This window comes from Bidens hawaiensis, unplaced genomic scaffold (assembly GCF_021521415.1).
Source record: "Bidens hawaiensis isolate Kalapana, Puna unplaced genomic scaffold, B.hawaiensis_p1.1 tig00015564_1, whole genome shotgun sequence".
Classification (NCBI taxonomy): domain Eukaryota; kingdom Viridiplantae; phylum Streptophyta; class Magnoliopsida; order Asterales; family Asteraceae; genus Bidens; species Bidens hawaiensis.
In genome coordinates, this window is record NW_027492395.1 from 270,247 (window position 1) to 342,335 (window position 72,089).

General features: G+C 35.2%; 6 protein-coding genes across 9 annotated transcripts in view; 2 read left to right on the top strand and 4 right to left on the bottom strand.

The window, feature by feature from the left end:
- Positions 1–1,641: 1,641 nt before the first annotated feature.
- On the bottom strand, positions 1,642–3,671 carry LOC143549433 (zinc finger protein WIP3-like). Its single transcript, XM_077040331.1, has 2 exons — positions 3,001–3,671; positions 1,642–2,294 (listed from the first exon to the last, which is right to left on the bottom strand). Exons 1-2 carry the CDS (start codon positions 3,496–3,498, stop codon positions 1,896–1,898), a joined length of 897 nt encoding a protein of 298 aa, XP_076896446.1. The 5' UTR covers positions 3,499–3,671; the 3' UTR covers positions 1,642–1,895.
- A 20,109-nt stretch (positions 3,672–23,780) lies between these two features.
- LOC143549448 (patellin-3-like) lies at positions 23,781–27,514 on the bottom strand. The gene is made up of 4 exons (XM_077040345.1): positions 26,657–27,514; positions 25,092–25,216; positions 24,868–25,018; positions 23,781–24,026 (listed from the first exon to the last, which is right to left on the bottom strand). The coding sequence occupies exons 1-4, from the start codon at positions 27,437–27,439 to the stop codon at positions 23,781–23,783; spliced, it is 1,305 nt and encodes a 434-aa protein (XP_076896460.1). The 5' UTR covers positions 27,440–27,514.
- A 5,559-nt stretch (positions 27,515–33,073) lies between these two features.
- Positions 33,074–43,009, bottom strand: LOC143549458 (transcription factor TGA9-like). Of its 3 annotated transcripts, none has more exons than XM_077040355.1 (12): positions 42,864–43,009; positions 42,583–42,709; positions 42,375–42,469; positions 41,884–41,966; positions 40,833–41,105; positions 36,281–36,325; positions 36,124–36,183; positions 35,901–36,030; positions 34,820–35,091; positions 33,694–33,915; positions 33,472–33,614; positions 33,159–33,361 (listed from the first exon to the last, which is right to left on the bottom strand). In XM_077040355.1, exons 2-12 carry the CDS (start codon positions 42,657–42,659, stop codon positions 33,268–33,270), a joined length of 1,494 nt encoding a protein of 497 aa, XP_076896470.1. In that variant the 5' UTR covers positions 42,660–42,709; positions 42,864–43,009; the 3' UTR covers positions 33,159–33,267. The 3 variants fall into 3 exon arrangements, with proteins under 3 accessions (XP_076896471.1, XP_076896470.1, XP_076896469.1); XM_077040354.1 differs by having other exon boundaries at positions 42,808–43,009; XM_077040356.1 differs by lacking the exon at positions 36,281–36,325 and having other exon boundaries at positions 33,074–33,361; positions 42,808–43,009.
- A 16,833-nt stretch (positions 43,010–59,842) lies between these two features.
- Positions 59,843–61,812, top strand: LOC143549435 (ferredoxin, root R-B1-like). The gene is made up of 2 exons (XM_077040332.1): positions 59,843–59,923; positions 61,308–61,812. The coding sequence occupies exon 2, from the start codon at positions 61,318–61,320 to the stop codon at positions 61,780–61,782; it is 465 nt and encodes a 154-aa protein (XP_076896447.1). The 5' UTR covers positions 59,843–59,923; positions 61,308–61,317; the 3' UTR covers positions 61,783–61,812.
- A 1,042-nt stretch (positions 61,813–62,854) lies between these two features.
- Positions 62,855–65,292, bottom strand: LOC143549436 (putative calcium-binding protein CML48). The gene is made up of 4 exons (XM_077040333.1): positions 64,962–65,292; positions 63,537–63,583; positions 63,168–63,338; positions 62,855–63,086 (listed from the first exon to the last, which is right to left on the bottom strand). The coding sequence occupies exons 1-4, from the start codon at positions 65,290–65,292 to the stop codon at positions 62,952–62,954; spliced, it is 684 nt and encodes a 227-aa protein (XP_076896448.1). The 3' UTR covers positions 62,855–62,951.
- Positions 65,293–69,298: 4,006 nt separating this feature from the next.
- Positions 69,299–72,089, top strand: part of LOC143549437 (uncharacterized protein At2g27730, mitochondrial-like) — a 3,757-nt gene continuing 966 nt past the window's right edge. Inside the window, exons 1-2 of one of the 2 annotated variants that reach the window (XM_077040334.1) lie at positions 69,299–69,373; positions 71,590–71,717. In XM_077040334.1, the coding sequence (XP_076896449.1) occupies positions 71,616–71,717 (102 nt within the window). In that variant the 5' untranslated portion in view covers positions 69,299–69,373; positions 71,590–71,615. Of the gene's footprint in view, positions 69,374–69,844; positions 69,869–71,589; positions 71,718–72,089 lie in introns of those variants that run through there. The other variant, XM_077040335.1, reaches the window with a different exon arrangement.

Sequence of the window (72,089 nt, forward strand, 5' to 3'; positions counted from 1 at the left end):
TGGGGTGAGATTAAAAGAAGGGAAAACAGACCTTTGAATTTTATTTGGTGGTGTTATCTAAATGTTTGGTTGATGATGATTGTTATCGAATATGTTTTTAATTAATATATTATCTTCACATATCTTTTTAATTAATATGTATATAGTGTCCGTTCTAATGCTTTTTGTCATCATGATATCATGTTTGTTAATAATAAAGTTATTTAAATTATAACCATAATCAGGACTTAGGATGTTGGTGAGTGGACTATCCATATATGGATTCACAGCAATGGCAATTCACTATCTAATGCTGATCAGCTTCGTGGAGTATCCATTCCCGATATTCATTATGTTGGGTAACCTAACCACAACATTTTCTTATTTTTTAAGAGCTAGATTTACTTTCCCCCCCCTATGGTTTAACTACTTTAGTACCCATCCTGATCAATAACACTTGAATAACTCTGTTAGATTTTTCAGTTAAGCAGAAGGGCATTTTTGTTATTTTTATTATTTAAAGGAATATTTGGGTTAAATATAAATAACTTTTATTATTATGATACTTAAGTAGTTAAATCGCAGGTTTATGATTTCTGTTATCAAATGTGCAATTGCTTTGAACTTCTCGATTGGGTCAACTGTCAAATCATGTTTGAATCGAAAAATTCGCGTTTGACGATAATTTATTTATGAAACTATATTCATCATTCACTCACAGACCAACCCGGCACGAGCCACTCATTTTTACCAGTTTATTAGTTCTTGATGTGTTTAGCTTTCATATTTTTGTTTCAATAATAACTAACTTCTTTTGGTAAATTTTTAATTTTCACTTTGCATTATGCATCTAAGTAAACATGATGATATTCATTTTATTTTTTATATTGTTTAGGAGATTTAGTAGCACAAGGTACATCAATATATAGATGTTCATCATTTTTACAACTACACAATTTTCATGGAGATTACTTCAATGCAGATCCCAACACTCTGCGCATACATGATCTTCAAATAGTAGATAAGGTACATGAACTTATGGTTTCTAACCAATAAAAAAATTTATTTCTTACAAGCATTTAAAACTTCATATCAATGCATCAAAATATAATGATTTGTTTACTATGACTTTCAGGTATAGTTATATAACAACAATACTTTGTGCATACATGATTTTCAAATGGTAGATAAGGTACATGAACGATCTATTGATAATGGATCAATAGAATGATGATATGTATCCAAAATTATGTTGTTTTAATAGTATAGGTAGATTTGTGTAATCTAAGTTATGTAATTCTGTAATTTTAATGTAAATTGTTATTGTATAAAATATATGATCATTTTGTTAACTATCTTTCACTTAATGGTTAAAGTACAAATTTTTCATCAATTACCCGTGTAATACACGGGCCTCAAACTAGTAAGTTATCAAACACAAAGCAAGATCAATTGATGAAACTTGAAGGTGTAAAAGATACTAAAAATAAGTAAAAATATATTATCCCATAGTAAAACATGTCTCTTACACCGAACAAACATAACACGAAAACTAAATTGTAACTTAACAAAAACACAAAAAAGAAAAATTGAAATAAGAAACCAGATGAAGATCAACGGCTAGCTATGAAGCTGATAAATTTTCTCTGACTAGGAGAGGCATTTCATATATTTTTCCCCTCTCACTTATAAAGAGATGAAAATTTATCGACTTCACGGCTTTTAGATGATATTTCATCCTTACAACACTCATACTTGAATACTAAAAAAAATTATTGATTCTATTGGAACTTTGATGGTTGTTAGCAATCTTCAAAGTGCCAATAGTTTCATGCATGGTTAATTAACCAGTGGATGAAAGTTTCCTTAGTTAATTAAACTAACTAGTGACTTCATCCATGTATGTAACACATCCTTTATTCATCATGATCAAATCCCTCAAGAGAAGGATGCGGAGCATGCCCATCCCCAAAAGAGCGAACATGATCCTTGAGTGACCGTTTATGCTTAAAATCCGATCCACATGTGCAATACCACAATTTGCCACAATTTTTCTCGTGTGTCCTCCAATCCCCCTTGACCGCAAACTTTTTCGTGCAATATTTTCTGCATGTAAACGGCTTGGCACCGTGCTTTCTCTTGTAGTGCGTTTGAAGAGTACGGAAATCCTTCAAGGGTCTCCCGCGAGGGTGGTTGATGCTGTTCTTGCACCCTTGAACACAACAATAGCATGGAAGCCTTAGCATGGCTGCTGGTTGTGTGCCTTTAAGTGATTGTCCTTTCCTATATTCAGATCCATGCCCCCACATGTGCATCTATATCATGCCAAAAGTTATAAATATATAAATTAGCCCTACAAAAATCTTTAATTGAAAAATATATATATGTGTAATCATGCATGAAAATAAATCTAATAATTGAAGTATTGCACATTCTTGTAATTGACCAAAAGGGATAGATTTGTGTATGAAACTAAACAAATAAATAGGCAACTTTAATCATCCCAATGATGTCCAATGTTCATGGGATCAATAGTAAATTACTTTTTCTTTTTCCTTGAAAGGCAAATTTCATTAAAACACAAAGTTTCAACATAATCTTGGTCAATTAGTCAGTCTTCCACTACTAAAAAAGTTCCTTAATTTTTTCCTAATTTCCATTAGGATGTGGAAAAATATTATAATTAATTAAGGGTTACACTTACCTTTTTACTTAACTTTTAGACAGATTTATTCCATGGTTGTTTATCTTAGTTTTCATGATGTATGAATGATGACATATATATGCTTGCTTAATTATATGAAAATGTTACTATAAAATGCATAGTTTCAAGTTCTATATATATTTCTCTAATAACCAGTAAATATTAAAAGTTTTCAAAAATTAAACATAAAGCTTATATAATTAGCAGATCATGGATTATGATGAGGCAAAGATGGGAAACCCTAATTGAGATAAATAATAAGCATATATAATGTGTACATAAATTTATATTAAAAGGGAAAGTATTAGATTTAGTACCTGCATGTTGTTGTACCTATTAAAGGTCTTATTGCATAAGGAACAGACAAACTGCATAGGTCCAACAAGGATTTGTGATGGTGTTGGTATCCAAAACCTAGTTTGATCATGATGATCATGACGGTTAACGTCGTACCATTTTTCGTTAACATCATTATTAAAGTTCACCTTGATCATATCCGGTTTCTTCTCTTCATCTTCTTCTTCCTCAGACTCCTCAAACAACTTGCTAGAGATCACCGAATCTCGTACACTTTCGGTATCATAGCTTGGTAAACCGATGTGTAGCGATATTGTCACTTTCTCCTTGTTATCTTCTTCTTTGATGTTCAAGATTGAATCGTTTTCGTCTTGGTCGAGTAGCCGGTTGAGTAGGGGTAGGCATTGGATTGTTTCATAGGGGAACTCTTGTTGTTTTGAGAACATCATGGTGTCATATGAAGTTGATGATGATGGGGTCATGAGCCATTCAAAGAGAGGTGAAGGTTCAAAGCACATAGTGTTTTATGGCCATGAATAAGGGGAAAATGGGGTTGAGTTACTTATGAAGTAAAGGTGGTTAATTTGGCTTGATGAAGTTACTTTTGGGCTTTCTTTCTATCTACATATATATGCCTTTAAGGTGTTTGTGTGTTTGAGAGAAAGGTGTATATAAGTGGTGGTGATGGATTGGGAACAATGGTCTATTACCCTAAGGTTTAATAAATGTTATTATAGTTGTCTATCTTGATATCTAATCTAGGGTAATCTTATATAAGATGAAGCTTAATTGATGGTGTTGTTTAATTAAGGCTTGCCGTTTATGACACAACATGTTAGCATAACATGAGTTAATATGAAGTTAAACATGTTGGGATTGATGGGCTAACATACTAATGGCATAGTTAAAATAATTGTCTAAGAGGACTTCTGTATGCTTAACCTTTTTATGACATACATAACCTATTTAAGTAACCAAACTAACAAGTAGACACAATTCGTTAAATATGGAATTTCCTTTTAAGGATGTCATGAATTATTTTAGAAAAAATTATATTGTATAACTATCTCCAACCCAAAGAGCTAAAAACACCTACAAGCACACCTGCTTAGCTGGTACATAAGATTTTCACCGATATTTCAATAAACACCTATTTTCCTCCAAATATCTTTGCAAATCCTTATATTCCCACAATATCATCACTTTAATTTATATTTATGTTTTTATAATCAAATTATTTATAAAAATATTTATATTATTAAGATATTATATATATAAATACTTTGTTAGTAAAATCATTTATATAATTTATTGTAAAAAAGACGTAAAATTAGCATGTTTTAAATAAAAACATTACATATTTTTGTTATTTAACCAAAGTACTATACTACATTTAAAATTTAAAAATAATTGATTTTGTACTTTCAAGTCGCCTAACCATATGAGTTACAAGTTACTAAAGCACTACAAATCCAATTAAAACAATATAAGTACATGAGCCCCATAAAAATGCTCGGATACCGCCCTTGTGCACGCACATTTTCTTGTCCGTGAGTCCCCTTCTTCGTTTCTTTTGTGGTGGGCTATGTCATTAGGCTATGCCTCTTAGGGGTGCACATCAATATTATGAGATGGATATAGTTTAAGTTTAATTTGGCAACTTTTATATAATCTTGTTAGTTGTTTTTTTTATTATTTGTTAGCCATATTAAGTGAGTAATGTCAATAATAGTGTTTAACGTACATGTTTTTTTGTCATATGCGTTATTGAACTGTTTATACTCTTTGTGTAATATGGATCATGTCATGTCATTATTGTTATGGAACTTGTTATATATATTCGTCTTATTCATGTTGTGTCTTGTAACTACTTATTAAGTATACTCTTATTATATTGTTAAGGTAAATAACACGTTGAATAAGATATGTTGTGTTAAGGTTCTCAATGTTATTGAATTTAAGTAACAAATAAAGTTGGCGTCTAAAATGCTAAAACTTAAAAGCTTAAGGCCTTCTTTCCAAACTATTATATTAATTATTTTTTTATAGGTAATGTAAGTTAAGTAGTTATCATGAAATATAACCAAAGTAACTAGAAGCCAATAACACTTACAACAAGTTATGCATTCAATACAAGTACAACATGCAAGAAACCTTGTTTTTGAAAGAAAAAACAAGTCTTAAATTAAAAAATAATAATAATAATATTAAAATAAAATAATAAAAAATCAGTTTTCCTTCAACAATTGCTGCTAAAAAGGGCTTTCTCTATATTAGTTTTGGTCAACATATTCTCATCATTTTTCCAGAAAATTACTCGGTTTTAGTTGACTTTTGGTCAAAGTTTAATGATATTACAATTTTCCATCTTTCTCTAAATCAACGCACCATTTAATTTCTTTTTACCGGATTATGAAAACATAAAAGTTGTATTTTCAAACTGACTTCATGAGATTAGACCCAGTAAATATTCTAAAGCAACATACAAAAATACTTAATTGGATCGAGTAAACGAGTCAAGCACTTAAGCCACTCTTAAATATAATAAGTTGCTTTAAACTTGTGTATTGCAGTGGAGACGTGACAAGAACTCGATTATTATCAGCTCGGTTTGTTACGATGCTGATATACCGCAAATTAATATTTTGTGAACAAAATTGAAAGTGAAAATGCTTTAAGGTTAAAATTAAATAAGTTTTTAGCAACCAATATGTAAAAGTCTAAAAGTTTTGTGATAAGGTTGAGAAATTAAAGTCATGTGACAAAAATTGAAAGGGTAAAAGTAAGGTGTATAAGTTTTGTAACCAAGTTTAAAGGGTAAAAGTCTTGTAACAAATGTTAAAATAATAAAAGCATCGATGTTGGTTTTTAATATATACAAAGTTGTGTTGCTAAAATTTATATATATATATATATATATATATATATATATATATATATATATAAAAAGTTGTGTGTTAAAGTTTTGTGACAAACATGTAAAAATGTAAAAGATTAGTGGTAGAAATTAAAGAAACAAAACTTGGACAGTTGCCATTTATATATATTTTATTTAATTGTTATACATAAAAATAAGTGTATTAAGTTAAAAATAATAATAATAAGATAGCTAATAAACAATACGTAAAGCTTGGCTTAAAAATATTATTCTAGAAATTAATATTTGATGTTTATATCTTTGTGTTTATTTAGGGTTATAATAAAATGGGTTTGAATCAAATAAAAATTAAATTAACGTGATAAATGTGAAAATCAGTTATTGTAATTATATATATAACATGGTGTAATTATAGTATAGTGTAATTACAACATAGTATAATTACATTACGATATAATTACACTATTTGATTCCCAGAGTTAGCACGCTAATTTAATTTATACGTTAAATTTCCCCATAGAAAAATAATCTCTAACCACCTACATGAAATCCATGTGTGTAAGTAAAGAAGTTTATAAACTCTGTTGGTGAATCAATCATTAATGGAAAATATTGATATAAGTATATTTAATAACGCGGTTTTGACAATCTCGTCATAGTAATATGTTTATAGTGATAACATTACCGCGTAATAAGAATATAAACATATACTTTTCGCACCTAATCATTTAAACATTGACCGTTTTACATGTAACATGTTATGTTATGGAGAACTAAAGACTTTGAATCATATAGAAAGATGTTAAGATGAAATGTGAAATCAGAAACTTGTGTTGGAAAATTTGTTGACTTTTGATACATGTTGTTAGGAGTCATTTAAGTTAGAACATTATCAATTAGACGTCCAAGGTTTCCTTGCTTTTTATTAGTTGCATAAGACCTAACACAGTTAAAACAAAAAAATAAAATAAAAAAGTATCTGTCATCTATTTATTATGAAACTAGTTTTTATCTCTCGTATTATGGGGGTCTTTTTATATTATTTATGTTTAATATTTATCTATTTTTTGATTTTTTTTTATTTTAAGAAAGTTAATGATATCCTTATGGTTTGATATTAAATTGTTTCACAAATAAATGAGATGTTATAACCCGGTTTAAAAACTATATGAGTTTGATGGGACTCAAGCCCCGTTTATTTTTTACTATAAAATTGGTTTTTTAATTATAAATAACATATATTTTTTTAAATAAATCATATATTAATTTTTAGTATATTCCTACTTTATAGGATTTTTTGTATCAAATATTTGGTGAGATTAGTTGTTAATTTAATGAGATGTTATAACCCGTTTAAAAAATATATGGGTTTGATAAGACTCATACCCGTGAATTCGGGTCAAATGCATGAGAAGCCTTCATTTAAAAATCAAGCAAATCTGGTGACTCCCAAAAAATGGGGAGCGACCACATCACGACACGTAGGATTTTTATGTTTTCGTTTATATATATTATAGATATAAATAATATAAATGGATATATATATATATCAATGTTTTCCTGCTTTTCCTCATTTACTTGATGTTGGTTTTTATAATCATTATTTATACTTGATATTTACATAAGAGGTGTTTAATAGTATGAGAAATATTTCATAATAAATCAAAACAGATTTTTTAAACCCACATGTTTGTTGGTTTTTAAATATGTTGAAAATTGTAAGTTTCATCATATAATCATTTTAAAACTTAAAGCTTGTTAAAACAAAAGTTACTCAAAACTCATGATTCCTATGAATCAAGTCATTGTATGAGAATATACTAACAAAACTATAAAGGTGTTGTGTGTTAGATACTTAGATATGTATTTTCTATAATACTTCTTCGTAGTTGGAACGGAAAGAAATCGAACACGTACTCAAATCGGAGTGAAGAGCAATGAGTATATTATATGTAGGTATTACAACAAAAACAAACACTTTTAAAATACACCATAAAACGAAAATAAAGCAAAATTAAAACTTAAATAGTAAGAAAATTCAGTAGAGGCCAACAACGGCAGAAGACATGCAGGCAAAGCTATGTGATAGAAGCTACGACTATTGTGGTGGCAAAAGAAGAATCAATAAAACATATGTGTACAAGCGTCATAGGGGCGAAAAGAGAGGGATAAGAAGAAAAGGCAAGTCACTATACAAGGGAAACAATTGGAGAAGAAGACCGACAACCAACCAAGATTTTACGGCGCAAAGGAGGATAAGGAGGAAAAAGAATGCAAGAATATAATAACGAAACCATGCAAAGTTTTGTATATAATTCATCAAGTATTTATAGGGGTATAATGAGTATATTTATAAAGGAAACACAACTAAATTATAATCTTCTAATTCTTGTAATTATAAACAATAAACTCTATTATATTCTTATATATAGTTGATTAATAATACATTATTTTTATTATTATACTGAAAAAATGTATATGATTCGGTTTTGATTAATGTGATATTTGCATTCTAATCAACCATTGTAGAGTGGACAAAACAAGGAGAGATGAAGAGATAAAAATTCTAGCTTAAAGATGTAGCTTTAATGATAGAAATGAAAAGATAAAATAAATTGAAATTGGTGAATAATATTTTCATATATTCTATTCAATATTATTTTTTTTTATATAAAGGCCGAGGTTTTGACAAACTTTTATTAATGAAAACAAAACAGTACAAAACCAGGCACCTTTAACCGGCCGAAACATGTCTCCAAACTAGAAAAAAAGCCCAAAAAGAAATCAATCAAGCACTAAAGAAGTACAAGCCCAAGTCCAATACAAGCATCTAAAATGGGGCTTGGTTCCAAGTAGAGGTGCACAAACCGGTTAACCTATAACCGGTTTTTTTTTTGGAGGGCATTAACCGGTTATACCGATTTTTCGGTTAGGTTAGTAACTGGTTTTTTCCGGTTGGAGAAGCGGTTTTGACCGGTTAGGCCGGACCGGTTAACCGGTTAATAACCGGTTTTTTACAAAATAATAATTAAAAAAATCGGTTAACCGGTTTATAACCGGTTTTGAAATCAAATATATTAACCGGTTACTAACCGGCGGTAAGGATCGGTTAGTAACCGGTTAGAGTTGGACCGGTTACTAACCGGTTAGAGAATCGGTTACAAACCGGTTAACCGGTTAGGATGTGCACCTCTAGTTCCAAGACATTTCCTAAAAAACAACACATCTAGATATGGCCATCCAAACCGCTCGCCGCACGAACTCGTTTGCCGCTCACTCGAAAATTGCTCGCTCGATCGTAAACGAGCCGCTTGGCTCGGTTCAGTTTGTAAACGAGCCGAGCAACGAGCAAAGGTCTGCTCGGTTCAGTTCGGCTCGAATATTTTTATTTATTTTATATATAATTATATATGAACAAATATATAAATACAGAGACAAGACACGTAAATACAAGCTTACAATTACTTTAACCCCTTTAAATTTTTCCTGTTCCGTCAATTTTATAGTTTTATTTGTTTGTTTTAAGTTTTTAGAATACTATAAGTTTATTTACGTGATCAATATATCTCACTTCAAACTTATTTTTAATAAAATTTACAATCTATTACACGTTTATCTATAACTACTAATTTTATTTATAAAATATATAATTTACAACCTTCAATCGAAAAATAATGCTCGAAATCACTCGATGTTCAATAGAAAAATGTTCGATTCAATTTTGGCTCGTTCCGGTTTTTACTTAGTTCGGTTCAGTTGTAAACGAGCCAAGCAACGAGCAAGTCTTCGCTCGGTTCAGCTCGGCTCGTGAACAGCCTGCTACGTTATTTATTTTGTTATTAAGTTCAAGGACCATTTATGTTTTTATTTGTTTGTTTGGGTTGCTATTGTAAGTTGAATTCTATTTAAGTTACGTATTATGGAATAAATGATTATGTTTTGGAGATAAATCCTAGCCTCTCTTCCTAGTTTCTCTGTTAATAGGTTCTTTACCTATCAAAGGCATCAGAGCATTCCAGTCGATCCTCTCGACTATCCCATATCACCATGACGAACACCAGGAATCAAGAAGTTAACACTCTCAAGGACCATGGCAAGGCCATCTCAGATCTGCAAGAAACCCTAGCTGCACCGATGAAACAACAAGAGCAATCTCTTAAACAACAAGAAGAGATCCTACGAGCATTCAAGGAGCATTCAAGTAGCGACAGTTTCAGCGGCGGCGGCGGGTCTGGTAAGGGGCTGGTTAGTGATGCTGATTCGCGGGTGGGTATTCGGCCTATGCGGGTTGGAAAAGTAGAGTTTCCAAAGTTTTCGGGGGTAGATGTTGAAGGTTGGATTTACCGCTGTGAACACTTCTTCACCATCAACGAGACACCGGCAAATCTCAAACTAAGACACGCGGTTATACACCTTGAGGGGGATGCGCTTGAATGGCATCAATCTTATATGAAAACACGAGGGCTTACCGTGGCTAAACTACCATGGGAAGACTATGTTTTGGCTATTTCAGCTCGTTTCTCCAACGCCATGTTTGAAGATGCAATGGAAGAAATAGCATCTCTTGTAAAAAATGCTGATGATATCGATGGCCTACGAGGATATAATTCAAGTTTTGATCGTTTGCTTAATAAGGTTACCATTAGTGAACCATATGTCGTTAGCCTATATGTGAAAGGATTGAAATTAGGAATAAAAGGACCGGTAAAGATGTTCAAGCCTCAAACGTTACATGAGGCATATGGGTTAGCAAGGATTCAAACTATCAACAACACGAGCTTGATGAATCGACTTAAAGGCGTAGAGGATGATTCACAACGTGAAGATACCAAAATTATCCCTCCAGTTAATGCTTCAAAACTACCCTTCCTACCAAGTCCAACAAACGTGCAACCGACTTCCAAACCGTGAACGTTTAGCTCGAGACGTTTGACGAGCATGAACTCGAGTTGAAAAGGGCAAAAGGTGAATGTTTTTGGTGTACTGAAAAGTTCGTTCCGGGCCTCAAGTGTACAAAGAGACAACTCTATATACTTCAAGTGATAGATGATGAAGATCAAGCACCAAAGGGGTTTGTTGAAGATGATGGAGACAAGGTTCCTTGAATTGCTTTTTGAGGGCAAAAAGATGGTTAAGGAGGGAGTATTGTTACGTTATTTATTTTGTTATTAAGTTCAAGGACCATTTATGTTTTTATTTGTTTGTTTGGGTTGCTATTCTAAGTTGAATTCTATTTAAGTTACGTATTATGGAATAAATGATTATGTTTTTGAGATAAACCCTAGCCTCTCTTCCTAGTTTCTCTGTTAATCGGTTCTTTACCTATCACAGCCCTACATCTAGATACAAGTAACCAATGTTATACATCAAATCCAAATCCATCTTGGGCCTACAATTATAAACAATGTAGCCCACATGTCAAGTCCATATAGAAGCTTTAGTCCAATAGTAAGTCGAATTACTCAGCCCAATTCCGTTTATAGCCAATTAAGGTAACTTAAGTGATCCATACCCAAAAGAGGGTGTGTGGGTGTGGGTGGGGGGGGGGGGGGTGTTGTATCAAAGAATTTTACATGAATGAAACAGTTGCATACATGTACAGCTTGTTGTCCGTTTGAATATTATTTTTAGCCAAAATAATATTAAGATGCAGAACACTTGAAACCAAACCACCATTAACATACACAATTACACATCCTTCCACCCCATAAATTACATAGTAAATAAAAACAAAAAACAAATAATACCAAATGTGGCTAACATAAACAAACACATCATAAAGTTATGATGATGTTCTTCATTCAGGAAGAGGATCAACTTTGAACCTATAAAGCAGCTTCTTATTCTTTGAAGTCGGGTTGTCGATCATTGAAGAAGCGTGTATCGACTTACTTGTATACGATCAACGTTCCTCGGGTACGAGTGTGTTATATCACCGATGGTTTTCCATGATACGAGTTCTTCCACCTACAAAACGAACATTACCGTGAGCTTACCCCTCAGAAAGGGACAGAGGGGTCCTCTTTGGGGTAACCCTCCGGTGTGAGAATCAGATATTGTAGGAGAGGATAATCAAGATGTGAAAATGAGTAAAGGACTTAGAGTATATTTTCTTGCCTGCCTCCAACTGTGGAGGTGGTGTGGTATTTATAGTATTAGGGTTTCCAATGATTTGGCTCAGACCCAATTGGGGCCTTTTTGGCCTCCTCCTGTTGCTTCGCGCCACGTGTACTTAGGACACCTGGTGCTTTTTCATTGATTATTCTCTGACCAAGGTCTTTCACCTGACCCATGTGCCATCACGTGGTGGCACATGGGCTTTGCTGAGTTGTCCACCCTTCATTGGCAGCTGTCAACATCAGCACATTCTTTATTCCTTAAAAGATACCTTCTGGAAGGTTGTCTGATGAGTACAATCATGGTTGTCCTTATCCTGATTTGGATTAGACTATTGTCTCATTTGTTGTGTGTCGCTTACGCGCGGCCTTTATGCGCCTATCCCGGGGATGCGCAGGGTCTTCTCTTTATTCTCACACTAAATGTGTGTGTTGTGTGCATATGTGATATGCGCCAAGCGCAGATGTTTCATGCGCTTGCGCATAGGTTTTGGCTTTGTGTCTTCATGACATCCATGCGCTTGCACATAGGTTTTCAAGCCTCTTGTCTATATCTTGTGGGTTGACCCGCCCCGCTCGATGTTAAGGCGGGTGCATACCCCTTCAAGCCCCCCAGTCTAATGTGTGTCTTGTCTCGCGCGAGCGAGGTAAGATAGATATTAGACTTAATAGTTTGCTTTTTCAATAGGGCTTGTTTTTTCTGTTTCTTTTCTTGTACGCGCGTTGCGCGAAATTCCATCCCTTTGGTTAAAACGAATCGTCAATTCACGTGGTTGGTTGGTGTTGACATGCATCAGAGATGGAGACGTTATGTGTCAGACCTTTCGTGTGCTCGAGGTGCTACAGTGGCTTTTCACGTCTCTTCATACAGTGTCAGGAACACGTGTCGCGCTTATGTTGACCTACGCCTGCGAGTGGGGGCGCGTGAGCGTAGATCTGATTATTACTTGTCTCTCTCTCTCTCTCTCCTGGGCCTATAAAACCAAACCTTTTGAACGGTTTTTTCTTCATCTCCATTGTCATTTTCAGAGCTTTTGCCTATCATTTATATTCCGATTAAGAGCTTTCGTCTTTGTCCCTGAATTCCGTGCTTAAAGTAACCATATTGTTCGATTCGCAATTGTATGTCTGATAACCCAGACACCACAATTTCCCCTAGTAAAGGCCGTGTAAAATCAGTGGTTATGTCTACTTTGAAGAAAACCGGCAAGGGTACTCGGGTTGCCGAGGCCTCGTCGGAGGAGGGAGGGAAGAACAAGGCGGTGAAGAGATGGGATGAGATTCCCTGCAAGGTGAAACAACCTGATTTTGATAATCTCGTCGCCTCTCAGGGTTTTCTCCCTGAGTATGGTTGTCTGCTCCCGGCGACCGGGCAAACGGCGGCGGATCCTCCCGCCGGCTATATCTCTTTATATTCTCACTTTTTCACCCACTGTAATCTTCGTCTTCCGATGACGAGGTTTATAGGTGCGCTCCTCCAATTTTACGGGATTCATATATCTCAAGTCCATCCCTGTGGATTAGTGCGCATGACTCATTTTGAGTTCATGTGCAAAGCTCAGCGCGAGGAGCCCACCCCTCGGCGCTATCAATATTTTTATAAGCCGAAAATCCAAGATTCTTGGTTCTCATTCACACCGCGCAGTCAGAAGGTTAAGTGCTGCACTGTTGCCTTCAAAAGCCTTCATGACTGGGCTGAAAAATTCTTTTATATCAAGGCTGGTGTTATTCCCATTCGTATGACCGTGCGCGCGATTACTTCCGCGCCCGCGGATGATGACGTTCTTAAGAATCCATCTGGCGAGTGGGTTAAAAAATTAACTGTTGAACCATCCCCAGCCAAGAATATTTGCGAGGAAGCGTTGGTGGGGGTTGGTATGAGCAAGAGGTGGACTGACAGCGAGACTGAGCCTGTCATCCATGTTGATGGCTCAGGTGGGTTGTTTGTTCATTGCATTAATTTTGCGCGAGTATAATTCGTTTTGCGGATATCACTTGTCTTGTTTTATGCAGAAAGCAAGGAATACATCCACGCCGCCTATGACGAGCATACAGAAGGTGGCTCTGTCGCCCTGAACGCTGGGGAAGTTGCTTTCCCTGATCGCTTCGATGATATGTTCATCCCTGTCGACTTAGAATTTTGCTTTGACAGCGATGCGCCTGGTAAGCCCTTGTATTTGTGTTTAGGCCCTTAGAATACCAAATTTGGTTTTAACATTTCTGTTGCGCGTATTGTAGATGCGCTCGCTAATTATGAGTTGGAGCCTGTGGAAGAGGAAAGGGAGGAGGAAGAAGCTGAAGCGCGAAAACTCAAGCGCAAGGCTAAAGGCAAGACTGGCGCAGGGGCCAGTAAAAAACAGAAAAATGATGATGCCTCTGTTGCCCAGAATCTTCCTCCTACTCAAGTGAAGGGACTTGAGAAAACCAAGGGTTTTACTTCCAAGTTTTCCTCGTCTTCTTTGCCTCAAGGTGTGGGCAATCCTCCAGTCCACACGAGGTATGGTGCTGCCACCTCATCTCTGCGCGCGGCGGACAAGGGAAGCGGTGCTGCGCCTGCTGTTTCATCTTCTCCAACAGGTATACTTTGTTTATATTTTGTGGTTTTATGAGCGTGATTCCGATAGAGTTATTAATGAAGCTTTGTTCACTCAAATGTTTGTAGAGCCGGCAACGTTGGTGGCTGAACCTCAGGCGCAGCAAGGTGCCAAGGCTATGCCGAAGGTTGTTTTGAAGTCCTCTATTTTGCCATCAAAAAGGGGGAAAATGGACTTCATGGCGATGCTTAATTCGCGGACTGCGGTGCGCCAAGGTATTTATTGCGCTTTGATTGTCTGATTTTTTCCTTTAGTTCAAGTCATGAATCATTTCTCCTTGTTGGTTTTTTCATAGGAATTATAGCTGGCACACAAGCTACTGGTGGTACTGCTAGCGCTGGCGCCGTTAGTTCTGCTCCTGCTCCAACAAGTACTGAATCTCCCCTCATTGGGATCACTAAGGAGCAGGAGACTATTTTTCGCGCTGCTCTAACAGCGTCAAGACCTCCCTCACCTCCTCCTGCGCGCAGCCTTCCTCGTGAGACTATTTTTGATTCTTCCAAGTAGCAGGAGAAGAGACCTGTTATAGAGGATGATGAGGAGGTTAATTTTGAAAATTCTGATGGTGGCCGCGTAAGCCCTATAGCGCCACGAGATTTCGTGGCGCAGCCTTTTTCTCATGGGGCAGGCAGGAGCTCATCAGCTGGCGCTAATCTTTCTGCCGGTTCTCCTCAGGTATAAGTTTATTTTGCTCCGCTGTGCAGACTTCCAAGTTAGTGTTTAGATAACTAAAACGTTTCTTTGCGTTGCTTTGTGTTTGTAGGGAGCCGATCACATATACCGCCCGAGCTGGAGTATCACTGAAGAGAGCTCATTCCAATCCTTGGGCGTATGTGAAGACTTTTGGGCTCACTCTGTTCCTCCAGCTGAAAGGAGGTTTCAAGAGGACCGCGCTCGCGTGGATTTGCTTAATGACCACCTTTTTGCTGGGTCTGCGTTTTTTGCTGCCTCCCAAGAGCTTCGCAATGATTATATAAAGGTACATGATGCCCTTGCGGAGGCCAAGCAAAAGGCTAAGATTTCTGCTTGGAATCTTTCTGATGCCCGAGAGAAAGCTGAGAAACTCCAAGCAGAACTTAGCGAGAACCGGGCAAGTTCCAACGCTGCTTTTGTGAAGCGCGGGCTTGAGCTGCAAGCTGCGCGGGAGAAACTGCAAGTGGCAGAGGCAGATGCAGCCAAGTACGCGTGTCAAGCGCGTGACCTGGAGTTGGCAGTGGAGGCGCGTGACCAAACTATTGCGCAGGTTAATACTGAAAAAACTTTATTGGAGACTGAGGTTGCGCGCCTGAAGAAAGAGCTCGATGCTGCGCGAGCGGAAAAGAATGAAGCCTTGGCGGCAGCAGCGTCTGACAAAGAAGAGCTAGAACAAGTCAAGGAAACTGTTAAGTTATTAAACTCTCAAATCCCTGCTCTTGAGACGTTTGTTTCTTCCCTCGCGCAGGACCGTCAATGGCTGATTTCACAGGGTGTGACTCGTTGCGCTTATGCCATGAAATACTCAGACGAGTTTCAGACCCTTGTGATGGACTGTAATGCGGCGTCGCGCTTGGTGGGTCGGGCTGAGGGGTTTAAGGATGGTTATGAATATGGCATGCTAAAGAAGAATCCATCCGACTACCCTTATCGGCTCGACGCTGTCTGCGCTGACATGGCTGAGGTGGGGGAGAAGTACTTGAATACTCCAATTCACATCCTTGAGCAGGTATTTTAACCTTAATGAGTTTACTTGACTTATTTTCATAATCTTTGGTACTTATACTGTTCCTTGTGACTTGCAGATAGCCGCGCTTGCTGACCAGCCCGATCTTGGCGCTTTAAAGAAATTACTTGATGAATGTGAAGGGACTGGTGGCAATGATGATGGCGCGGGCAACGCTACCTCTGCCAGCGGCTCTGGCGTGGCCAAAGGACCTACTCCTGACGCTATCATGACAGAAGACGACTATATTCAAGACGAACAGCTTGATTATGGTAAGTTTGGAGATGACGAGGAGCGGGTTGCGCCAGATGCTGAGCGAGGAAATAATGATGAGGAGGATGAAGAGGCTGATATTAACATAGAGACTTGAAAAGCCCTTCTTGTTTTTGTTTTTTTTTTTTTTTTTTGTGTTTGTAGTTTCTACCTCATCATTTGTAAATTTGTAAACTTCTATGTTTCGGAATGAAAATTTGTTTTTCCCTTTATCGCATCTTGCGCATTCCCAATTCATCTCTTTATATTGCATGTGTGTGCTTGTTGAATATAAGGTATGCTTACACATTGAAACTTGAACAAGGTTGTAAGGAAATTATTTTTACTTAATCCTTAACAGTTGTCATATTTCAAGTTATTTTGCGATATTCTGAATATGCTGACACGTGCCTTGGCATTTCATTATTCCTCTTTTGCGCGACGTTATCATGCATTTATTATAGGGAATTATGAATGAGTTTTTTAGCCTTTACGTGTCAGTATGTGTTACTCTGCCTATATCCATTATAATCCCATGCGCGCCCCCCACCTGAGACCTTAACAACTATGCTTTGGCATGTGCTTTGCCTTAGTTGTGCTTAGGTATTTTTATGGTCCAGCTGCGCAATACGTAGGATGGATGCTATGAGTAATTTGAGCTAAGGCTCATATTATTGGGCAAAGGCCCTGACGTTTTAGAGTTAAAACTCGTTAACACGTCTGAGCTTGAAGCTCGCGCATGTATGCTTTAATTCGTTTTATTTTTAGTTTGATGTCAATACAATGTTGTCATATTGCTCAAAATTAATAAAGGGAAGTGTGAAACATGTATGCAAAAGGTAATAGAACGCATATTAAGAAAAAGTATAGCGTATCATTATTCGTAATGGCTTAAAAAGCCTTGATTACAAACTTGACAACTTTTACATGAAACATTTTCTAAGTTGTGCTGCGTTCCATGTGCGCGGGATCTTCTTTCCATTTAAATCTTTTAAAGCGTATGCGCCTTTTCCCAATTCTTCCGAGACTTGATAAGGTCCCTTCCAGTTGGGAGACATATTTCCCGGGGGTATTGCGCGACTAGCTTCATTGTTCCGAAGGACAAAATCATTCTTCTTGAATTGGCATTCTTTCACGCGCTGATTGTAGTATTTTTCTAGTTTTTCTTGTATTTGGCTTCACTGATGATAGCCGCCTCTCTGCGTCCCTCAAGTAAATTGAGATCCAACCTCCTTTCTTGCTCGTTATCCGTCTTACTCATCATGAGAACTCTATAGGATGGGCATCCAATCTCTGCTGGAATCATAGCCTCTGTTCCATAGGTTAGGCTGAACGGGGACTCGCCATTGCTGGTTTTGCTTAATGTCCTGTGCGCCCACAGGACATTAGGTAACTCCTCGACCCATGCATGGGACTCTCCCTCCAACCTTTTCTTCAGCCCATTCAGCAAGCTTTGGTTCGCGCGTTCCACTTGGCCATTCCCTTGAGGGTGGTATACTGAAGTGAAGACCTGATTGATGTGCAATTCCTTGAACCAACTGGATATCTTCCTGTCAGTGAATTGTTTGCCATTGTCGCTCACGATTTCCATGGGCAGGCCAAAACGGCATACGATGTGGCTCCAAATAAATTGCTTCATTGCCTCGGCTGTGATTTTTGCCAGTGGCTTGGCTTCAACCCATTTTGTGAAATAGTCTACTGCCACTACCAAAAACTTTACTCGCCCTGGCGCTTGTGGTAAGGGACCCACAATATCGATTGCCCATTTGTGGAAAGGCCATGCAGAGGTCACCGGGATCAAGTTGTTCTTTGGCCGCATGGTATTTGGCGCATAGCTCTGACACGCTTTGTATTTTTGGATCTCTTTTAACGCGTCCAAGTACATGCCTGGCCAATAGTAACCTGCGTTCATTGCCTTGGCGACCACCATGCGCGGGCCAGCATGTATTCCACAGATTCCTTCATGTATCTCTCTGATCACATAGCTTGCTTCCTCAGCGTCTAGGCATTTCATGAGTGGTCCAAGATAAGAGCGTCGATATAACGTACCATCGAGCATTTCGTAGTTCTGCGACTTGTGTCTTATCTTCCTCGCCTGTGCGCGATCGTCTGGTACATTTCCCTCCTTCAAGAATTCCATTATTGGAGTTATCCATGATGAAGGTGTTGTATGAATTACAAGAACAGACTTCGCTTCCACTGACGGGTTGCTCATTACTTCCACCCTGACATCTTTGCCAAAATGATCGAAGCTGGTTGATGCCATCTTGCTTAGCGCATCGGCAGACTTATTTTCACTGCGCGGAATGTGTATGATTCTGAAAAAGTCAAATTGTTCGGTGAGTTTCTTCGCCTGCTCTAGATACAGAGGCATGGTGTTCTCCTTGGCATCATAAAGGCCATTGACTTGTGCTGCTACCATGTATGAATCTACATGAGCCTCTAGCTTTTTAACTCCGAACTTGTGCGCGATGCGCAAACCAGCCAGCAGGGCTTCATACTCAGCTTCATTGTTGGTGCTCTTGAAATCCAACCTGATTGCGTAAGTATACTCATGATTTTCTGGATCCACCAGTTTGAGGCCTGCGCCGGACCCTTCGTTGTTTGAAGCTCCATCAGTGAATAATCTCCAAACGTTTTCTTCATTATTGGCTTGCGGAGGGTCTACTTCGCGCTGAGCCTCTTCGACTTTTCCTTCAGGGATTTCTGCGATGAAATCAGCTAAGACTTGTCCCTTGATTGCTGGACGAGGCTTATAGGTGATCGTGTGCTCCCCTAATTCCAGCGCCCATTTTGTCAGCCTTCCTGAGAGCGCGGGACGTCGCAAGACTTGCTGGATGTTGTAATCAGTCAGGACTTCAATAGGATGACCATTGAAATATCTGTGAAGCTTGCGCGACGCATGCGTTAGTGATAAAACTAACTTTTCTATGATGGTGTAGCGCGTCTCAGGATCTGTCAGCACCCGACTTACATAATAAATTGGTGTTTGGATTCCCTTGCGATCCAGCAATAATACTGCGCCAATGGCGCGCTCTCCTGCTGACAGGTACAACGTTAAAGTTTCACCAGGTAGTGGAGCTGTGAGCGCATGCAGATTTATCAGACATTCTTTTATCTCACTGAAAGCTTGCTCGGCCTCAGGCGTCCACTTGAATTGGCTTTTCTTTAAGCAATTTCTCAATGTGTTAATGAATGGGGTAGATTTGCTTGCATGGTTTGCTAGGAACCTGTTAATTGATACCAATCTACCATTCAACTTTTGAACTTCCTTCATGGTGGATGGTGAGGGCATGCCGAGGAAAGCCTCCACCTTCTCTGGGTTCACCTTGAAACCATCCTTGGTGACCATTACGCCGAGAAATTTCCCTTCTTTCACGCCGAATGTGCATTTGCTCGGGTTGAGCTTCATGTTTACTTCCTTTAGGCGCCGAAGGGTTTCTTCGATGTCTTTGAGCATTTGTTTTTCCTCCCTGCTTTTAATCACCAAATCATCCACGTAGACTTCTAAGTTTTTTCCAATCTGCTCGTTGAAAATTGCATCCATGAGTCTTTGGTAAGTGGCTCCTGCATTCTTCAAACCAAAGGGCATTTTTGTGTAACAGAAAACACCCTTGTCAGTTCTGAAAGCAGTCTTGTCTTCATCCTGTGGTGCCATTTGAATTTGGTGATAGCCCTTATAGGCATCCAGGAAACATTTGAGCTTAAACGGCACCACAGAGTCCACCTTCATGTCAATGTTTGGGAGGGGGGTAACAATCTTTTGGACACGCCTTGTTGAGGTCCTTGAAATCAATGCACATTCTCCATGACCCATTGCTCTTCTTTACCATCACAGGATTGGCTACCCATGTTTGATATCGTATTGGGCGAATGATATTCGCGCGCAGTAGATCTTCTACTTGCTCATTCATGGCCTTTGTCTTCTCGTCTCCCATGACTCTTTTCTTTTGAGCAATTGGCTCCACGGACTTGGATGTGTTGAGAGAATGCTGCGCCAGGTCTCGCGGAACCCCAGTCATATCAGAATGTTGCCACGCGAAGACTGACATATACGTTGTGAGCAATCTTTTCATTCTCACTCTTGTGTCATCTGATATCGTAGCTCCGATTGTGATTGTTTGTTCTGGGAATTTTGGGTTGAGAATCCATTCCTCTGGCGCGTTGTTTGCCACTGGAAGCTTCATTCTCCCCTCTCGAGGTATACTTATTACTGCGCATAAATGATCTCGGTACACAAATGTTACTCCTGTTGGTGTTGGGAACCCCAACGCGCCATGCGCTGGTGACGGTATGGCGTTGAATTGGGCAATCGTTCCCCTACCCAAGATCATACTATGGCATGAAGTGGTGGGCAAGACCAGGAAGTTGACAATTTCAGCTCGCTTGTGCTTCTCATCCCCCATAGTTAGTTCGAATTGTATCTGACCTAGGGGGTGAATAATTTCGTTTGAGACACCCGAGATTGGTGCACTCACAACTTCGAGCCTTGCTTGGTCTGCTGGATCCAGCTTCCTGAAACATTGCTCATACATGATGTCTGACTCACTACCGGTGTCCACCAGGACTCTTGACACCTCATAATGAGCGATGTGTGCAGTGATGACTAGAGGACTGCTGATAGACGGGCCTCCTCTGATTCTTGGAAAGATTACTTGTTGCTCGCGCCAATCCCCTTGGATTTGCGCGCTTCTCTTCCTCGATCATTGCCCTTGCCTTCTTCCTTCAGCTACACAGATTCTTTTGAATTTTTTACTGGCTGAGGCTCCGTTTGGTTGTTCGTTCTCTGGTCTTGGATTTTTTACCAGGTGAGCCAACTTGCCTGATTTCACATCTTTTTCGATCGCATCCTTCAAATGATGGCATGCATCGGTGTTGTGCCCTGTGGATTTGTGAAACTCACAATATTTGCCACTGTTCGGTGGTCCCTTATGGAGTAATGGCCTGGGGTTTTTAAACTGGACATTCTCTGTGCTTAACACTTGCGAAGGCATTTTGGTGAGGGGAGTCCATATTCTTGGTAGAGGTCTGTTAGGCTCTCTGCCGCCTTCCTTCTTGTCATCTTCTCCGCGATTAAGAATGTCTTTTTGGGGTTGGGGTGAACTTTGTTGCGCTTGCTTTTCTGCCGGAGAATAATTGGTTTGTTGCAACCTGGACCATACGGAGTTTTGTTTGCCCCTCCTTTCATTGTTGCGTGGTGCTCCTGTTTGATGCCCTTTATCTCTTGCTCTGTCTTGGGCAATTTGCTTTTCATTTCGTGCGAAGACTCGCGATGCTTCCATAAACTTAGCCCAAGTGGTTGGCATGCCTTCTCTGCTCACGAGAGCTCTGCGGAGTTGATCACTGCGCGCACCTTGTATAAAGGCCACGCGCAAGAGTTGTTCAGTGATGCCTCCAATTGCAAGAGATTCCTGATTGAAACGAGTTATGTAGTCTTCAATGGTTTCATCATTCCTGCGTACGCAGTGCATGATGTCATCGGGGTCGCGCGTGTGTCTGCGCTGCTGTACAAAGTGAGCCTGGAACTTTTCCAATAGCTCTTCGAACCCATCGATTTGTCCTGTCGGCAAGCTTTCAAACCAGACACGCGCTGCACCCGTGAGGCAGCAAGCAAACATGTGACACCATGTTGGCATCGTCCAGCTTTCTAAGTTTCCAGTGTTATAAAAACCTTGTAAGAAATCATCTGGATCTGTTGTACCATCGTACTTGCCTAAACCACTTGGCATCTTGGTTTTGTGTTGGATGGGAGCCTTCGCAATGCGCTCAGCGAATTTTGAATGTTTTACCAAGATGGCTGGCCTATATGGTGTGGTTACGTCCACTTGCCCTTTCGCTTGTGGGTTGTATGGTGTGTATAAATCCATATCAGCTTTGGCTCCAGGTGCTATGTGCATGTGTGCGCGAAGCTGTGATCCTCCTGCATGAGTATCTCGCGTCTTCTTCATGCTGTGCACCTCTTCCTCATCACTAATATCAGCTTGTTCGGTGTGAACAGAATGACCGTCTTTCAGCGCGCGCGTCTTTTTTGTTGTTTCCTGAATGGTTTGTTTATCAAATGCGAGCCTTTGTGTTAAATCGGCTAACTTTTTGTGTTTTACCAACTCATTGTATTTGTCCATTAAACGCCGTTGTTCGTTTATGAGCCATTCTTTAGGGTCATTGGTTTCAACTTCCGGGCCCATTGGTCCTTTTTGTTTTGTACCAGTCAGATTTTGGAACGTGAGATCGTCTGGGGGAGTTTCAGTTTGATTATGAGGTGTTGTGTTGAAGGGATGGTTACTGGCGGTGCGCGCAGTGTCACGCGGCGCCCTCAGAACCTGATGTCTCTCATTAACATCCTCAAGCTCATTATCCTCCAGAACTTGATCGTTGTTTCGAACACCGGAAACCATGGTGAAGATTTTCAGAGAGAAAATTGATGAAATAGTGGTTTTGTTGCCGTTGTAACAGGTGATGGCGCCAATGAAGAAGCGTGTATCGACTTACTTGTATACGATCAACGTTCCTCGGGTACGAGTGTGTTATATCACCGATGGTTTTCCATGATACGAGTTCTTCCACCTACAAAACGAACAGTACCGTGAGCTTACCCCTCAGAAAGGGACAGAGGGGTCCTCTTTGGGGTAACCCTCCGGTGTGAGAATCAGATATTGTAGGAGAGGATAATCAAGATGTGAAAATGAGTAAAGGACTTAGAGTATATTTTCTTGCCTGCCTCCAACTGTGGAGGTGGTGTGGTATTTATAGTATTAGGGTTTCCAATGATTTGGCTCAGACCCAATTGGGGCCTTTTTGGCCTCCTCCTGTTGCTTCGCGCCACGTGTACTTAGGACACCTGGTGCTTTTTCATTGATTATTCTCTGATCAAGGTCTTTCACCTGACCCATGTGCCATCACGTGGTGGCACATGGGCTTTGCTGAGTTGTCCACCCTTCATTGGCAGCTGTCAACATCAGCACATTCTTTATTCCTTAAAAGATACCTTCTGGAAGGTTGTCTGATGAGTACAATCATGGTTGTCCTTATCCTGATTTGGATTAGACTATTGTCTCATTTGTTGTGTGTCGCTTACGCGCTGCCTTTATGCGCCTATCCCGGGGATGCGCAGGGTCTTCTCTTTATTCTCACACTAAATGTGTGTGTTGTGTGCATATGTGATATGCGCCACGCGCAGATGTTTCATGCGCTTGCGCATAGGTTTTGGCTTTGTGTCTTCATGACATCCATGCGCTTGCGCATAGGTTTTCAAGCCTCTTGTCTATATCTTGTGGGTTGACCCGCCCCGCTCGATGTTAAGGCGGGTGCATACCCCTTCAATCGTGATAAGTAATTTACCGAGTTCATTAATCTTGTAACTATGACTTACAACCGGTTCATCGGTTGGTGCCATTTTCTTCGGTTTTTGTATGTTGATGGTGTAGTTGCTTTCGTTATTTGGTGCGTATTCAGCACCGTAGCTTACTTCCCACCCGACGACTCTTAGCTCCCACATTAAAGTGCATTTCTACAATAAAGATCACATTTTATAAGCTAAAGTTTTATCTGATACTCAAAACATTATAAGTTTATAACCTCTTAAATCATTTTATATATAGTTATTCTATTAATAGTGAAATAATTTATAGATTGTGTAGTTATATTTGACACAACATATTTGTGATACAATTTAATGATTTTAAATAATTAAAAAAAAAAGTTTCTTGGGACCACTCAACTGGAGCGGAATCTTTTGACATCTTATCCTACCCGTCCATTTCGCCACCTCAGCTAGTATAACTTGACTTCAAAGAATTAAAGAGTTCCATTTATAATTTCTTCTCTCACATAAAGGCTAGGCGTGTGCATGGGTCGGTTTTCGGCTAAAACTAAATATTCGGTTTTTGAATTTTTAAAAAGTTTCGTCTTTTTTCGATTTTACCATTTTTGGTTTGAAGTATTTGGGCCCCAAAAAGAATTGGCCCAAAACAATGAATCTGGGGCTCTAACTTTTTGTTAATTAATAATCAGTTAATTATTATACATGTGAGCTAAAATATTACCTAAAATTCAAAATAATAAAAAAATGAATATCCATAAATTCGGTTCGCTTTTTTCGGTTTTAGTTTTCATTCAAAACCGTAACCGAACTAAAAGTTCGTTTTTTTACGAAAAAATAAAACCAAACCGCCTTTTTTGTTTGGGTTCGGTCATTTCATTTCTGTTTTTTTAGTTGCATATAGTTTTTTCGATTTTATGCACACCCCTACGGCCCCTACATGGGGCTATAAAATAACCAATAAGTTTACCAACAATAAGAAAACAAAACTAAAAATGTAAACTTTACGCATATGTGATTGTAAATATACCTCATGCACGATAATCTCCACCGTTTGTTTGGTCATTGGTTTAACAATAGCAACTGCAGCCGGATCATCAATCGTAAATTCTGGATTGCAGTCACAATAATCCACACTCAGCCCACCATACTGAATCGGGACGTGTTCTGGACTCACATATCTAACCGAAAACTCAATAAATAAGCAAAATCTTGATTTACAAACTTACAACAAAATATAAAAATTTAACATACTTGAAAAGGACTTCTGCGGTTCTTGCAGGGCCCGCAAACACAAACTTGCTCTTAGTTCTTTGAGTCATGAACGGGCTCATCATCGAATAAAACGCCAAATACCACCATGGAACATTAATGAAAACCTTCAAAGATTAACAAAAAATTAAAAAAATTAATATTTTTTTATAAATTTTTTGTCTGCATCAAGTTAACAGTTGACACTAAATACTGTACAGTTGAAAAGCTGTGCAGATGGGATTCTATTAACTAAAAGACTTGTGGACCTTAATAAGTCCACTATGTTAAAGTCATGAAAGCAAAAAATGTGTCGTTTTCGGCTCATAAGTGGAGTTGATTCCACATTCTAAAATCATGTCGAATACGAAAGGCATAAATAGAGCTCATAATTGTTTACTTTCTTTTACGAATCGACTGAAAGCCTGACTTATTGTCGAATTTAAAATCATTATACTAAAAGAAAACAACAATAATAAATCTGTCACAACATTGATCAAAGTTCTAACACTGTTTAATACACGATGAAAGGTTCGAATTGCCTAAATTCTAGATGAGCATGAAATTCTTTATGTTTCAAGATTTTATTTATTTATTTATTTATTATTTTTTTTACTTTTAAGTTAAAACATCAATACCAAATACAAGCCCAAATTCTGGTCAGGTTACAGTTTATGTTACTGCTAAAAAACAATGATCAATCTTTAGAACTATTAATCAAAACTCTAACTTCTAATTGTTCAACAAGCGATTGAAGAACCTTTATCATTATTTTGGAACTTAAATAACCAAATACAGTCTTCACCTTAAAAACAACAATCAACGAATCATTAAAAACAATAACCGAAGTTCTAACTTCTAATCATTTAACACGCGATCCAAGAACCTCGAACTAAATGAGCATAACAATCTGTACATTTCAAGATTCGAACTTTTATCGTTATCTGGATATTAAACAAGCATAGCATAGATCAGAAGATCATCTTTACCTCTAAAAACAACAATCAATCTTCAAAAACATCAATAAAAAGATCTATCTTCTAAGCATGACAATCTTTATATTTCAAGATCTTAACTTAATCATAACATTGGATTTCAAACAAGCATAGCATCTCAAATAATCAACAATCAACTACAATCTTAATCTTTAAAAACAATACACGATCGAAGAACCTGCAACTAAACGAGCATAACAATCTTTACACTTCAAGATCTTAACTTTTATCATAATATTGGATTTTAAACAAGCATAGCATCTCAAATAATCAGTCTTTATCTTTTAAAAACAATATGCGATCGAAGAACCTGCAACTAATCGAGCATAATAATCTTTACACTTCAAGATCTTAACTTTTATCATAACATTGGATTTTAAACAAGCATAGCATCTCAAATAAATAACCTACAATCAACTACAATCATTATCTTTAAAAACAATATGCGATCGAAGAATCTACAATTAAACGAGCATGGCAACCGTAACATTTCAAGATTTTTACTTTATCATTCTTTTGGACTATAAACAAGCATAAAAACAAAAATTAACATTTCTAAATAAATAAATTCACCTGCTTTTCAACAAACTCAGGGTAATTATCCTGCAACAACTGCAAAGCCTGCTTAGTTGCCAACCGAAGCTCTTTCTTCCCGGGACCAGGCGAATTCTTCAAATCACTAACCTGAAAAATAGTATTAATCCCACCAGGCCTAAAATCCAACTTCCTAATACTCTTCTCAAGAAACTGAATCCTCCACTTCAAAAACCGAGTTCGCTTCTCCTCATCCGCAAACGTATTATTATAAAGCTCCTTACTTTGAAACTCACCATACACATTATAACAAACCCGATGTCCATCTTTATCATTTCCATGCATAAACACAACTTTTTCAAGATCATCACCAAGATTCTCATTTACCAACTCATCAATGCTAAATGCTTTTCTCCACCTTAACGTGTTCTTAAGCATAATAAAGGAATCATTCACTTTAAAGTCTCTAGCGTTTAAAAACTTAAGCAAGATGACATCAGTTCTTGAATCTTTTAATAATGGTATACTCCAAATTGTAATATCTTCAATATGTGACATGGGTTCATCTGAATTTGGTGTAAAGTTTAAGTCTTTATTGGTTATTGCTTCTTGAACAAGGTGTTTGAGTTCATTTAGTGAGTCTTGTTCAAGATGTTGTGAATCTTGGAGATTGTTGATGGGGTTGTCTTGTTGTGTTGGTTCAGTTGTGGTGGATGATGATGGTGGTGAAAAGGTGGTTGCTTTATTGGTGGTTAATATGAGTGGTAGTGGATATGAGTCTTCTATGGTGGTGGTGGTGGTGGGTGGTGGTGGTAAAGACATGGTATGGAAAGCAGAAGGAATAAAAGAGTGGTGGATTGAGAAAGATGTGAAACAAAGTAATAACAGAGAATGTATGGAAGTACTTTGGATGTGTTGGTTGGTTGGTAAAGAAAGAATGCCACATGGCCATTTTGGTTAAAGTATTTTTTATTTTTATTTCATATGTTTAATGAATTGAAAATTGTCTAAGTACTTTGTATAGGGTAATGTCTTCGGTTCACCGGTTTGACATTGAACTGGCCTAACCAACAGAACAATTTCACCTAAAAATGACGGTTTAAGGCTGAAAAAACTTAAATAAAAAAAATAATTTTTTTTCTTGGTAAACCGGTTCGGTTATGGTCCGGTGAACTGGTTCGAGCCGGCCGGTATTTTGAGGAACGGGCAAACTACATAGAACCGGACCGGACAGATAATCAAATCTCGGTTGAATAGTCCGCTGAATTGGTCTAGTCTTAAAACATTGGTACTGGATGACCCGATTGTAAAACTTGGAGCAACACCAACTTGAAGGACCCGAATGGTTAATACGAAAAGTATAAGGGTGGTACGGAAGATCTCAATGGGCGATTTGATGGAGATCCAAAGTTCAGGGACCTAGTTGAACAACTTGGTATCATATTTATTTTTTATTTATTATTAAATAAATTAGAGGTGTAGTTTGATTATATTTCTTAGTTTGAGTATGATTAGAATTGTGGGTGTTATATAAACACATCAAAAGATTTTATTTTTAGAAAGTAGAAAGTATTTTGTTCTTGTTTCTTATTAATGAAAAGAGTCACATAAATATTTCATGCAATATCGTGTTTGGTGTTCTTGATGCAATTGTCTAAAGTTTAACACCGATGGCAAAAGACCAACGCCAGCTGGCCCAGCCCGGCTGTACAGAGCCCTTAAGTGTCTCCAAGTTATCTTTAGTTTCGGGGAAAACCTACCCGCTCGAAGGCTCACTTATAAAAAACTCAGACGCCCTTAAGATCGAACTGAAGATAAAAAAAAACAAAAAAAAACTAGTCTTCATTTATTTAACCACCTATGTTTTCTCAAAAAGTTGTTTATAAAGATTAAACATGTCTCTATTAAGAAACTTAGGCCTCCTTTCACTATATATCATGTTGGAAGGGATTGTTTAAAGTTCTATTGAAAGTTATATAAAATGATTACTTTTCATTATTAATGTTAATAATTATATTTTATGGTAAAATACTAAAGTTTAGTTTTGACTTTAATGAAAAAAAAAAGGTGGACAAGTGCACAACCATAAGTAGATGGAACATTCATGATAATTAGATGAGCATGGAATGCTTTTTAGAATTACAGATGAATAAAGATGACATAGTAATAGTTTTTTAGTCTTTTTAATTATTTATATATTTTCTATTATTGAAAAAGATGGATTTATGTTTAAATACATAAAGTAATGAAATTTGTATTTGTATGCCTATGTGTATAGTTATGTTGGTACTTATAGCTAGAAAACATTGTATCTCCTACTTAACTAAGGTTGTAACGAGTCGAGCAAAACTCAAGTCCAAACTTGATGAATATTGGGTTAATCTTACACTCGTTTTCTGACAAGGTAACATCATCTCTGTCAGGTTTGAGTAAGTTTCAAACAGTCGGTCCAAACGCCTAAAGGATTGGTAGATACGCATAAGAAACTTACATGTGGTATCTAGTGAGCTTTTGATGATTTTTCGTTATCTAAAATATATATATATATAATTGTAACTATGGCAATATGTTATGAACAAATAGTGTTGGGTTTAGTTATGTGGTAGTTGATACTGATAGTCATAGTGGATTGAACGACTTATTTATGGGTCAAAACTCGAACTCTACTAGCCTGGGCTTTTGTTTTGTTATAATGTGGACTTTATGGGTCTATAACTAAGCCCATTTAACCAAATGTAACACTTCCCTATATAGGTGCACAATTTAATATCTGGTTCCGAACCCGACCTGGTGTATCTGACACGGAACCGGTTTTACCCGTACCCAACCCATGGTTACGACTTGATATTGGGTTTCTCCCCATATATGTACCCGACCTGGACCTGCTGGAACCGGTTCCACCTTTACACGGTTAAAACACAAAACCCGAAAAAACCCGGTCAAATACCCAGTTGCTACCCGATTTCTTGTTTCAATGTTCCCTTACATGTCATGAAAGTTTAAACAAGTTCAAATTATGATTCGGTTTTTGCTTTGGTTTTGTCAACTTTGAATTCGTTTTGACAGGAATGTTATTCATACTAGGAAAATCGAAAACCGATTGGGTGCAGACCCCTACATAAAGCATGCATGATACATAAAAAATGTTAAGTGACAAAAAGCAGATTCATGTATCTCATGGTTATAAACGCAAATGTTTTCTAACATTATTATAGAGATATAACACACAAGGAAACACGATTAAAAATTTCTATAACAAAAACTTTCGTTGATTAAATTACGTAAAGTAAGCTCAGTTTTGTAACCCGTTCGGTCAAGTCCATTATAGCCTCGTCAAAACTCTTATCCTTCTCATAAAGAGGGGTACGACTACCATTAGTGGAGGATCTTCCACGATGACTGCTTTGAGCGTCACATTGTCTTCATGGCTTCAACTTATGGACCTCTTAACGACTTTAGTTCTTTAAGTCGATAGAGAAGAAGAATCATATGGATAACCAGATGAGTTTGTACGCGTTCTAACCCGTGGACCTCGTCATAACAAAAAAAAAATTAGGATTTGTAATGTTTATTTCATTTCTTTTCTTTTGTTTTCATTTCATTTTAGATACATGGCCTCGATATAACTAGTATATGCTATAATGGGACTACAAAATTATAATTGGAAATGTAAAAGCATATATGCTGATGATGACCATTTTACTATATTATAATAGATTTATATGTTGCCATCTTTTTTTTTTTTAATTTGACTACTTATTTAGTGTTTCACAAGAAGCATCTAGGCCGTTACCTAATATTCAACTATACTAATTTTATCATACAATTGTGTAGAAATTGTATAACATGTAACATGTTGCACAAACTGGTGATAACCAATCAAATTAAACATATATTTTCTACACATACAGGGGCGTAGCTAGCCTTGGGGGAATGTGTTCGGCCGAACCCGTACAAAATTTTGTTTTAGTGTTATATATTAGTGTATTTTGACATCGAACCCGTAGAAATTTCAACATCGAACCCGTAGAAAATCCAAATCTAAGTGGTAAACAATCGGTCTTTTGTCCCTAAAAAATTTTCGAACCCGTAGGCAAAAATTTCTGGCTACGCCACTGTACACCTATACAATTGTGTAGAAATAGTATAACATGTAACATGTTGCAACAATCAAATTAAACATATATTTTCAACTCGCACATATTTTTAGCTGACACAAACAAGTCTTGTCGTATAAATATTAATGTGTTCTTGGGGTCGTTGACCTCATAGGGGTACAAAATATTCGTTGACCCTTGGATTTAAATATTAAAACTACTTTAGATAATTATAAATACGCATATGCATTAAGTTGGAAGGTAAACAACAAAAGCCAACCAAACAAATTTATTATAATATTAAAATATATATGTTTATTGGATTTCATATTATCTACTCCACTATCTTCAAACTATTGTCTCCCTATAATTCATTTGTAAAAGAGTTAATGGTCATTTTCGTCCCTGTGGTTTGCTACTTTCACCACTTAAGTCTAAAGTTTGAAATTTTGTCATTTTGGTTCTTATAGTTTTAAATATTAGCCAATTACGTCTCATCCGTCTAACGGCATCCTGCTATGCCATTAGTTTAAGGGAATTTTTGTCTTTCTCCTTTTTATTTTGAGTTAATGGTCATTTTAGTCCCTGTGATTTGATACTTTTGCCACTTCAATCCAAAGTTTGTAAATTTGTCAATTTAATGTTCGGTTTATTTTTTATTTTACTTTTTTTTTGTCTATAACCCTGAAGAGCATAATCCAATCCCAAAACCATCGAGCAACCTCCAATACAGGTTTTCATTTACTCTATTGACAAGAATAATCGTACCCCCCTCGTATTTAGTTTCTAGACATTTCCTAAACTCTCCCTTATGGTGGAATTAAATGGTAAGGAGGTCAAGATAATTCCCTGAAACCGATTTGTACAGAAAAAACTAAAAATCGTTTCTTTGATTAATGTATAATTGATTTCGACCCATATTTTCGTTACGATATGTTAATCTCTAAACCATAACTATTATGCATTGATCAAAGAAATGATTTTTAGTTTTTTTTTCGTACAATTCGTTTTAGGGAATTGCTTTGACCACTTTACCATTGAATTCTACCATGGGGGAGAGTTTATGAATTGTCTAGAAACTAAATACGAGGGGAGGGGGCATGATTGCTGTCATCGACAGAGTATATGCAGACCTGTTTTAGTTTATGCTCGATTGTTTTGGGTTTGGATTATGCTCTTCAGGGTTATAAATAAAAAAAAGAATTAAATTGAACATTAAATTGACAATTTTTCAAACTTTGGACTGAAGTGGCAAAAGTATCAAACCACGGGGACGAAAATGACCATTAACTCAAAATAAAAAGAAGAAAGACAAAAATACCCTTAAACTAACGTCATCGTTGGATGCCGTTAGACGTATGGGACGTAATTGGCTAAGATCTAAAATTATGAGCACTAAATTGACAAAATTTCAAACTTTGGACTGAAGTGACGAAAGTAGCAAACCACAGGGACGAAAATGACCATTAACTCTTTGTAAAATTCAAATTACCTCTTCAAGAAACCAAAGAACAATCACTTTTTAATCACTAAAAACATTCCTTTTTTAGAATCTTCACAAATTGAAATCTTGTGTAGATTATTTTAGTGTTATCAATATTGTTGTATTATTGAAGTGTGATCGGGTTGAGTTGTTGACCAAAGTAAATCATAATATACACCAAATAAGTCAAGATACGTGAATATACGCTTTAAGTTTGATTATGATTTCAAGTATTTAGGAACAACCTACGAAAGTAAGTTTCTGATAAAATTGTGAACAAAGTTTATCTGTAAACGTACATATATATTGCTCTACGTGTTAGGAATTAGATCCTTAATGTGATACTTACATGATTTAACCTGTTATATACTAGGGGCGATATTTGTTGACATGACCCGAAACTTAACAAAAAAAAAGTTTTGTATTGACTAACACGGCCAGTTTTAATACACGGGTTGGGTTCGAGTCAACTAACATAACCCACTTAAAAAAACAGTCGGGTTCAGGTTGACATGTCAACCCGTTTAACTATTAAAAAAAACATCTATAATTTTATTTTTTCAATTTTCTATTTTTCTCAAGGTACACTTGTAATTTCCAATTTATTTTCAAAATTTTTAACAATTTTCAAAAAAAAAAAAATACTAATATCACACATTAATCAACCAACTCTAAATTATATCAATTTGTTTTTATTTTTAATTTTTTTTAAATGAGTTAAACAGGTCGTGTTAAAGTCAACCCGTATTTATGTGTGCAGGTTAAGCCTGAAGGTTTTGACATGAATAATAATATGGGTCGGGTTAGAATTACACATTTCAACCCGTCAACTCACAACCCGACATAATTCAAACAACTAAATATCACAATTCACTACGACAATTTTCATATACAAGATAACATACTCCATAAACATCTTAAATTCACTTTCTAAACTTAAAATTAAAAGGATCATAAACTAAATAAAAAGAAAAACTCCAACTATTTGATTAAATCCTCTCATATTCATTAATCTTAAAACCAAAGCCTTAAAACAAACAACTCCCCATCTTTCGTCAAACTTCACTTCATCATCCAAAGTTAGAGAAATGAATCTGTGAAGGCGGCTGCACCATTTGCAAATCCGTCGTCGTCTGACACGAGTTTTCATCACTTATTAACGCCCTAATAAAAACGAGTTACCAAAGTTATGTTTTACGATTTTTTATCTAATGTAACAACATATTATAAATGAAATAAATGTGACAAACGTGACAATAGATTAAAGATCTTACTCGCGTGGCCTAGAAGCCCAAAGCGTACTCAAAGCTCGTAAACGCCCATAATACTCGCTAATCACCAAGAAACATTTTGCCGCTTGTCGAACCGTCAGTATCCTATGCAGTTGGTGAAGAGTCTGTTGTCTCAAATTATCAGCCTATGATAAAAAAAAACTCTATTAAGAAATTAGTCGATAAAAGTAAAATTATGATTATTATTATGATTAGTAAGTTTACCTGACGAACGAAACCTTCAAGATTAGTAAGTTTTCCTAGCGCGACTGCCATATGGTGGACCCCGTCATTGACGGATCCGATAGCGATGGTTTCGACCATCGACTGATGTAGTTGATCCAACCCTTGTGATAAGGCTTCTTCAGCTTGTTGTGAGGATTGTTGTAGGCTATAAAGCCCCACAACTTGTTGCTCAGTTAAAGGATCAAGTTGAATAACCAACATCTGTCACACAAAACAAAAAAAAAACTGTCTTAAGGTTTGTTTTGAATAAATATTCGGGTGAGCAATAACTGAACCATTGACCGAAAACAAACTAACCGAATATCTGAAATGTTTAACCGTAAACTGATCAGTTGATAAAATAGATTGAACGACGAATTCGGTTTCAGTTTAGGCTAACAGCCAAACCGAATCACGCATGCCCCGACTTTATTAAATAAAAGAAATATAAATTTTTAAATAAAGCAACGGAACAAAACCGAAAATCGACGAAACCGAACCAAAATTAGCCCAAGTTGGGTTTTGTTTATTAAGCGTAATTAACTCAACCGAACTTAAAACCGACAAACTAACCGAATAATCAGAGTTGATTAACTGAAAACCTTAATCGGTTAATAATATATTAATATAGATTCACCAATGACTTAAGTTCCGGTCAAGGCTAATAAACAAACCAAACCATGCACACTCCTAGTTTCGATTTTTATTAAGAGGAAATGTTGTTTTCGTCCTTATGGTTTTACCTAATCTGCAGTTTTGGTTCAATAGTTTCAAATTTATGGTTTCCGTCCAGTAGTTTTGTTTTCACTTGCAATTAAACATGACCCCACTAACCCCGTCAACTCTGGTCGTTAAACCAATCAGCGTGCTCTCACGTGAGGGGCTTGCCCCTCACGTGAAACAAACCCCCGCCGATGGGTTTGACGACCAGAGTTAACGGGGTTAGTGGGGTCGGGTTTAATTGCAAGTGGAAACAAAACTACTGGACAGAAACCGTAAATTTGAAACTATTGAACGAAAACTGCAGATTTAGTTAAACCACAAGGACGAAGACCGCAATTTTCTCTTTTATTAATAATAATAATAATAATAATAATAATAATAATAATAATAAATACGAAAGTACCTTGATAAGTTCAGAGGGTCTAAAGCCACCCATCCAAAGGAAGCAGCGTTCAGCTGGGGTCGTCCACATGCCAGTTATCAAGTGGAACACATCCGATTTAGCCGCCACTGCTTTTAGTCTGAAGATCTCATCGTAATGTGCCACAAAGTCGTCTACGATGACACGTAGATCGTTGTCTGATAAATGTGACTGCAACCCTTTACGTAACTCGGACATGTGTCTCTGGTCATCGTCTAACCATCTCGCATATTCCATGTCGAATATTGCAGCACCTGCACGTATCATATTATATCATATTATATTATTTACACGTGTCATATTATATCATATTATATTATTTACATATTTTTTTAAAACTTTTTTATTTTTGTATTATCTTTTTGATGGAAAAATTAACATTGTAGCTAGTGATGGTGCAAACAACCTTAGCCGAGCCCGAGCTCGAGCTCGACTCATGATTAGATTTTCAAGCTTGAGCCCGGCTCATTTACTATTTATATAATTATTTTTATATATATAATTTTTCAATTATAATTTTATGTATAAAATAATTATTTTTTCATAACATTATATATATGAATTAATAATTATAAAATATTTATTTTAAAATTTTATATAAATGGCAGGCTCATTTAAACGTAGGTTCTGAACCGGTTGTAATTTTCTCGACCAAAACCGATTCCAAACCAGTTAATCGAACGGTTTGATTAACACATATAGGAGTTGGATATAATACAAACAAGATTTTCCTTGCGAACAATACGAAACGTAGAAAAGTTGGGCGCGCTGGCAATTTGGTGGTTACACGTATAACGTAATTACACTACGTCACAAAGTATAACTAGAGCAAATTTTTTACGCTACACTTTTACAAGTAGCGCAATTTTATTACGCTACTTGCAAAAAACTATAGATTAATAATATTACTCTAGGTTGGTTTTTATGATGATCCAGTGTAATTACGTTACACGCGTAATTACCAAATCGCCACTGTGTCATTTTTTCAACAGTTCACATTGTTGACACGTTCTTTTTTATTTGTACGTTATCTCTCCCCTATATAGATAAGTCCTCGACTCACCAGAGCTAAGGCTCCCGCCAACACTAACGCTACTACCGCCCATGAACAGCCCCTGCGACCGAGCGCGTTGAAGATCTTGTTCAAGTTGAGCAAGTTTAATTCTGCTAGACTCCAACTGCTGAACATATGCCTGTAAAAAAATTAGTGAACTTAAAATGGGTTTTGAAATTTGAATAAAATAAATTAATAAAAATGTGAGCTTTAATTTAATAAATCAAGAAACCTTTTTTCTGAGTCTGCTTTTTCTTGCTGCTTCTCTGTTTTGAGCTAAGCGCCTTTGTGTCTATAAAACATAACAAAGTATATATATATATTATTATTAATATTAATCACCTAAATTTTTTTATAATTTATGTTTAATTTATATAATTTTTAAGAACCTTGGCATCAACTGGTTTCTCTGATGTTGAACCCATTCCCTTCCTCTACATAAAAAACAAAAACAAAGTAAAATTATTATTTTTTTGAAAAAAAAAATTGATACTTTTGCTACATTTAGTCTTTCAAGAGACTATGCGTTGTTTGCAGGCGTTACCAAGCATCAACACAATAACGCCCCCACACTGCGAAAGGGCTTTAAAAGGATGTTATGGAGGGCACGTTTACGACTATTTTTGTGGGCCCTTAGTTATTCCCTTTTGTTGTCCGATTCTCAGTTATTTTCTTCGCTTCACAAACACCCTCATAGCTAACTAGTTAAAGCTAGTTAACTTACAACATATAAATTAATTAAAGGTGAGCTAGTTAAAACTCTCCACGGCCTAAGTGACCGACATGATGTTTAAACCAGCACACGCTAGTTAGCCAAAAACATATAGTCTTACTAACTAAGAGCGTGTTTAAACGCCTATATATGAGAGTGATACTATTTTTTTTAACGAGGGTCCATTAAACATGTGACAGGAACTGGTACGTTTAGTAACACCCTCAAATAATTAGTGTGGTTGACTAAACATGAAAGCATAAAATTAAATGTTTTTTCTTGTCTTTTATTGTGGATATGGTAATATTATTGACTTATAGTTAAAATTGTACCACACACAAAAAATAATAAAATACTAGAGTAAGGTAAGTTTGGCATAGAGTCAAAAGTGTGTTATCTATGTGACAAAAGAACTAATGGGTTGTTGGCCAATTATCAAACACAAAACCTTTAAAAAGTAAGAGGTTGGAATGTCTCGAGTTTAAATTCTTAAATAACAGAAACTCGTCGTTTAAGAAAGAGAGAATTATGGTTTTTCTTTCCATGGTTTGTTTAAATTTGCTATTTCAATCCAATAGTTTAAAATTTGCAATTTCCGTCCTTAAAGTTTCGTGTTTCTTGCAATTTTCCTCCATGTAGTTTGCAAAATGTATGTTGTTTCAGTCCAAAATATGTTAATGAGAATAACGAAAATTGCAGTGAAAATGAAACCTTATAGACGAAAATAATAATTTTAAACTGAAATAATAAATTTAAACAAATCACGGACACAAAAAATGAGTTCACTCTTTAAATAATATAAAAAATAAAATAATAATAATAATGATAAATAATAATACTAAAAGTGTGTAAGAGCATTCCCATCCCATCCCCCATAATTATGTGAGGGGATTGGTAAATTACAGGGATGAGTTTTAAATGATTGTGAGTGTAAATTATAGGGTGGAGAGAGAAATGTGGTGATTTTTTGTAAATTTGGGGAAACATTTAGGGAACATTGTTTGCCCCTATTTATTTTTTAATATTTGTTGGATTGGTTGTGAGTAGGGGAGAGAGAAAACTGTAATGATAAAAGTATTATTTAATTAAACAGGAAAGAGAAATGTAGTGTTTTGTAGTGTAATTATAGAGATGGGGATGGAGAACGGAATGTGAATGCTTAAGAGGAGAATTTTAGTGGACATTGAGGTAACTGTAGACTGTAGTTATAGGGATATGAGTAATTTTTACCACAAATGGATAAAAATTTAACATAGTTATTGGGAGGAGTGAATAATAATCTACTTAGGCTGAGGGGTGCGGAGCGCGAGAAAGGGCGCAAGAGGCGAGACGCTCGCGCCCCGGGGCGCGAGGACCACACCACCGAGGCGCGAGAGGGGCGCGAAAGGGGCGCGAGCGCGGAAAAAGAGGCAGGCGAGGGTGGGGTAGCGGCTGGGGGGAGCGTGAAAGATGTCTGGGAATGCGTGAAAAGAGCCGTTGGGCTCGTTTTTTATTAAAAAAAAAAAATTTAACAACTCTATATAATTACATACATTGCAACCAATATCAAACCAAACCAACACCCGATTTTTTCTCTATATTCAACCTATATCAAACCCAAACCAACACCAATATCACATACCAATATCACATACCACACCCAAAACCCAGAATCACCCCATCTTCCAAACCTTTTTTTAAAAACATGGCTGGAAATTGGTACCCAAACCTAGATTCAGATTACAGTTACGAGGATTTATGGTCGGCACCGGACCAAGCGATGTTTTATTCGGGGTCGCAACAACCATCCGGCTTTCAACCATCCAACATACAACCGTCTCCTAACTTTGTAGTTCCGGAGACACAAGAACCAGAAGGTGAAGCTGCGGGACAAAGAAGACGCGTCCACCGGAAAAAACAAATTGCAACGGACGGGTCGGGTTCGGCTTCGACCGGAAGGACGAAACGGAAAATCACTCCGTGGTCATCGGATGAGAAGGAAGCCCTGTGTCGGGCTTGGATAGTCACTTCTGAGGATCGGCGTTGCGGTAATTGTTTTAACGTTTTTAAAAATGATTTTTAATAAAAAAGTTAAATAAAAAAGTTAAATGACTTACAAATTTATTTATGCATTTTGCAGCGGACTACCAAAAGAGCAAGGTCTTTTGGACAAAGGTTAGGGAGACGTTCTATTCGCTCGTTGGGAGTACAGAGCGGACCGCCGATATGATTTCGGGTCGGTGGACCGAAATCAGAAAATTTGTCGGCTTGTTTACTAATCTGTTCAACAGGAACGCCGGTCGTATGAGACCAAGTGGCAGTGACGATTTGGCGGTTTATAATTTCACTGTCGAAGAGTGGAGGCAGGAGTGCCTGCGGAGGTATGGGACGGTGAAGACGTGGGACGATGTAAAGGTGTGGGAGAGGTTGAGAAGGTGTTCTAAGTGGGTTGAGCTGGTGGCGCCGGACGTTGATGCGGAAGTAGGGCCGAAACGGACTAAAACTAGTTCGTCTGGAGCGTACAGCACTTCCGCCAGGTCGGATTGCCGGGTTGGATTCGACCTAAACGTTGCGGGGGAGGAAACGTCTTCACCGCCGAGAAGGCGGCCAATGGGAAGGGACGCCAGGGGGAAAAAACCGGCTGAGGGGGAAGCCGTAAACATCAACGATCTTGTTGAATCCCTCAATAAATTCAACAAAACCATGGAGGTGGTCTCTAATGACAAAAAGGAAAAAAAAAGAATGAGAGATTTGGAATTCCTTACAAGAGACTTCAGTAACCTAAATCCTGTCGACCAAATGCTGATGGAAAAACAAAAGGAACGTATCCGGAAGAGGTTGATCGAAGAAGACCAAGCCGAAGAATAAGAATAATGTTTTTTTTTAGTACTTTAATTTTTTTTTAGATATTAATGTGTTTTTTTAATTAATGTGTGTTTTTTTAAATAATTTATGAGTTTTTTTAATAATACGTTTTTTTAATACATTTATAAAAAAATAAAAAAAAAAACCACTCGCGCCCCCTCTCGCGCCCTCCACACCATGCCCCGGGGCGCGAGCACCACTACCAACACCCATCTTATCAAGTTTCTCTCTCTGCCACACGTCACAATATTATTGGCTGGCGCCCCCACTCGCGCCCCCTCTCGCGCCCCTCACACCCCTCAGCCTTATATTAAGATGTGTACATGTTAAATTATAAAATGGAAACAAAATTATCAATTTAGAGATGAAAATTACTTAAAAGATTCTGTACTCTCTCTCTCTCTCTCTCTCTCTCTCTCACACACAAAGCTTACTGTTACATGTCAGAGAAACAGACCTGAATACAAATGACTTCTTGTTGATTTTGCAATAGTTTGTTGGGATATTTGAGTACAATTATATTCACTTGTAGACTTCATTTTAAAAGTGTGGTAAAAAATAAAAATATATATCTTTTACCTTTTATAAAAATAACCTTATGAGGACACTAACATGTATGCAGTGGAAAAAAATAGCAATATACCGTCGTAACGTGTTTTTTTATCAACGTCCCGACATAAAGTTTATTCAAAACCGAGTGGTCAAACATATATCGAAGTTTTTTTCTACTTGCTCGGTTTTAAATAAAATTTATGTCGTTGATAAAAAAACACATCTAAATAGTATATTCGGATATTTATAAAACTTAATATTTTAAAAGTTATAAAAGAAAAACTAATTATGAATAAATTAATTATAATAATATAATATTCAGAAAAACAAACTTTTTGACAATTTACTGGCCACGATTAAACTGTTTTTCAAAAACCTCAACCATTACAGTTTGTTTTATAAAATACTCGTCCCGACAAATTTTTAATTCCGAATACTCGTCCCAACGACTTTAACAATTTAGTCGATCCGAAATGGACATTTTGGAAATATGTTGTAAAATGAGAACAAAACTCAAAACTTTTTTTTTTTTAAAATAGACATTTTCGAAATTTTCCCTAATTATATTCACTTGTAGACTTCATGTAAACAGTGTGGTAAAAAAAAAATTTTTTTTTTACCTTTTATCAAAATAACCTTATTTAGACTAACATGTTGTGCCTATTGCCTAAACAAGTGTATAGTGGAAAAAGTAGCAATATTAAGACTAACTGATGTTGATGTTTAGAAAATTTAATTTGCAGCTATGTGTCTATATATATAAAGACAAAAATAATAATGGAAAAAAATATTTTTTTTATAAAAATTAAAAAAAGAAAAGAATTTTTTTTTACCTTTTCTGAAAAGGGTTTAGGGGTTTGTTGAGAATGTGATGATCCTCCAGTTGTAACAGGACTACCTCCTTCACTTTCCATCTCAAGTTGTTCTGGTATGTGAAGATGTTGCAATTGTTGTCTAAGCATTTGTTGGTGTTGTTCTGATGATGCTTTTCGGCTGTAACTGTTACCGCTAATAGGAGATTCCGGTTCTATATGAGAATGAATTTCTGGTGTATTAGCAATTGCAACATGTACTGCTGATCTGGAATCTGTGCTCGAGTTACTTGCCTGTTTTTAAAAACACAAAAATTAGAAAGCCGAAATCGCGAGAATATCACTTGATGAATATTTTTTAAATTTATCTTGAATTTGCTTAACAATGGAATGGTTTTAAAATTTTAAAAATTCAATCTTTATCTTATAGGCATGTTAAAAAAACAGCTAAAAACCCAAGATATAAACTATTTATACTATTTTACCCTAAAAATATGAATTTTAACCACACAAATGTCATAAAGATTCAATCTTTATCATGTGGGTATGTGAAAAAAAAAATGAATTCCCAAGAAAAAACAATCACATACTATAATAACCTAAAAACATTTTTTTAGACACACAATGTTTTAAAGATTCAATCTTTATGATATATGGGTATGTGAAGAAAAAAACAGCAGAAAATTTTTTTATACTATATTAACATAAAAACATCTTTTTAACCACACAAATGTCATAAATATTCAATCTTTAACACATGGGTATGTGAAAAAACAGCAAAATAAGAAACAGTTTATACCATATTAGCCTAAAAACATGTTTTTGAATCACAAAAAATGTCATAAAGATTTAACCTTTGACATTGGAAATGGGAGAAAAACAATTTGTCTTGACTGACTGAGTCCAAAAAAAGGATAACTTTGTATGGAGATAAAAAAACAAAGTTGATTATTATTATTATTATTATTATTATTATTATTATTATTATTATTATTATTTTTTACCAATTGTAAGAATGAAAAAAATGGCATAAAGAAAAGGTCAAAGTTAAAAGAAGGTAGAAAAGAACTACTCTTGGGGTTTGATGAACTCTCATAGGCCAAGAAGGAAACATGTCCAGAGTAGCAGCTGGCCTTGGTACTGTTGTGTATAAAGCTGCAATAAGATCACAATGAAGAATATCTTTTAGGATCATCAACAAGTAATTAAACAAACAGAAACACAAAAAGACAATAATATTATTCAAAAATCACTCTTTTAGTTCTCTTGTTTAATGATAAAAGTTTCAATCTTAGTATGTCCGTTGTGGCTAGCGAACGGATGAATTCAGCTGCGCGAACGACAAGGGGTCCAGTCAGCGTCATGTGACACAATATGATAGGCTGAATTCATCTCCGTTGAATGCCCAAAACACACAAACTTATGACATAAAAATTCAATCTTTAAACATCTTTTGACACTTTCAAACTCACTAGTGTGTGCTTTTGAAGGTGAAGTTGGTTATAACTTATATGCTTTAGCAAACGTCATAATAAAGATAATAAACAGAAAGTATGATCATACGTAGTTTGTTTTCATCACCATGGGCCTTGTTGTACCCTTGAAGAGCTATAGCTTGCTCTAGCTCACCAAAATCAAAAGATAATCCTTCTTGATTACTGTCACACAAAAACAGAGGATTTTTTTTTATTTTTTTATTATTATTATGAAACCCATGTCATAAAGGTTAAAACTTTACAACAAAACAAGATAATGAATAAAAAGTATGTACATGTAGCCTGTGTTTGGAGGATTATATCCAGGAAAAACAGAGTATTGCAGGTGTTGTTGATGATGGTGACTCGCCATGCAAGAAGACTCTTATTTATTCAAGCCATTTTGGTTCAAGATTATGCAATCTGGAAGATGAAAACATGTTAAAGTTAGAGAATTGAGTTGATAAACAAAAACCCATATCATAAATGATGTTAAAGTTGAAAACTTTACAAAATCTCACATGGGTTTAAGGTGAAACTGTTCAAGAAAATCAAGAAAATGAAGAAAAGCTCACACCTTTACTAGAATTATGGAATCTTGAAGATGAAATTGGACAAATTAGCAAAAACCCATGTTGGAAAACCAATAAAGATTCATGTACAAGTCATAAATCAAGAATCTTGAAAAGGGTTTAGAAGGAAAAAAAAGTTTTTTTTAAAAAAAAAATTCAGGTGAAAGTGTTAAGTGTGTGTTGAAGAACTAAAAGAGTTAAAGATGAGTTTTTGAAGAAGAAGAAGATCAAAGCTATCATATCAAGGTAACATCTGAATAGCCACAAAAGAAAGGTGCAGTCTTTTTCTTAAAAACATGTCTCTTTCTCTCTCTACTTTCTGTCTCTCCTTTTAGCATTCTTGATCTCCTTCTCTATGAAGAAACATAGGGTTTCATTACCTATTATTTGTGTTTTTATTTAACGGTAAACAAATATAGAATTAACTAGGTGTTTCGTACAGAATAACTCAACGACAAAATGTCACCGTCAGCTAGTTCAGCGTAGTTGTACGGATCACTTAAGCGTCTCAAAGTTCTCCCGGTTTCGGGAAAAAACCAACAGCCCGAAAATACACTGGAAGTAAGCCCGGACGCCCTCGGGATTAAATTAGAGATCACAAAAATCTCAGTTTTTTTTTCATTAAGCCACCTGTGTCCTCTCAAAGTGTTATATGTGGGATCAAACCTGAGTCTCTATTAAAAAACTTAGGTTTTATACCAATACACCATATTAAAAAGGACACCTATTTCTTGTGTTAAAAACTAATAATAATTATGAACACATTTTAAGCTTATATTTTGGCTAGTACACAAATCTTGTCCTTGCAAGACAACCCCTTTCTTCTTTAATTTGTGGGGTTTGAAGACAAAATAGAAATTAATAAATTAAGAAATTTATAAAAAGAATTTGTGGGGTTTCAAGACAAAATAGAAATATATAATAACAAAAAAAATAAGAAATATAAAAAGAATTTGTAGGGTTTGAAGGCAAAACAGAAATTAATAATAAAAAAAATTAAGAAAATATAAAAATGATATTTTTGTGGGGTTTGAAGACAAACAAGAAATAATAAAATAAAAGGATAATAAAATATAAAAAGAATTTGTGGGGTTTGAAGACAAAACAGAAATTAATAAACAAACAAATTTTGAACTAATTAGTTTTTTTGTTTTGTATAAAATAAAAGAAAATGTCTTGACAGGAACCCACTAGAAATCACTGATTCCTATTCCACTCTCTAACCGCCTACGTTTTGTTATTGGTTAGAGTATTTTATTAAGCCAAAAACATTTTTTAATTGATAAAATAATTTTAAAAATGATTAAAATTTAGCTTTTAAACCAATAGAAATGCAAATGAGAAGGTTTTCTTTCATAAAGTAACGCAGAAAAAGAAGGGTCCTTTAAAGATTTTCTTTTACTTTGGTACTTACCATCTTCTTTTTGTGAGTGGAATAGGTCCAACTATACAAGCAAATAGTACAAGTTATACATAGAAACAACTTAGATTAGAGGATTGTTATGTGGAAAATTTTATAAAATTAACACAAATTAGGAGAGAGATTCCATTGAACCCCCCCCCCCCCCCTTTCCGTCAATTTCTAAGTAAGGCTCGTATCAATTCCATCTTCATGGTGTAATTCAAGCGTCGAATAAGGAACCGACACGTGCTTCAACGCTCATCGTCAAGATGAGATTGAGCTCAAACCTCATCGTCACGATAACGTTTTGAGATCAATTTCATCGTGACAAAGAGATTTGAACTCATTTTCATCGTGGCGATGAGATTTGAGCTCAATTTCACCGTGGTGATGAGATATGAGTTCAATTTCATCTTGACGGTGAGATTTTGAAGCCACATGTTATTCCTCGTTCGATTTTGAATCTCATTGTGAAGATGGAATTGGAACGAGCCTTTTTAGGAACTTTTAAAATGGAAGGGTTATTTTTGGAATCTCTTATTAATTTGGGTTATTTTGAAAATTTTCTCTTTTTATGTGGGTAAATAGCAAAAATAAAACCTACGAATTTACCAAAATGAGCATAAATTAAATTAAATTAAAATAAAATAATTTTATAAATAATAATTTCTTCCCTTAATAGAAAATTTACATATTCCATTTTCGTACTTGTTAAAGCAATTTATCTGTATTAGATACGGTGTCATGTAAATTAGAATTAATCATCGATTAATTGATAATCGGAAGACCTTCGATGGGATTTCCCCAAACTGGACCAAGAAGTCGGTAGATGTCAAAGGTGGCCAAATCGGTCCCTAGGCGGTCCAGATCGGAGATTCAGAGGTAATAAACTGAACCCTAAGCAAATCGGAGGTAATCGATTAAATCCTAAGCAAAATTAGGAGTGATCGAGAGGTGTGTGCTTATATGTCAATCGAAGAACAAGATTACATGAATATGATATTCAATTACACGTGATATGTGTGATGAAGACTTACTAGTAAATTTGCGATGAGAACTGCTAGAAAGAACTTTATCGGTGGAGAAAGGGGGCTAGAATAGGAAAGAGATAAGAAGTGACGACGTTTTATAGATTAGATTTATAGAAGCACTGCCAAGGAGGATTTATCGTGTTATTAATCTTTTATTATATTAAATTTTCACGCTAAAAGTTTTAGTTTGTGTTAAAACTAACCCTAAACGTTTTTCTTATTTGTATTATTTTCTTGTTTCTTGGGTTGTACTTCCTGTACCTAAAGCTTGGTTAGTAGTACACTAGCTGTATCGATATATTTTATGTTTATTTAGGTTGTACACGTATGATATTTATATATTAAATCATATATATTATTTATTTATCAATTTTGAAGAATTATACTTATGCTAATGTGCGTGTGTGTGAGTTTAAAAAATTACATACAAATTCCAATATGCTTAATCCTGATCAATCGCTAGTCACTACCTCACATCTTAATTAACGTCTAACAATTTTTACAACATTAACTAAATGGATGAATCAGGGACTAACGTTTGTAAATATTGCACATAAATCGATCAATTGGGTTTTAGCGAGCTTAAATGAAGCCTGATTGGTCACCTTCCTTCATAAGTTGGGTCTATGATAACACAAGAAGATGTTTAGTTTAATTGTTTCATTGCTGGAAAATATCAATTTTATGACCACTTTTAATTTAAATCTATATACATTATGATGAGATGGTAAGATGGTTAGTATGTAAAATAGGAGGTCAGAGGTTTAATCCCCATATAGCATAAAAATTTAATCGTTAAAAGAAACTTATCAATTTTCATGAACTTCCTTATTATTTTTTTCTTTTTCATTACCATATAAACACTATGTTATCTTTATCCATATTTGCTGATAGCTTAATTTGTGTGTTCATTCGTTTGCCAACATTATTTTAGATATAAACATGACCATGGTAGTTATTGGGCAAGATCTATACAAATAAAAATTAACCTACTAAAAAGTAATTATTATTATTAGTCTATGTTTTTTAAATTAGAGTAACTAGAACATTAACAATATGTTACCCGTAAAAACTCTGTATCTAAATTTTAAAGGATTGATGAGAAAAAATGTTCACCATATTTGACTCTTACATCAGATCCTCCATTCCTATCTCAATCCCTTAAACTTTTATGTGAAACAACTTTACTCCCCCGAACTTGGGGGTTTATTGTTTACCTCCATAAGTATTTTTCTTTAACATTTTTTTAGGACAGAATTACAAATTTTGTCCTTTAAAATAAGACGAATTACGGTTCGTGTCCTTTTCTAAGTTTCCTTGCAGGCGGTGTACTTTAAACTTTTTTTTCCTACAAGTTTTGTCCTTTACGCTAACTGGGTTAGAAAAAGTCAGTTAAATGCCCTCACGTGAGACGCATGTGAGGGCATTTTTGTCTTTTCGTCTACCTGCAACTTCTTCTTCCTCTTTTCTTCTTCCCCCCTATCTCTCCTCTCATGTGCATCCACCATCACCACCCACCTTCTTCTTTCAACATCCAAAACCCCACCACCACCTGTTGCCGACTGCCACCACTACCCACCACCTACCGCCGCCACCATCACAACTGGTAATCGATGGCACCGTCCATGTTATCACATACATAAACAGCATTTCATGTGGTAAAAATGGTTAAGTCAGAAACCAGCCAGAAAGAATCATGGAAGATTATAACATAAATTTTATTAAAAAAAAAAACTAAAACTGTAAGTCATCCATAAATTGAACTACAAACTCCATTAAATAGGCTTTTGAGCAAACTCAGTCAACAACTTGACCTAATTGACCACCAAATTAGCCCCATTCCTGTAATCCGAATCCGAATTCGGTAATTCCTAATTCCAATTGACTCAAATCCATCCCACATTGAAAGAATTAAACACAGTGAGAATGATCAATCGGAGCTAATATTACCGTCTGTAACAAGCAATTAAACATAAAAACCTAAAATTCGCAAGTAAATAAAATAAAAATCAGGCAGATTCAATTAAACTGACATCGGAGTTAGTAGCACAGGTAACAGTAACAGTAGCGGAAAGGGTGTGGTTTTGGTGTTGTCGAGAAGAAGAGAAAGAGCCGCAAGGATGAAGCAGTTTCCGAGCAACCTCCCGGAGGTTCAGTTTCCGAGCCGCTGCCATGGATAACATGGACGGTGCCATCGATTACCAGTTGTGATGGTGGCGGCGGTAGGTGGTGGGTAGTGGTGGCAGTCGGCAACAGGTGGTGGTGGGGTTTTGGATGTTGAAAGAAGAAGGTGGGTGGTGATGGTGGATGCACATGAGAGGAGAGATAGGGGGGAAGAAGAAAAGAGGAAGAAGAAGTTGCAGGTAGACGAAAAGACAAAAATGCCCTCACATGCGTCTCACGTGAGGGCATTTAACTGACTTTTTCTAACCCAGTTAGCGTAAAGGACAAAACTTGTAGGAAAAAAAAGTTTAAAGTACACCGCCTGCAAAGAAACTTAAAAAGGACACGAACCGTAATTCGTCTTATTTTAAAGGACAAATTTTGTAATTATGTCTTTTTTTAGTGAAAAAGAAGAAATAATAATAATAATAATAATAATAATAATAAATAATTGAAAAAAGAATTATTATTTAGCTGGAATAATGATATATATGGGGAGTGAAATATGGAAGGTTTTGAAAAAAATGAGGGATCAATTTTGAAGATGGTGATTTTTAGTTAGATTTGAGGAAAATAAACTGAGAATTTACACGTAGCCTATTGTGAACTCCCTTACATTAAAAAAAATGAGGTAGTGTAATAATAATTACCCTAGTGTTACATAATTACTTTTGTTATTTGTATGTTTAGTACGCTAAATTTATTTGTATAGACAATCCCGTATAGGAAACATTATCGTTTGTATGTTCACAATTTGTTATTATCGTAATGAGGTTATGGGCTATATTTAAAAAGTAAATGAAAATGTGTTTTTGTTAGAACAATATAATTTTAAAACTTATAAAATCTTAAAATGTAATTCATAAATTTAGAACAAATGCTTATTACTTTTGTAAACAGAAGTTCATTTAACAAATTTTGATGCATGAAGTATAAGGTGTTAAAAATATTAATCTATTATTAAACTAGACATTAGATTAATGACAAAAACTAAAGAACAACCAAGATTTAGAAGACGAACTTGTTTGGTATTGTTGTTGGGTCAACATCTATTCCTTGTCAGAACCTAACACATTGCCACATCAAGATTCTTTTCCATCAATAGAAGTTTCTTCCCTTTAAGACCCTCAAAATTAGCCATAACAAAACAATCATATTATAGTTACAAAAACTAATTATGAATACAATCTATCAATTAAAGGGGTATTTGTGTTTCATTTATGTTAATATATCACTAAAATAATATAAAATAATACAGGTTTCATATTAAATATTATCCATCCCAACAAGATGAACATTTGGTTTCATTGAATGCTCCTCATTTGGCTTCATTACATACACTTGCTATTGTTTAATTTTTAGTGTATTGTTTAGTTTTTAGTCCCAAAACATTGCATGATAACAACTACTTATTAGATTGGAAGGAGTTAAGCCTATTCCAAGGCCTAATGATTAAAAAATTAATAACAAATTGTTTAATTTTATTATGATCCAATACTTACAATACTTACAAAAGTTGATACATGACTCAAGAAATTGATACATGACTCAAGAACAACGAACTTCTACTTCTTTTACACATCTAATACACGAACGATTTAAACCCGGAAATGCATTAGTTCAACATGAACTTATTACAATTCTTGAAGATTAAACAATATACATAAAGCTCTAACCAAGACACATAGATGAATCAATGAGAACATATTGAAACCATAATTGTGCGACAGAAGACACGAGAAAAGAAAGAGACAGCTTTAACCCCAACTCTCGTGACCACAAAAACATATATACTTTGAAAAAAAAGACAACTTCAATCCTCGCACATCTCTAGTCTTGGCACATTAGCCCTTCAAGAATCTACAAATGACCACCAAAATATAACATTGTTCACAAATATAAAACAACTCAACTAATAATGACTACAAAAATAAAACTATATCTAACAAGTATACTTTGCAACGATTATTCGATAATGTTATATTACATGAACTGAACTGAAAATTACAAAGTTTTAGATATCTCATGGATGTAAATGTGCAATTGGCTTTATGGTATATCAGCTATGGTGCTGATAATTAAAGCTTGAGAGTTTATGGTCTCGAGTTCGAGACACTCAAGGAGTCAAGGGGTTTTAACATAGTTGTGGGTTTTCTCCCTAGTGATATTTCTAGATGAGTCAGATTTAAAGTGTCAAAAAAAGTATAATTGGTTGGCAACCTATCTCAGGATGTCTTACTTGAGTATTAGGATAGTTCAAAATGAGGTTAACAAATATATCGATGTATATGAGTATACGTTTTTCAAGGCAATTTACTTCCTATGACCTTTGAATGTTTAAGCGACTTTGTCTTTGCCACGAGGCCACCAACTCTAGGATATTATTCTTTTAGAAATATGTGTTGTGGGTTGAATGCGGGCCTACACAGCCATATAGGCAATATAACATCTCACGTACCGTGTCGGGGCTTTAAAAGTGGCATTATGGAGGAGGGTGACACCATGTTAACGAGCCATCTCCCATTTTGTGGGCCTTCAACTATTCTCTTTCTATGCCCACATATCAATCATTTCCTCCACTTCATAAACACCCTCATAACCAGCTAGTTAATCCACAACACCCAGATTAAAAGGTGGGCTAGTAAAACGGTAAAACCTCACTGTATACATGAAAATGACGTAACGTTTTAAATAACATATTAGAAAATCAAGTTCGCAATTACACGTCTTTTGAAGCAGTGTTGTTAATACATAAGTGTGTTACACGTGTGTGATTAGTGTTGTATCAAGATCAACCTACAAGCTTTTTCAAAACATATAAGTGCATTATATATTTCTGATAAATGCTCAAGCCTTTAATTTAAAAAATAAAATAAAATGCTTTAAAAACCATTAAAAGTTAATATAATGACACATTCTCAACCCCATCCCTCTCAACGAGTTGTATGAAAAAAATATTTTATGTTGTTTTCATCAACCACTTTGGTGGTATTTTGTTATTTTATCCCATTAATTAATTTACTTATAAAAACAATGATTGGCCAGAAGTTATTGGACTTAAAAAAATATATAGTTATTATTTCAATGGATTAGGTATATTTTGGAACAGATTGGTTAGCTTTATCTTGTACTATGTGCATAAAGTGTTTGTACCTTGATTGCTTCTATCTTTGTACAAAGATGACTAAATTGCAAGTCAAAATCAAATGTTATTATTTTCTTGATAAGCCTTAGTCATGAAACCAACTTATTATCTTATATTGGTATCACGAAAGTCAAAATATTAAAATCATAACAGTACCATTGTCAAATTAGTATCAATAGAACAGTTTCACGATACTGAAAAACTAATTTACGTTATGTGTTATGCTCTCACAAGTGTATATCGATCCAAACAAGGTTGCTGACTAACGGCTTGTTCAAACACTTGAAGCAAATCTTTATTAATAAAGTTTAAATGAAAGAACACGAACATTAATAAAGAAGACTTACATGGTTTATATAAAACACCCTTACGATTAGAATCATAAACAAACAAGGAAACCAACGATTGAGCTAATTCGAACCAAGGAAAATTAAACATAAATATAAATGATTAAAAGGATAATGATAACAATTACTTTAGTAATCATTTTTATTTTCTTCAAGTCACCTGTGAGATTAAAATCAAACCACCCTTATCCACAAATGTTTATTTCATATAATATTATAACCATTGATAGCGCCAATGAAGAAACAACGATTTAAACCAAGGTTAGGGTTAAATCTATGTTTCAACCGAGTTAGGGTTTCAAGAATAAGGATTGGCCGAACGAATGCAAATCATATCTGAACTTGCAAAATAAATTATCGTGAGCTCATTATGAGAATGACAAGAAGGGGGGGGGGGTCTTCTCGTAACCACTCTCCGGTGTGAGAATCGGTAACAGTTCTAGAAAGACAAAGTACTGAATGTTATGTGATTGATGTAATGTATGTGCGAGTGAAGGTGTACCTCTTTGATGACTATGAGTGTATTTCTAGCCATGGATGGTAGAGAATTGGCTGGACTGTCGTCCAAAGAATATGTATTTCATTCACCTGAAGAGATATGTGACTTGTTTTGATAGGAGGTAGCAACTGGCCATGTGCAGGGCCATTAGGAGATGTCTCGTTGGCTCCTTCTCAGGGGGTCAAGCTCTCACGTGCTCCTCCTTAAGAAGGTAAACGTCGATATCGAGAAATCTTTTAGTTAACACCCATTTTGCCCAACGGTGTATTCTTGCTTCTTCTTCCACCTGCGGATGACTTCTGCGTGCTTCTAGAAGGGTTGTGTGCACCCTTGGTGCATGTCTCCCACGGATGTTGTTCATGGCGGGACTAATCCGCGGAAGTAGCTTGGTGAGCTAAGAGCCCCTTGGCCTAATCTATTTACTTATGACCCTACCTCTATAACCATCAAACTAGACTTTACTGCATTTAGTTTACTAAATCTAGTGAACATCATTTTTGGTGTTCTTGATTAGTTATAGGCGAACTTAAACATATATCAACAATGATTTCTAATAATAAATTACGTTTTTGATCTTGTTAAATTTTTAGTAAATTTTTTTTTAAGAATGGTAGTGCAATCCATCTCGGCGGTTACGTGTTGGATGATTTTGAGATCAAGGAATGATCTCATTTTTTATAATGTCCCATTTTCGGTATCTAAAGTGGTGAACGATATAAAAAGGACTACCTATTTATGAGTAAAGTATAGAAGCAAAAGTGTCACCCTCGAGTGAGAGAAGTGGTGCAAGTTTAATTTTGTTAATTTCCCATTGTAATTGTTTGCTTGTCCTTTATTTACATTTCTTTTATGTCTTATATCTTTGCTTCTTGTAATGGCCTTAGGTTTTTAATGTTTGCATTAAAAAAAAGATCAAATATATTATTGAAATGCAAATATTTTTCAATTGAAATAATGAATAACTTTATAATTATGAAAATAAAAGGTTTTATAATTTCTAAGTATGGACATATTAAAATGAAGCCAAAAAAGGGAGATTCACTGGAGAGGATCCTTTGGGGACAGAAATGGTACAAGCAGTGGATCAAGACTGTCAGTCTCACCCTTGAATAAGTCTTCAAACCAATCAAAGCATAAAACTTGTGACTAACTTTTCAATTTATATGTATAATTTCAAATTTATTTAATTTACAGAACATATATTCAATTGCTTTAGAAAAAAAGTTTGATGAATAAATTTTCATCTAAAATGAAAGTAAAAAATGTAATTTGAGTTTTTTGGTTATAGCGAGATTTCGATTATTAATAAAGGTGTAAGTATGAATTATTATTAGTATTTAGTTTAGTTATTAAATTGGTAATGATAATTTAGTTACATTAGAGCATTTACAATAGATAATATATCTCAATCTCTATGTAAATTACATTAAAAAACATTATATTATTCTTTTATTTTTCAGTTAAATAATATTTTTTTATAATTTTATTATTATTTTTTCTTTCTAATTCATTCACAACCACTTTAAAAGAACATTAGATAATTATAGAAGTGAACAATATTTCTTTAAATTTACCCAGAAACATTAACGTTTTCTCCCCTCACGCATTCACAATTTTATGAATGCTCTTATGTAACACTTTTTTTAATGGATAAATGACACTTTAAACATCCAGTCAACAATTAAATAAGTGCATATCTCTGATCATATAAGTGCAGTCTCATGATGTTGTATCTTGTTCAACCTTTTCTACAAATAATGATGACACTGTCTTCTATGATTTTAAAATTATTAAACAAACTTCCTTTGAAGGATACAAAACAAAATTGTATGATGTACAAACTGTCCAACACAATGTATGTTAGGCTATGCGTAGTGGAGGGCTACAAATTGGGACGTTTTACGTCGTGTGGCGTCCAGTCAACAAGGAGTAAAAATTTGTTTTAGGGTGTAATGGTGTAGGGGCTACAATAATAATATAATAATAATATATATATACATATATATATATACATATATATATATATACATATATATATATATATATATCTTACACACAAATATATATAATAATAATAATAAAAACAACACAACAAGGGCGAGAAATAGTTACCGCCCCCGCCCCTTTTCGCCCCAATATCGCCCGGGGGGGGAGGCGGTGTTCCTCCAATTTGTCGCCCATTTTCGCCCAAATTACCGCCCCATTACACTCAGCCTTATAAACAAATTAATTTAATTATATTAATGTATCGTTAACATTTTTCACAGCTTAAAATCTAATTAATTCTCTCTAATACATCTAATACATATGGTATTGACATTATTGTTTGACATGCAAGTGAGATATCATTGTGTATTTGTATACAACTAATCTGTATGTTGATGTATTTATCTATACTTATATAATATATTAAAAAAAAATTGACAGAGAGCGAAAGTAAGCAGAATAAGAATAAAGAAATAAGTCTCGAATAATAATAAAATTAATATCTAAATGATTAAAATGATTACAATGGTGCCATTATAAAGGGTGTTCTAAATTTGATATATTTGCTGATTTTTTAAAATACATAGTAATTTTGAAATACTGAATTAAGACATGAAATTAAGACATCGAGTAAAAACGAAATTAAGACATTGAGTAAAAACGTAAATTACATAAATCAGCTAGAAAACGCGCAATCACATGAATTTAACTTAGATAACTAATTTTAGTTACATTTTATAAATATATGCTACTTAAATCTATATGTTATTTATTTATATAATTCCATATAAGTCCTAAGTTATGTTATCCGTATATTATATGCTTGTAACAAAAGAAATTAACCTAACATATAATAAAAGGTCTACATCAATTTTACAAGTCACCATTAACAACGACACTCTCTTAGTTGGAAGCGAACGATGCAACTAGTAATTTAAATATATTACTTTTAATAGTTTATTCATAAAAGAAAAAATAACTCTTAGAAAAATAATATCAATAAACATATTTGGCAAGATACACATTATTGAATTTATTACAATTTATTTTAAAAAAATTTATTCTTCAATATAAATATTGTTTTATCATAGTTATTCAACTCTTATATCTTATGTTGAATGTTGAGATGACAATGAGACATGTATTGTTAATTTCAGTCTTATACACTACTGGTTTTTGTATGGGTGAGCAATAACCGAATCGTAAACCGAAACCGAACCGAAAACCGACAAAACCGAACCGATATAACCGAAAACCGACAAAACCGAAATTAACCGAACCGAACCGAACTCTACATTTTTTAATATTTTCAAGTCTTTTCACCCTCTATTTCATATATTATATGTATTAATAGTTAAATACTATCATTTTCATGTATTTATATCTCCATTTCATGTACTAATATCTCAATTTCATATATTTATATCTTCATTTTATGTAGTTATGCATTCATTTCATGTATTTAAACATTCATTTAATGTTTTTTAAGCAAAAATTTTAGCCAAAGTTTGATACGGTTATTAACCAAAATTAACCGAACCGAACCGATAACCGATCGATTAGGTTGGGTTAATGCTAATAACCGAACCGAACCGAACCGTGCACACCCCTAGGTTTTTGTGTTCCATGTCTCTCATATATTAATTTGGTAATTACTAATTGGGTGTATGATATATACGTTAGTTATGTTAAAAATACTCCATAAAGATTTTTCTATACATTTTCTATAACTATAATATTCATATAATCCATCACTATAGACATATATCATCTAACACCATACCATCCCATTCTTGCTTTAATCTTTAAAACTAATCTCATACTTAAATACGTGTCCAAAATGTTTCAGTCTTTTCTCACATGTAAGCAATCTAAACATTCTCTCATATAACATATTATTTATACAGTTTTGAGCAAATTCCTTCAGTCTTCACGCCTCATATTCAAGTAGATCAGGTGTGAACGAGTCAAGCCACTTGTGAATTACTCAAATCGGCTTGTTAAAAGCTCAAATAAGCCAATATACATCACTACATTATGTATTAGTTGGCTCTGGATGAAAACACATATCACAATACAATTGAGACTACAAAATAAATCATAAATTAATTTCAAACAAGAATATTGATCAAAAGCACATAACAACAAAGTTAGAACCAAATATATGCCAAGAAACCATTAATCTGACTATTCAAACACTATTTCGAGTCAAGATTTACACGAACGTTCGAATCTTGAGACTTTTATTCATATACAAACTGAACATCAACATGAATGTATTGTCTCATAAGTCGAACAATCGATGAAGTAAAACTAGCCAACATATATATGACACTCTACATGCGTTTTAGACTCCAAAACAACACCATGAATCGTTATCTTTTCAAGCTTCACACATCTTTTAGCAAACAGGCGCCATTTATCTGAAGAATGATCATCAAGAAGGGTCCATCCCAAAACCGTCACATTTACTTTCAGAGACGAACCCTGCAAACAATAATGAAGAACACCCTCTTTTAAATCATCCCTCAACTCATAACTCAAAGCAAGATACTTCAATTCATGGAAAAATAACGCGATCGACTCCAAGTCAACAAAACAGGCCTAGTTCGAGCTCGAACTCTTGTAAGTCAAATCAATGATTGATGATCAAATCAGAGAATTGGTAAAAAGACAACCGGGCCCATGAATTATAAATGCTGATTCAACCTATAAAAAGGTGATCATATAGGTTAAATTGGGGTTATTGGAGTTTAATGTTTTCTCTATGGTTTAAAAATAATGTAAAAATAAATTGGGGTTAAAGGATGTATCAAAAATTGGTGAATTGGTGGTGGTGATTGAAGATAGGTGATTCGTGTTAAGTGGAACATATTTTTTTCTTTCAAATATGTTATGTTTTCTTTAACATTCTAAGCAAATTCTATATCGGTCATGGACATGAGAGAACGAGAGGAGAACTCCATAGTTAACGTGCTCAGGTGGTAATAGTAGTAGCATGATTGGTGACCTCCTAGGAAGTCTCCACCTGGGCAACCAAAACACGTTGGCATTTACTTATAAAACAAGAATCTCTTCTGTCCACCCCCGATGTGGGATTCGCTTAGGATGTTACATGTTTTTGAAGTTATGATAATAAAATTGGAACGTTTAATTAGTACTCGTGCTACCTTTCGTTTTCTTGTCCGAAAATGATCATTTGTGCTTATCAAAATAATTTGTGCGATGGGGAAGCTTCGGTGCACCTCTTGTAGGATCGGGTAGCTTGGTACCAAGTTTCGTGAAACTGATTGTATTAAGTTAAATGCTGACAATCTTCATGGATTTGTGTGCCCCTACTAAATCATCGTAATCTCTATGGAATTGGTTAAATACGAGGTGACAATCTTTTATTGGTTGATTAAGTTCTAACCGAAGTGAACCAATATAACAAAATAATCAACAATAGAGATTAGGGCAAATGCTAGCACAAATTCGTATTATCCAAAGAAGAGTAATTTGATATGACAAATGAGAACACCATTCACACATAATACATAATTCATTGATGCCTATACTATCCTTCTTACTATTGATTTATATATTGTGACAGCCCTTCCAAAATCTTTTCAATTTGTTTGGGCCTTTTGTTAACTCTGAAATGGGCTACCATATTTATTTGGTCGATTGTGTTGGTGTTGACATTAGATGGGCTTAGGTCCATAGTGTTCACAAAATTCTCAATGACCTCTATACAACATCTCAGTTATTGTTGATATTTCTTTTGTATGATTAAATTCAAACAAAAAGTTTATAACCGGTAATCTTGTATAAACGTGTAATTTTAGAAAGAAAATAAAGAATTCAGTAATTGGTAATCTAAAAGCTTTAGTGACTTCATAAACTGAAATTGTCGCTACAGTATAATTCATAGCGCCCTGGTTAAGCGAGCGACTCTGATATGAGAGTATGTGATATGTTACTTGAAGAGTTATGAATAGTAAATGAGTATGTGTTGTAAACTAAAACCAAGAATTCATATATTTTGTTTACTAAAACTTAAAACTTAAAAATATATCGGATATTCGGATGCAACCGAAATAATTTGGGGACATGGTTTTAGCAACATATTGGAAATTATATTGGGCTAGAATTAACTTAAATTGTTAAATATAGATTTAAACTAATGGGTTAATCTTGCAAAAGCTACAAAGAAGTAAATTAGGCTAGCCCACCAAAAACAAGGCTTTGTCCCCCCCCCCCCCCCTACCTATTACTGAAGCACATAGGCACTAGAAAACAAGGTTTACACTAGAGTTGTATAAAACCGGTTTTAAAACCCAAACTGAACCGGTTTATAAACCGAATTGGTTTGGTCAATGACTAGTCAAAACCGTTTGACTCAAACCGGTTCGACTTATAAACCGGTTTAGAAGCAAAAGCCGCCCTGGTCACGTTGGTTCGGTCCGGTTTATAAACCGGTTCGGTTTTAAAACCGGTTTAATAGATCTTAAGGGGAGACGATCCTGAAACTGGTGGTTTGGGTCCTTTTGGGAATCGATTTTAAACCCAAATTGGCTCGGTTCAGTTTGCCTAAAACCGGTCCCCAACCGGTTTTTTTATACACCTCGTTCACACGATACGAATAGTTTTTTTTAGAAGGGAGGTTCGATTGTCTATTAAAACAACTGATAACATTATCCTACTTTCTTTTAATTAGATAAATATATAGATTGAAATTTGTTAACTCTTCCTAGTTTGAGTCGTGTTGCTCTTATCGAGAAAAGAAAACAAGGGTTACACGATACAAATAGAAAATGAAGAGCAACACCACTCAACCAAGAAAAAATACAAAATTTCATTATGTATTTTTATCCAACTAAAAGAATATAAGATATTGTCTTGCATTTTTATCCAAGAAAAGTAAAACAACCTTTCTCTCCTTAACACGTTTTAAGTATGACGGTAAAAGAAAAATGTCATCCTACACGTTTTATGTATGATGGTTAAAGAAGACGTCCCCTGTTGAGTATCTAACATGATTTAAGTATGACGGTTATAGAACCAACAATCAATACACCACTAATTTATCATACGACCAATACAATGTCACACAGAGGAGTGTATGTGATAATGTTTGCCAAATCATAACATATGTATGATGTATTTAACTTGCATATAAATATTGACGTAGACGCTAAAAGATATGGCCTTTTTTTTTATCTCATCATTCGACCCAAGGCATCATACAGTCTGTAACCTGATATAAAGATTCAGAGGTGAGTCGGTGAGATCTCTCAAGTATATGGCCGTGGACGGCAAAAAAAAGGGAAAAAAATTATACATTTAAATGTTTAAATGTAATTGAGTGAGACTAAGCTTATATCGTGTGCTTATGCCAGATAAAACAATAAGGCAGGTAACACGTTGATGTGGAGGCAACTTAGGAAAAAGCTACACCCACGTTAACGTTACCATACTAAAACCGCAACTATAAAAAAAATGAAGGCGGGTGACATCCACGCCCTTTAGCCTAATTCACGAATAATTGTTATATATAATAAATGAAAAGTTTGACGTCGCATGACCATGATTGGTCCATGTGATGCCCTATTGTAAGGCCATGCATTTTTTTTGTTCTTTTCTTTTCTTAAATTTGATAACTAAATGGTTATTCACGTTGACCCGTCGAGACAATGTTCGGGATCGACAACATTTGGGGTTTACCAACGACCGGGTTCTATTGGCCTTTTTATTTTAGTTTCAGTAACGTCACAAATTTAATCGTAACCGACCGAATTCACATATACTCACCGCGTTTTGTTTTAGTTCCGATACCGTAACGAAAACCAATTTGATGCCCATTTTTTTAATTATGATATCATAACAAACGTGACTGAAACTGACCGAATATGTGTAGACTTACCGGCTCAACGCCCGAAATCGACAATGACTGGTTTTACCAGCACTTGAGTTTTACTGACTGACGCCACCCCGTCGGTCCATCTCAACTTATATATATATATATATATATATATATATATATATATATATATATATATATATGTTTTACAACGCACCTAACCGAAATTGACTGAGTTCGCGTTGACGTAACGCTTCAACGTTTTAACCGAGAATGTGCTGACGTAGCGCCCGGGTTTTACCGACCTGCCCCGACGCCGGTAAATGCACTAGTTAGACTTCAAAAACAAATTTTAAATCGCTAGAAACATCATTTTGCTTGCATAAAACAATCATTCTTTAGTTAGGTTTTAATTTTAATTTAATTTAATTAGCATACATTATTATTATTATTATTATTATTATTATTATTATTATTATTATTATTTAGCCTTCTAGCACATTCTCACTTAGTCCCAATATATATATATATATATACGTTACCTGCTATAATAATAAGCCTATCATTATTTTCACTTAAAACCCTAAAATAATATTAATAATATCATTCATTTCATTTCATTTCATCGATTCATCCGCTTCAAATCTGCTGTAAGTCTCTTCACTATTTCGTTCTTCCTTTTATATTAATTGAAATCGAATTAATTAGGTACTTAATTAATTACACCTTCTAACTTTTTGTTGTAACGGAATATGCACACGAATTTGATGAAAAGCTATTATTATTATTATTATTATTATTATTTAGAATGGAATTGTAAATAACTAAATACGTACTATAAGTTTAAACTCTGATTATAGTTTCAAGTGTGATATGTGATTTGAGATCTTATTATTTTATAAAATCAGTTTCAATAATCCGCTGAAAGGATAGTTTTGTCTTTTCAATATCTACAAAATTAGGGCTGTTCACGAGTTGAGCCCGAGTGGTTTTGAGCTCGAGATCGATTTCAAAGTTAAAAGAGCCTAAGCTCGAGCCATGACCCTAGTCGAGCTTGTGCCGATTTTGGCTACATTATAAAAATTATTTTATAACCAACTCAGCAAGCAGCTGGCTTTTTGAACAGCCTTAGTGTAAACTAGCCCAAGCTCGGTTATTTTTGAGCTTTTTTGCTACAGCTCGGCTCGTGAGTTGTTTTCTCAGGCCCGAGCTTGAGCTTGAGCTCGGCTTGTTTATTTTTTATTAGCTAATTAATTTATATATGTCTATAGTTATTTTTAAATATTTTGAGAAAAACTTTAAACGAGCCTGAGCTCGGCTCGAGCTCATGTGCGGTAACGTAAATGAGCTGCTAAAGTTCGGTTTGAACTCGGCTTTGCAGTGTGAGTTTAATACACCGAAGTCGAAAAGAGGTGAAACTTGAAGAGCTTCCTATACATGGCTTGAACTTGGGGTCGATAACTAAACGGGCTTTATTGACGCTCGGCTTGTTTCAAGATTTTTTTCTAAAGCTCGGCCTCGGCTCGGTTAATTTTTCACTAATTAACTTATAAATGTTCAAAATTTATATTTGTATATATTGAGAAAAACCTTAAACGAACCTAAGCTTAGCTCTGCAGTACCTTGAACGAGCCAAAGCCAGGCTCGAGCTCAGCTGTGCGGTGTGAAATTAATACGTAGAATCAATCAATCAATCATGCCCAGTAAAATCCCACCGACAGCAAAGCTATAAGTAGGGTCTGGGGAGGGTGGGATGTAGGCACACCGTACCTCTATCCAAAGGAATAAAGAGGTGGCTTCCAGAGAGACCCTCGGCTCTAAGAACAAAATTAATACGTAGAAGAGAGGTAAAAATTAAATGCCCACAAGGGTCGATGAGGCTAAACGAGCTTCACATACACGGCTCGAGCTTGATAACCGAACGTGCTTTATTTCTTGAAAAACCTGATCCAATCTCGAGTAGCTCGCTAGCGGCTCCGCTTGTTTTATCACTTGTTTAATGTAAATTGACTATTTGATTGTCTACATATTCAGGTAACCAACCATGTCATCAATCGGACTTCCTACACAATGCGCGTTCCAAGTCGCACCTCAAACGAACACGCGATCGCCTGCTACCGCGTTTTTAAACCCCAAAACCTCACTTTCGTCACTAAAAACCGTCTCAAAATCCTTCGGTTTGAAATCAAGCTCGTTTTTCCGAACCACAGCAATGGCTACATACAAAGTGAAGCTGATCGGACCAGACGGTCAAGAGAACGAGTTCGAAGCACCTGATGACTGCTACATTCTTGACTCAGCCGAGAACGCAGGGGTCGAGCTGCCATACTCCTGCAGGGCGGGTGCATGTTCCACTTGCGCAGGAAAGATTGTTAGCGGGTCGGTTGACCAGTCGGATGGTTCGTTTCTTGATGACAATCAGATGAAAGAAGGGTATGTGCTGACTTGTGTTTCGTACCCGACTTCGGATTGTGTGATTCATACTCATAAAGAAGGTGATCTTTACTAAAGTGGTTTTATGGTTTGTTTTTGTTGTCTGCAATTGCAATTGAACCTGTGTGTTTATTATTATTGTACTCTTTGAATGCTAAAGAATATTGCTGGTTGGTGGATTTTGGAGTCTTGATAATGTAATGTAGATTTTTCTGGTCTGAAATTCACTTGGTATCATTTTCTTGGGGATAAGACTTGATTTTTATATGAATGTTATTTCACACATGTTTAACTTCACTTTCACTAGCGTCAGGGTCGTCTTCGAGAATGGTTAAAAAGATTCTTGGCCGAAGTGAGAAGCGTTAAAATTTTTTGAGCCGAAGGTGAAAAAACTTTTGGGCCTCAAGTAAAAGGTTTTCTTTGTTGGGTTTAAACATTTAAAATTTAAAATTGACTTATTTGGTTATGATTTGGGTTGTGTAAATTTTTTTTAATATAAAAATAGGCTTAAACGAGTTAAATAATTATGCTTAAACATTAAAAATAAATATATAAATATATTTTTATAAAAAAAATTAATAAATTTTTTAAAATTTAAAAGAAAAAAAATTCGGGCATGGTGATTTGGTCGGGAGCCGTCAACCATTTTGCCCTCCTATGAAAGCCGGGGCATGACTAGTGTCCACCTCTTAATTTCATCATATTATTTGCTACGGAGGGTGGAGGTGTCTGGTTGGTGGTTTTCGAGTTGGTTAGTTGAATTGTCGAATTCAAACACAAACCATGTTTTCATTCGTTTAACGCGCCCCTTATCATGATGGCGTCCCCTACAATAAATCAGGGATTGTGGATCAAAATTCGGACTTTGAAATATGATAACTTGTATGCTCAAATTGTTACGGTTTACTCGAGTATAAAGGCTTATGGTGACCATCTAACTCATTTTTACCCTTTTTAAAACGGTTTTTAAATTAAATCCACCTTATACTTCGTTGTGAGGATTGAAACCTCATCCGTTAGGATAGAGGGGTACGTTAATACCGTCAGACCAAAACCCTTTGGTTATGGTTAACCAATGAACCACCTTTTTGTGGCAAAACCAACTCTAGTTAATCATGAGTCAAAAACATTAGTAGCAAAAACAAATTCATCAAATGTCAATGATCATATCCTACCCATGATTTCATCATAGTTGACCACATATGACCCAAAAAAATGAAGCAAATGTTAGAAAGTATCACACGACTATTCGGCTGCAAGAAATGGGATCACCATCGTCATAAACGTCTCATATGAAAGCGTCGCAGAACCTGTGTACCGCGTATCCTTCTCCATAAACTTTGTTGTCAAACCTCTCACAATCATTCCACATTTCCACACCTGAATCATTAAGTAGTATACCATTAGCTTAAAGTGTTAAAACATGAAAACGGTAAAATTACGAAAATACCCTTACTCGACAAAACTATCGAATGAAAGCTTGACTCTCCTTCCACTTTGGTCATCATATTTCGAAATTAAAAGCTGCAGAACAGAAGGCGGAATTGCATATCCAAGACTGTATAATGCATCTCTTAGTTCGGCTGCATCAATTTTTCCGCTTCTGTCCCTATCAAATCTTTCAAAGATAGCCTACAGTTTACAAAAATAAAACGAATCAAAAACGCGAAAAATCAAATATTTAAGTTTATAACGAACCGTAAGAAACTGCAATGCATCAGTCACTTTTTAAATGTAATACAGAAGAGCTAAATAAGAAAGATACAAGAAAATGTCGAAGAAACCGAATATTTATATCGATACGATAAGGATTCGGGATCAATTACTCACACGCCATTGGCCGAGACAGCTCCATAACTCAGCAAACTCTTTGGGACCTGAGACATTCACATTTAAAACAATGAATTTATGCTCAATGTTGAATGAGATAGATTGATATTATTAATTTATTATTATCGAGCAATTATTATCAAGAGTGCTCAATGTCAGCTCTTGAAATCTCGAACCAAGACAAGTCGAGTTTAAACGAGCTCGAATCTAAATATTGTTTAGTAAACGAGTCCGAGCCAGAGCTACAGTTAGCAAGCTTAAGATAGCACGCAAGTAGTGGTGCAAACGAGCTGAGCTGCTTGTTAGCTACTCGGGATCGGATTGATAAAATCGATCCTGAGCTGCTTGAAATGAGGCGATCCCGAACCTCAAATAAAGCTCGTTTAGTTGTCGATCCTGAGCTCGAGCCTCGTGTATTTTTTTAGTTTTACCACTTTTGGACTTCTATGTATTAATTTAACATTGCACAACAAAGCTCGGGCCGAGCTTTGGCTCGTTTAAGGTACAACACGAGCTTGACCCGAGCTTAGGCTCGTTTGAGGCTTTTTCAAAATACATAAAATAATATAATTAATTAAAAACGTATATAAATTAATTAATAAATAAAATACAAGCCGAGCTCAAGCTTTAAAAAAAGAGCTCGAAACGAGCCGAGCACAAGCCCGAGCTCTCGTAAGTCAAAACAAGCCGAGCTCGAGCTAGAGCTCTCGTAAGTTGAAACGAGCCCGAGCTTGGGGTCGGCTCGTTTACACCCCTACGCGAGCCTAAACAAGCCAATTATTTATGTAAATTTTTATTTAACACATTTAATATATAGTTTTATAATTATAACTATTATATATAAAATTATGATAACAGTAACTAAATAATACACATTATGTCATATATAAAAGATATATATGAAATATATAAAAAAAACTATAAATATAAATAAATAATACCTGAGCCAATCTGGGCTCGAGTTTTATATATAGCGCTCAAAACAGCTTGAGCTCGAGTTGAGTTAAAAAATTTGAGCTCGAGTCTAGACGAGCTCGGACTTCGCTCGTTTAACTTACAGCTTGAGTTCAAGCTCGGCTTGTTTAGAGCTACTCAAAATCGGCTAGCTAAAACCGAGCCGAGCTTAAGTGAGCTCAAGCCTGAGCCCGAATCTAACAATAAGCTTGTTTAATAAACGAGTCCCGGCTAGAGCTCCAATTATCAAACTTAAGTTAGCTCGTAAGCCTAAACAAGCCTATTATTTATCTAATATTTTATTTAGCATAATAAATATATAGATTTATAATAATTATTACTATTATACATAAAATTACGATAAAAATAACTAAATGATGTACATTATGTTGTACATAAATTAATCAATAAATAACAAACGAACCAATCCAGGCTCGGGTTTTAAAAATGGAGCTCGAAATAAAAACCAACCCGTTCGAAAAGGGTCACTCGGGTTCCGAAACTGGAACATAAGCAACCGGATAGTCCGAATGCTAAACTTCTGGTACCCATTACTAAGCGCCTGCTGCAACTCTTTCGCGTCGATAAACCCGCTCCGATCCGAATCAACCATCTGAAAGCTCCGAACAACTTCCGGGTGGGTTCCCGGCGGGAACGATGACGCCGGCGGGAAGCCGTATTGTCCACCGCCGCCGTAATTGTAGGCGTAATTTGGTTGGTAGGAGTAATTGCCGGTGGGATGGTGCTGGGATTCCGGTGGGGGAGGTGCTGACGGAGATGGGTTTTGGCCGGAATATGACATGGTTGGTGATTGGTTGTTATTGTTAGGGTTTGTGGAATTGATTGTTTATTAGTTGGTGAAATTATTATTATTATTATTAGGTTTAATTTGTTGCATTGGTTTCGGATCTTTGTGGTGGATGTTTTTGTTTACTGGTGGAGAAGAGATCAATGATGTTAATTGTTATTTATTTATTTGAAATTGAATTTGAATTTGGATTATTTTGTTATTAAATTAAAAAAATATATATTTTAAAGTGAGTTACTGTATGGATATTGATATTTAAGGGGTCCTGCTAGGGCATCCAGACACTCCCTATACGTCCTGTATAGGCGTATACGAGACCCAATACGTCTCGTATAACTTTGTATGGGACGTGTGTGTGGGGTGGGGGTGTTTGGTTTTGAAAGTGGTGGGCAACAGTAGAAAACCCCATATTTAAGGTTTATGGATTTGATTTTGAATATTCAAAATTGTTAGTGTGTGAATAACTAAGGGCACAAGGAAGTAATTCAAATAAATAGAAAGAAATCGAGTAATATGGTGAAAAGCATCATGAAGAGAGATTGAATGGACAAATCTAAAATTTATGAGTTATGACCAATTTCAACTAAAACAATGAAAAAAATCAAAAAATATTTTGGACAATTAATCAAAACCGACCAATAACTGGCGGTTAACCAACCATTCGGCTATGGTTAAACAGTTTTCTATAACCGAGCCTCGGTTAATTACAGTTAATCCCCTCACAACTAAAATGAAAATCGACTTTGCACACCCCTAGTAGAGAATATGGAAGTTCACGATTGTGTAACGTTCAATAATCCATCGTATCTATAATACAAATAAAAAAAACATAAATATATTCACTCGTAAATGTAAATAAGCACACTAGAAATCAACGTAATCCAAAAACAAGTAGAACTAGTTTTATACCCGTCCGGTGACCGGGAAGTTCAATGTCGTAATAACAAACTATATTTCTTTGCATTTTATATAAATTTAGCATTTATTTTTAAAATAAAAGTAGAACTCGTTTTACTTAAAAAATAAATGACTGACTTCATTAATATTTATACAAAATGAAAATTAAATAACCATTATAGTACTAATTAAATATTATTATTATTATTATTATTATTATTATTATTATTATTATTATTATTATCAACGTTGTATTGGTGATATGGGACTGAAATTTCCATTTATAAAATTGTGCAAACCCAAATGCTATTATCTATGAATCATTTCTAACAATGCAATCCTCTATTTATTATATGCAGTAATATAAAGTAAATTTATATATAAAAAAAAAGACCAAAGCATAAAAAATACATTTATTTAAGAAAATATATATTTTAACAATATCTGCATAGGAGATTACTATGTCCAAACATAACAAAAAGACATTGAAGAAAGCTTGCATTTCACTTGTTTTGCCTGCTGTAATAGTTTTGATCACAATGCTGTAATGATGCTTTTCGTTTGTTATTCACTTATCCTTATGCCTCGGTTATGCCTTTTAGTTCATTAGCACTTATCTTCTGAGATGGGTACTACTGAACATGCACTCTTTTCATATATCTGCAACATTTGACAACTCAAAAGTCAAAAATCAATGAACCCCAATCACATAGAGTATGTATTTCTGCTTCAATCTCATATTGGTGCACCTTTTAATCTATAACTTCCTGGACTTCCTTTTACGGTATCAGTCCAACTTATGTTTTTACTTACCTTCTATTGGTCCTCAATATTGATAAGAACTTTAGAGATGACCAATGATATACGCCGCAAAACGAAAAAAAAAAAAATAGCAAAGAGGTTTATCATGTTAACAAAAAGTCAATGGTAATTTGACCCCTTTGAAGATAACCAACACAATCAAAAACCCGAAAGCAGTAACGGAAGTCAATGGTAACCAAGAGTAATAAAATACATTTTCTTAAATAACACGTCAATTGATTTTTCTATTGGACTGTAAATCCTCTCGGTTTTCCATTAACATCTGCACTGTTGGTTGTCAAATTACAATTTTGTTTTTCTTCGGAAATAACCGTTTGTTGTTTCATCGACGAACTGACCTACAGAAAAGATTAAAACATGCATAAAGCCTTCATAATATCCTAAGAACAAACAACAAAAAATAGTCATTCAAGTGTAAAAAAACAGAATACTAATACATGCAATTATACAAATCCCTAGTGTTTTAAAGTTTTTTTGACCAAAAATAAAACATAACTTATGGCAATTAGGCATAGTTTTTACTCTGTAAGATGTTGAATTTAAATTTAGAAAAAAGTAATAAAAATACAGATATAGTAAATCGCACTACAAATGCTCACCTCAATGTTTGCATCCCAAACATGTTAACCAAAAGGGTATTGATGTCATTATACTGTTAATGATTCTTCAAACCGTTAATGATTCTTCAAAATCCATCTTCCTCTTAACGGTTTAACCGTTAATGTATTGGCAACGTGTGCAGGTAACTTCTCCTTCTAGAAGCATTTTCCTAACTTATTACGGTCAGGATTTCTTCTCAGGTTGATCGCATGGTTCAGATGCATCCAAAGAGCAGTTTTTTCTACCGGGAACAATATATTATATAATTAAAAAGTTCCAACATAAACGTCTTCGATCCTCTGTTTGTCCCTCAATTTCTAATGTTATTTAACAAAACTTTAAAAGTTCGATCAAAAAAAAAATTCAAATAAACTAAGTATTAAAATTGCTAGCTATAACCGAACACACATTAAAAGTAATAGTAAACATAAATTTATTAATTCCTTGGATCATGTCCCAATCTTCTTCATTGAGGAGTTTCGTGTTTAAAATAGAACTATCCTACATTTTAAACCCAAAATATAGAACCAATAACCAACCTGAATCACTGTAGTTCACTTCTCGGGTTCGGGTTTCACGATTTTATTAGTTCGGGTTTAGATTTATACTCTCTAATAAAAGGCTACATGTTTTGTCACTTGTCACTCATATATTAAACCTCACTCTTTTTAACAAATTTAAGATAGTAAAATAATATTTACAATTCTTAAAATTTATGCTTCAGAATTTGTTAGTTTAATATTTACTGCCTATATTTTTTTTTCAAACATTTGATATTTATAATTATCTTTTACTTTAAATTGTTTTAAAGACAAATATACAAAAAAATGTATTAATAGTGTTTAGCTTGTTTATTGTTTATTGTATACTGATTATTTATTAAATATTGTAATTTCAAGAACTACTCGTGTAGTTCACGAGCCTCAAACTAGTTTTCTTAATATAAACTAGAGGTGCACAAATCGGGTTTTTTCTAATACCCGGGTTCGGGTATGATCGGGTAGGGTATTGAGGAGAAACACGCAACCCTATGTACCCGTGTAGGGTATGATCGGGTTCGGGTATTGGAACCGGGTACAACCGGGTATTAATACCCGGTTTTGAATTTGTAATTTTTTTATACATTTTTTAATTTGTTTGAAATTTAAATTTGCTTTGTAATGTATAGAAATAATTAAACTATATTACAAAAACCAAAAATCCACTTAATTACAAATTATTTACTTAGTAATATGTATTTTACAAAACTTAAACATAAAAGTTATAAAGTAAACATAAAAATATACTATAAAAACTCATGTATTATTTCGGGTATTAGAAAATTGGTATCGGGTATCGGGTATAGGGTATGACCGGGTCCGGGTATTTACAGGTATAAATCGGGTATGGTTCCGGGTACGGGTATTAACCTCAAAATGCATACCCTATCCATACCCTACGGGTAGGGTCGGTTCCGATTTCGGATATAGAATACCCGGGTATAAAAAAAACCGATTCCGGTTCCGGTCCGGGTTTTTTGTGCACCTGTAATATAAACCAACCAAATAAACCCAAGCCCAACTCCCAAGTATGGCCTAGTTATAGTTAAAGTTACACTAGTGTCCTATTTTGGCCAAAAGCCCAATCATCTAATAGCTTGGTGTGTGAAGTACCAGTCTCTCCTTCAGGTACCAGGTAGGACTCAGGTGCCAGTAGTGTGACTGAACCAGCTGGAATCAGGAATCCCCAAATTCTAAACCCTAAGATACTCCGATCGGTAACCTTCTTCTTCTTCTTCTATATATATATATATATATATATATATATACATAATCGATGCTCATCAACTCTCTAGATTAGTTAATTAATAATCTACATTTTCATTTCCGTACTTCGATTACTGATCACAACGCTGTGTTTATATTATTATTATTATTATTATTATTATTATTATTATTGACCTCAGATAACTTACCGAATTCGTTGAGCTCGTGTTAATAATAATATGTTTTGATCTAGTTGAATGTGATGTGTTGACTTGTTGACTGTTGTGTCACATTGTTATGAAAGTATTTGTTGTTATCTAGCATAAGGTTAATAGGCGGATAATAATAATCGAAAGTCACTTGTTCATTCATAAGTTTATGTTAGTAGCGTGTGGCATGGAGTAGAATCTAGCTTTATAATCATAATGATGTTATATTGGTATTGAGCTCCGATAACTTATTTAATCTGTGTTCGTGTTTGTGTTTGATATCTACAAGTAATTACCGTTAAAATACAATTTGCTGACCACCGTCTGTGTTAAATAGTTGATGCGTTGAGCTAGGGTTTAGGAAAACGGTTGTTGATATTTAAATTCATTTCACGTCATTATCGGTGCTCGTTTTAATAATATATTTTGATCTTGTTGAATGTGATGTGATGACTTGCTGACTGTTTTCAGTTAGGCATTTAGAAGCTAGAACATATGGCTAAATACACGAATAGTTAGTTATAAACGGAGTCGCTTGTTCGTAAGCTTATGTTACTAGTGTGTGGCACGGAGTATAATTTGGCTGTATAATCACAATGATGTTATGTTAATATTGAGCTCCGAGAATTTGGGCTTGTGTTTGGTTTTAATATCTACAAGTAATTACGATTACATTCACACACATAGACACACACATCGGAAATTTTCTTAGTATCTCTTGAATGTTTGTGTATATAGTTGATGTTTTGAGCTACGGTTTAGGAATATGGTTATTGATTGTTGAATTCACTTCGCGTTACAATCGGTGCTCGTTATAATAATATGTTTTGATCTAGTTGAATGTGATGTGATGAATTGTTTACTGTTATGTCACATTGTTATGAAATTATTTGTTGTTATCTAGCATAAGGTTGAATACGTGGATAATAATAATCAAAAGTCACTTGTTCATTCATAAGTATGTTAGCATGAGGCACAGAGTAGTATCTAGCTTTATAGTTACAGTGATGTTATATTGATATTGAGCTTTGATAACTTACTGATTTGTGTTCCTGTTTGATTTGATATCTACAAGTAATATGTGTAAAATAGTTGATGTGTTGAGCTAGGGTTTAGGAATACGGTTGTTGATTGTTGAATTCGTTTCTCGTTACAGTTGGTGCTCGTTTTAATAATATGTTTTGATCTAGTTGAATGTGATGTATTGACTGTTTTCAGTTAGGCATTTAGAAGTTAGAACATATGGTTAAATTCACGGATAAGTTATAACCAGAGTCACTTGTTCGCAAGCTTATGTTAGTAGCGTGTGGCACGGAGTAGAATCTAGCTTTATGATCATAATGATGTTATATTGATATTGAGCTCCGATAACTTACTGAATTTGTGTTCGTGTTTGGTTTGATATCTACAAGTAACTAATCTACAAGTAATTACAGTTACTTTCACACACAGAGACACACACATCGGAAATTTGCTTAGTATCTCTTGGATGTCTGTCTAAAATAGTTGATGCGTTGAGCACTTGAGCTAGGGTTTAGGAAAACTGATGTTGATCATTGAATTCACTCAACGTCAAGATTGGTGCGCATTTCAAAATTTGTTTTGATCTGGTTCCATAGGCTCACTTAGAACACATAAACATTGTTTCTTATGAATTGTGCTAGTAGGAAATCTGAACTCCATTGTGTTTATCGTGGTTGGAGATATTATATGCTCTGATGGCTTGTTGACTGTTTTGTCTAGCATTTGTGTTCACTTAGGTATTGAGAACATTTAGATAAGTACATGATTAATTATATTCGAAAATCACTTGTTTGTAAGGTTATGTTAGTGTGGTACAGAGTAGAATAGATCTTTATATTGGAACTTCTCAAATCAGGTTTTGCATTGCTTGCACAAGTTGCATCAAACCAATTATATAAGGATTGTTGAATGATATAAGAATTGTTGAATGAGCATACCATTACAGCCGTAAAGATTTATCATCCGAACTTATAATATTGTTTTCCTTTTTGAAGTTAAACACGGTTAAAGACATCACAGCATGGCGACAAGACAGTTTGTTAGAAATGTGTCTCGTAGGTTCTCAAGCAGTGGTAAAGTACTAAGTGAGGAGGAAAAAGCTGCAGAAAATGTCTACATTAAGGTAATTTTAATTATAGTCTACACTGTGAAGTTGTTTTATGGTAATTTTTTTATTAAAAAAGGATGATACATATTGTTGTTTTTCCTACATAAAAAGCTTATTTCTATGTTATATTCTCTTCTCATCAACTCTACTTGATTTCTAAGTTTTGTTTTTGTTTGTTTGTTTGACGTCACCTGTCATTGGCCTATCCTTTCAAATTGGCGTGTGAGTTGTGAGTATGGATGTTTATATAAATGACATTAATGTTTTATTACTTAGTCTTTGAGATGAAAATACTTTATTGCTAGGCACATATCTATTCGCCTAGTCGCCTCATGCTTGTATACAAATTTATATCTACTTTTATTTCTATTTCAAGAAGTTTGCAAG

Coding starts and splice junctions, on each gene's coding strand:
- LOC143549433 (XM_077040331.1), bottom strand. CDS start 3,498: ATGTGCTTTGAACCTTCACCTCTCTTTGAATGGCTCATGACCCCATCA. Junction 2,295..3,000: donor ATAGGTACAACAACATGCAG/GTACTAAATCTA, acceptor GGCATGATATAG/ATGCACATGTGGGGGCATGG.
- LOC143549448 (XM_077040345.1), bottom strand. CDS start 27,439: ATGTCTTTACCACCACCACCCACCACCACCACCACCATAGAAGACTCA. Junction 25,019..25,091: donor ACCGCAGAAGTCCTTTTCAA/GTATGTTAAATT, acceptor GTTTTCGGTTAG/ATATGTGAGTCCAGAACACG. Junction 24,027..24,867: donor TGGAGATTATCGTGCATGAG/GTATATTTACAA, acceptor TCTTTATTGTAG/AAATGCACTTTAATGTGGGA.
- LOC143549458 (XM_077040355.1), bottom strand. CDS start 42,659: ATGGCGAGTCACCATCATCAACAACACCTGCAATACTCTGTTTTTCCT. Junction 36,031..36,123: donor AAAGCAGACTCAGAAAAAAG/GTTTCTTGATTT, acceptor ATTTTTTTACAG/GCATATGTTCAGCAGTTGGA. Junction 33,916..34,819: donor GACCCTCTGAACTTATCAAG/GTACTTTCGTAT, acceptor TTTGTGTGACAG/ATGTTGGTTATTCAACTTGA.
- LOC143549435 (XM_077040332.1), top strand. CDS start 61,318: ATGTCATCAATCGGACTTCCTACACAATGCGCGTTCCAAGTCGCACCT.
- LOC143549436 (XM_077040333.1), bottom strand. CDS start 65,292: ATGTCATATTCCGGCCAAAACCCATCTCCGTCAGCACCTCCCCCACCG. Junction 63,584..64,961: donor GAGTGACCCTTTTCGAACGG/GTTGGTTTTTAT, acceptor TGAATGTCTCAG/GTCCCAAAGAGTTTGCTGAG. Junction 63,339..63,536: donor GCTGTCTCGGCCAATGGCGT/GTGAGTAATTGA, acceptor TGTAAACTGTAG/GCTATCTTTGAAAGATTTGA.